Source organism: Macrobrachium rosenbergii, unplaced genomic scaffold (genome assembly GCF_040412425.1).
Source record: "Macrobrachium rosenbergii isolate ZJJX-2024 unplaced genomic scaffold, ASM4041242v1 13908, whole genome shotgun sequence".
In the NCBI taxonomy this organism is placed as follows: domain Eukaryota; kingdom Metazoa; phylum Arthropoda; class Malacostraca; order Decapoda; family Palaemonidae; genus Macrobrachium; species Macrobrachium rosenbergii.
Genome location: NW_027100725.1, coordinates 4,766,850 through 4,831,336, shown reverse-complemented (window position 1 = coordinate 4,831,336; position 64,487 = coordinate 4,766,850). Strand labels below are relative to the sequence as shown.

At 33.4% G+C, this 64,487-nt stretch overlaps 2 long non-coding RNA genes across 2 annotated transcripts; one reads left to right on the top strand and one right to left on the bottom strand.

Annotated features, from left to right (window-relative positions):
- Positions 1 to 10,301: 10,301 nt before the first annotated feature.
- LOC136838041 (uncharacterized) lies at positions 10,302 to 12,901 on the top strand. Its single transcript, XR_010852842.1, has 2 exons — positions 10,302 to 10,785; positions 12,854 to 12,901. It is a non-coding gene; the product is annotated as an uncharacterized lncRNA (long non-coding RNA).
- Positions 12,902 to 14,466: 1,565 nt separating this feature from the next.
- On the bottom strand, positions 14,467 to 16,998 carry LOC136838031 (uncharacterized). Its single transcript, XR_010852838.1, has 3 exons — positions 15,103 to 16,998; positions 14,881 to 14,950; positions 14,467 to 14,580 (listed from the first exon to the last, which is right to left on the bottom strand). It is a non-coding gene; the product is annotated as an uncharacterized lncRNA (long non-coding RNA).
- Between the last annotated feature and the right edge of the window lie 47,489 nt (positions 16,999 to 64,487).

Genomic DNA, 64,487 nt, shown 5'->3' with positions numbered 1-64,487 from the left:
ATTCATCGATTTTTGGAAACTGGAAATATTGGCCCAAAAATTTTACATCCCCAAAATTAATAGAACTGTACTAACAAGGGTTAGTTAGGTCGAAAATTTTGAAAGTTCTATTTTTGAGGCTGGACTTTTTTTTTTTTTTTTTTTTTTTGAAAAATTAGTCTTCGTACCCCAGGATTAGAATATGCCACCTTCACCACGCAAGGGTCCCTTCAGCTGAATTGGACCCCTGGGCCCCACAAAAAAAAAAAAAAAAAAAAAAGACCCCCCTTCAAAGATTTCCTCCGGAATCGCCGGAGGTGGCCATCATTACATGAATGACTATGCTCTAGTTTGAGAAAATGATAGTCTTCGTATTGGCGCCAAAATCTTCACCGAAGAATCCCTGAAGACTCCTTGAAGATTCTTTCTTCAGCTGAATTGGACCCCTGGGCCCCACAAAAAAAAAAAAAAAAAGGACCCCTTACCAAAGATTTCCTCCGAATCGCCGGAGGTGGCCATCATTACATGAATGACTATGCTCTAGTTTGAGAAAATGATAGTCTTCGTATTGGCGCCAAAATCTTCACCGAAGAATCCCTGAAGACTCCTTGAAGATTCTTTCTTCAGCTGAATTGGACCCCTGGGCCCCACAAAAAAAAAAAAAAAAGGACCCCTTACCAAAGATTTCCTCCGGAATCGCCGGAGGTGGCCATCATTACATGAATGACTATGCTCTAGTTTGAGAAAATGATAGTCTTCGTATTGGCGCCAAAATCTTCACCGAAGAATCCTGAAGACTCCTTGAAGATTCTTTCTTCAGCTGAATTGGACCCCTGGGCCCCAAAAAAAAAAAAAAAAAAAGGACCCCTTACAAAGATTTCCTCCGAATCGCCGGAGGTGGCCATCATTACATGAATGACTATGCTCTAGTTTGAGAAAATGATAGTCTTCGTATTGGCGCCAAAATCTTCACCGAAGAATCCCTGAAGACTCCTTGAAGATTCTTTCTTCAGCTGAATTGGACCCCTGGGCCCCAAAAAAAAAAAAAAAAAAAAGGACCCTTACCAAAGATTTCCTCCGGAATCGCCGGAGGTGGCCATCATTACATGAATGACTATGCTCTAGTTTGAGAAAATGATAGTCTTCGTATTGGCGCCAAAATCTTCACCGAAGAATCCCTGAAGACTCCTTGAAGATTCTTTCTTCAGCTGAATTGGACCCTGGGCCCCACAAAAAAAAAAAAAAAAAAGGACCCCTTACCAAAGATTTCCTCCGGAATCGCCGGAGTCCATCATTACATGAATGACTATGCTCTAGTTTGAGAAAATGATAGTCTTCGTATTGGCGCCAAAATCTTCACCGAAGAATCCCTGAAGACTCCTTGAAGATTCTTTCTTCAGCTGAATTGGACCCCTGACCCTCCGGAATCGCCGGGTGGTAAAATCATTACATGAATGACTATGCTCTAGTTTGAGAAAATGATAGTCTTCAAGAATCCTGAAGACTCCTTGAAGAAAAAACCCTGGGCCCCACAAAAAAAAAAAAGGACCCCTTACCAAAGATTTCCTCCGGAATCGCCGGAGGTGGCCATCATTACATGAATGACTATGCTCTAGTTTGAGAAAATGATAGTCTTCGTATTGGCGCCAAAATCTTCACCGAAGAATCCCTGAAGACTCCTTGAAGATTCTTTCTTCAGCTGAATTGGACCCCTGGGCCCCACAAAAAAAAAAAAAAAAAGACCCCTTACCAAAGATTTCCTCCGGAATCGCCGGAGGTGGCCATCATTACATGAATGACTATGCTCTAGTTTGAGAAAATGATAGTCTTCGTATTGGCGCCAAAATCTTCACCGAAGAATCCCTGAAGACTCCTTTGAAGATTCTTTCTTCAGCTGAATTGGACCCTGGGCCCCACAAAAAAAAAAAAAAAGGACCCCTTACCAAAGATTTCCTCCGGAATCGCCGGAGGTGGCCATCATTACATGAATGACTATGCTCTAGTTTGAGAAAATGATAGTCTTCGTATTGGCGCCAAAATCTTCACCGAAGAATCCCTGAAGACTCCTTGAAGATTCTTTCTTCAGCTGAATTGGACCCTGGGCCCCACAAAAAAAAAAAAAAAAAAGGACCCCTTACAAAAGATTTCCTCCGAATCGCCGGAGGTGGCCATCATTACATGAATGACTATGCTCTAGTTTGAGAAAATGATAGTCTTCGTATTGGCGCCAAAATCTTCACCGAAGAATCCCTGAAGACTCCTTGAAGATTCTTTCTTCAGCTGAATTGGACCCCTGGGCCCCACAAAAAAAAAAAAAAAAAAAAACACTAACAAAGATTTCCTCCGGAATCGCCGGAGGTGGCCATCATTACCATCATTATGAATGACTATGCTCTAGTTTGAGAAAATGATAGTCTTGATATTGGCTCCAAAATCCTCACCCAAGATTCCCTGAAGACTCCTTGAAGACTCTTTCTTCAGCAGTATAACAGGTGTCATTTTTCAATTTCAAGGGTAATTTCTACCATTTATATAGCTGGTAGCCTTTCATCATTGGCACTCTGTTGTAGTATTCCATGTGTCATTTTTCAGTTTCAAGGTTCCTGTAACCTTGTAAGTAATGCAGGTGTCATTTTGAAATTGCAAGGTTCCTATGTAAAATTAACAAAAACACCAACTTTGAGGTCCCATAGCCGAGAGGAACCTGCCACGGACATTAGGCTTCAATTAGAGCCCCTTTATTTTGATCCGTTCTATTAAAAAAATTCATACAAAACATCAATACGTTCAGGCCTTGCTGAGTTTTGGATGCCTGAATTTTTATTGTATAAACTAAAAATCGACTTTGAGGCCCCGTAGCTAAGAGTCATTTTAGAATTATGCAAGTCTGAATTTCTATTCATCGATTTTTGGAAACTGGAAATATTGGCCCAAAAATTTTACATCCCCAAAATTAATAGAACTGTACTAACAAGGGTTAGTTAGGTCGAAAAAAAAACAAAAGTTCTATTTTTGAGGCTGGACTTTTTTTTTTTTTTTTTTTTTTTGATAGTCTTCACCCCAGGATTAGAATATGCCACCTTCACCACGCAAGGGTCCCAGCTGAATTGGACCCCTGGGCCCCACAAAAAAAAAAAAAAAAAAAATCGGACCCCTTACAAAGATTTCCTCCGGAATCGCCGGAGGTGGCCATCATTACATGAATGACTATGCTCTAGTTTGAGAAAATGATAGTCTTCGTATTGGCGCCAAAATCTTCACCGAAGAATCCCTGAAGACTCCTTGAAGATTCTTTCTTCAGCTGAATTGGACCCCTGGGCCCCAAAAAAAAAAAAAAAAAGGACCCTTTACCAAAAGATTTCCCCGGAATCGCCGGAGGTGGCCATCATTACATGAATGACTATGCTCTAGTTTGAGAAAATGATAGTCTTCGTATTGGCGCCAAAATCTTCACCGAAGAATCCCTGAAGACTCCTTGAAGATTCTTTCTTCAGCTGAATTGGACCCCTGGGCCCCAAAAAAAAAAAAAAAAAAGACCCCTTACCAAAGATTTCCTCCGGAATCGCCGGAGGTGGCCATCATTACATGAATGACTATGCTCTAGTTTGAGAAAATGATAGTCTTCGTATTGGCGCCAAAATCTTCACCGAAGAAGAATGAAGACTCCTTGAAGATTCTTTCTTCAGCTGAATTGGACCCCTGGACCCCACAAAAAAAAAAAAAAAAAGGACCCCTTACCAAAGATTTCCTCCGGAATCGCCGGAGGTGGCCATCATTACATGAATGACTATGCTCTAGTTTGAGAAAATGATAGTCTTCGTATTGGCGCCAAAATCTTCACCGAAGAATCCCTGAAGACTCCTTGAAGATTCTTTCTTCAGCTGAATTGGACCCTGGGCCCAAAAAAAAAAAAAAAAAGGACCCCTTACAAAGATTTCCTCCGAAATCGCCGGAGGTGGCCATCATTACATGAATGACTATGCTCTAGTTTGAGAAAATGATAGTCTTCTTTCTTCAGTGATTGGCGCCAAAATCTTCACCGAAGAATCCCTGAAGACTCCTTGAAGATTCTTTCTTCAGCTGAATTGGACCCCTGGGCCCCACAAAAAAAAAAAAAAAAGGACCCCTTACCAAAGATTTCCTCCGGAATCGCCGGAGGTGGCCATCATTACATGAATGACTATGCTCTAGTTTGAGAAAATGATAGTCTTCGTATTGGCGCCAAAATCTTCACCGAAGAATCCCTGAAGACTCCTTGAAGATTCTTTCTTCAGCTGAATTGGACCCCCCTGGGCCCCAAAAAAAAAAAAAAAAAAGGACCCCTTACCAAAGATTTCCTCCGGAATCGCCGGAGGTGGCCATCATTACATGAATGACTATGCTCTAGTTTGAGAAAATGATAGTCTTCGTATTGGCGCCAAAATCTTCACCGAAGAATCCCTGAAGACTCCTTGAAGATTCTTTCTTCAGCTGAATTGGACCCCTGGGCCCCACAAAAAAAAAAAAAAAAAGACCCCTTACCAAAGATTTCCTCCGGAATCGCCGGAGGTGGCCATCATTACATGAATGACTATGCTCTAGTTTGAGAAAATGATAGTCTTGATAGTCTTCGTATTGGCGCCAAAATCTTCACCGAAGAATCCCTGAAGACTCCTTGAAGATTCTTTCTTCAGCTGAATTGGACCCCTGGGCCCCACAAAAAAAAAAAAAAAAAAAACCCCTTACCAAAGATTTCCTCCGGAATCGCCGGAGGTGGCCATCATTACATGAATGACTATGCTCTAGTTTGAGAAAATGATAGTCTTCATATTGGCTCCAAAATCCTCACCCAAGATTCCCTGAAGACTCCTTGAAGACTCTTTTCTTCAGCAGTATAACAGGTGTCATTTTTCAATTTCAAGGGTAATTTCTACCATTTATATAGCTGGTAGCCTTTCATCATTGGCACTCTGTTGTAGTATTCCATGTGTCATTTTTTCAGTTTCAAGGTTCCTGTAACCTTGTAAAATGCAGGTGTCATTTTGAAATTGCAAGGTTCATATGTAAAATTAACAAAAACACCAACTTTGAGGTCCCATAGCCGAGAGGAACCTGCCACGGACATTAGGCTTCAATTAGAGCCCCTTTATTTTGATCCGTTCTATTAAAAAAATTCATACAAAACATCAATACGTTCAGGCCTTGCTGAGTTTTGGATGCCTGAATTTTTATTGTATAAATTCATTTTTCAGCTGAATAAAAATTCATCGACTTTGAGGCCCCAAAGCTAATAGAGTCATTTTATGCTCTAGAAAAATTATGCAAGTCTGAATTTCTATTCATCGATTTTTGGAAACTGGAAATATTGGCCCAAAAAAAAAAACACATCTCCAAAATTAATAGAAAATTTTCTCCGGAAATCATTACATGAACTTCTCTAACAAATGAATTTAGTTAATAAGAATCGAAAAAGATCTTTCTTCATTTGAAAAAGACCCCTTTTTTTTTCTATTTCAGAATTATGAGTTTGAGAAAATGATAGTCTTCGTATTGGCGCCAAAATCTTCACCGAAAGAATTTTTGAAGACTCCTTTTCTTTCTTCAGCTGAATTGGACCCCTGGGCCCCAAAAAAAAAAAAAAAAAGGACCCCTTACCAAAGATTTCCTCCGGAATCGCCGGAGGTGGCCATCATTACATGAATGACTATGCTCTAGTTTGAGAAAATGATAGTCTTCGTATTGGCGCCAAAATCTTCACCGAAGAATCCCTGAAGACTCCTTGAAGATTCTTTCTTCAGCTGAATTGGACCCCTGGGCCCCAAAAAAAAAAAAAAAAAAGGACCCCTTACCAAAGATTTCCTCCGGAATCGCCGGAGGTGGCCATCATTACATGAATGACTATGCTCTAGTTTGAGAAAATGATAGTCTTCGTATTGGCGCCAAAATCTTCACCGAAGAATCCCTGAAGACTCCTTGAAGATTCTTTCTTCAGCTGAATTGGACCCCTGGGCCCCACAAAAAAAAAAAAAAAAAAAAAGGACCCCTTACAAAGATTTCCTCCGGAATCGCCGGAGGTGGCCATCATTAGATGAATGATGAATGACTATGCTCTAGTTTGAGAAAATGATAGTCTTCGTATTGGCGCCAAAATCTTCACCGAAGAATCCCTGAAGACTCCTTGAAGATTCTTTCTTCAGCTGAATTGGACCCCTGGGCCCCCCCTGGGCAAAAAAAAAAAAAAAAAAACCCCTTACAAAGATTTCCTCCGGAATCGCCGGAGGTGGCCATCATTACATGAATGACTATGCTCTAGTTTGAGAAAATGATAGTCTTCGTATTGGCGCCAAAATCTTCACCGAAGAATCCCTGAAGACTCCTTGAAGATTCTTTCTTCAGCTGAATTGGACCCCTGGCTGAATTGGACCCCTGGGCCCCAAAAAAAAAAAAAAAAAAGACCCCTTACCAAAGATTTCCTCCGGAATCGCCGGAGGTGGCCATCATTACATGAATGACTATGCTCTAGTTTGAGAAAATGATAGTCTTCGTATTGGCGCCAAAATCTTCACCGAAGAATCCCTGAAGACTCCTTGAAGATTCTTTCTTCAGCTGAATTGGACCCTGGGCCCCACAAAAAAAAAAAAAAAAAGGACCCCTTACCAAAGATTTCCTCCGGAATCGCCGGAGGTGGCCATCATTACATGAATGACTATGCTCTAGTTTGAGAAAATGATAGTCTTCATATTGGCTCCAAAATCCTCACCCAAGATTCCCTGAAGACTCCTTGAAGACTCTTTCTTCAGCAGTATAACAGGTGTCATTTTTCAATTTCAAGGGTAATTTCTACCATTTATATAGCTGGTAGCCTTTCATCATTGGCACTCTGTTGTAGTATTCCATGTGTCATTTTTCAGTTTCAAGGTTCCTGTAACCTTGTAAGTAATGCAGGTGTCATTTTGAAATTGCAAGGTTCCTATGTAAAATTAACAAAAAACACCAACTTTGAGGTCCCATAGCCGAGAGGAACCTGCCACGGACATTAGGCTTCAATTAGAGCCCCTTTATTTTGATCCGTTCTATTAAAAAAATTCATACAAAACATCAATCAATTCAGGGCTTGCTGAGTTTTGGATGCCTGAATTTTTATTGTATAAACTAAAAAATCGACTTTGAGGCCCCGTAGCTAAGAATCATTTTAGAAATTATGCAAGTCTGAATTTCTATTCATCGATTTTTGGAAACTGGAAATATTGGCCCAAAAATTTTACATCCCCAAAATTAATAGAACTGTTACTAATTTTGAAAGTTCTATTTTTGAGGCTGGAATTTTTTTTTAAAAATTAAATATGCCACCTTCACACACTTTGAGGCCCCATTAAGATGGGAACCTCACAGGAAAAAATGAGAAAAAAATGCAACCCCTTAAAATTTTGACTTTTTTAAAAATTTTTTTTTTTTCAATACGTCGAGTTTTTATGGATGAATGAATTTTTATTGCTCTAGACCACTTTGAGAAAATAGCCTTCATTACATTTTTCTTCAAAGGGTCCCTGGCTGAATTCTATTAAAGAATTCTTTCTTTCAGCTGAATTCTTTCTTCAGCCCCAAAAAAAAAAAAAAAAAAAAAAAAAGGACCCCTTACCAAAGATTTCCTCCGGAATCGCCGGAGGTGGCCATCATTACATGAATATGCTCTAGTTTGAGAAAATGATAGTCTTCGTATTGGCGCCAAAATCTTCACCGAAGAATCCCTGAAGACTCCTTGAAGATTCTTTCTTCAGCTGAATTGGACCCCTGGGCCCCACAAAAAAAAAAAAAAAAAAAAATAACCCCTTACCAAAGATTTCCTCCGGAATCGCCGGAGGTGGCCATCATTACATGAATGACTATGCTCTAGTTTGAGAAAATGATAGTCTTCGTATTGGCGCCAAAATCTTCACCGAAGAATCCCTGAAGACTCCTTGAAGATTCTTTCTTCAGCTGAATTGGACCCCTGGGCCCCTGAAAAAAAAAAAAAAAACAAAAAGGACCCCTTACCAAAGATTTCCTCCGGAATCGCCGGAGGTGGCCATCATTACATGAATGACTATGCTCTAGTTTGAGAAAATGATAGTCTTCGTATTGGCGCCAAAATCTTCACCGAAGAATCCCTGAAGACTCCTTGAAGATTCTTTCTTCAGCTGAATTGGACCCCTGGGCCCCACAAAAAAAAAAAAAAGGACCCTTACCAAAGATTTCCTCCGGAATCGCCGGAGGTGGCCATCATTACATGAATGACTATGCTCTAGTTTGAGAAAATGATAGTCTTCGTATTGGCGCCAAAATCTTCACCGAAGAATCCCTGAAGACTCCTTGAAGATTCTTTCTTCAGCTGAATTGGACCCCTGGGCCCCCCTGGGCAAAAAAAAAAAAAAAAGGACCCCTTACCAAAAGATTTCCTCCGGAATCGCCGGAGGTGGCATCATCATTACATGAATGACTATGCTCTAGTTTGAGAAAATGATAGTCTTCGTATTGGCGCCAAAATCTTCACCGAAGAATCCCTGAAGACTCCTTGAAGATTCTTTCTTCAGCTGAATTGGACCCCTGGGCCCCAAAAAAAAAAAAAAAAAAGGACCCCTTAAAAATTTCCTCCGGAATCGCCGGAGGTGGCCATCATTACATGAATGACTATGCTCTAGTTTGAGAAAATGATAGTCTTCGTATTGGCGCCAAAATCTTCACCGAAGAATTCCTGAAGACTCCTTTGAAGATTCTTTCTTCAGCTGAATTGGACCCTTGGCCCCACAAAAAAAAAAAAAAAAAAAAGGACCCTTACAAAGATTTCCTCCGGAATCGCCGGAGGTGGCCATCATTACATGAATGACTATGCTCTAGTTTGAGAAAATGATAGTCTTCAGTATTGGCGCCAAAATCTTCACCGAAGAATCCCTGAAGAAGACTCCTTGAAGATTCTTTCTTCAGCTGAATTGGACCCCTGGTCCCCACAAAAAAAATCAAAAAAGGACCCCTTACCAAAGATTTCCTCCGGAATCGCCGGAGGTGGCCATCATTACATGAATGACTATGCTCTAGTTTGAGAAAATGATAGTCTTCATATTGGCGCCAAAATCTTCACCGAAGAATCCCTGAAGACTCCTTGAAGATTCTTTCTTCAGCTAAATTGGACTCCTGGGCCCCACAAAAAAAAACAAAAAAGGACCCCTTACCAAAGATTTCCTCCGGAATCGCCGGAGGTGGCCATCATTACATGAATGACTATGCTCTAGTTTGAGAAAATGATAGTCTTCATATTGGCTCCAAAATCCTCACCCAAGATTCCCTGAAGACTCCTTGAAGACTCTTTCTTCAGCAGTATAACAGGTGTCATTTTTCAATTTCAAGGGTAATTTCTACCATTCATATAGCTGGTAGTCTTTCATCATTGGCACTGTTGTAGTATTCCATGTGTCATTTTTCAGTTTCAAGGTTCCTGTAACCTTGTAAGTAATGCAGGTGTCATTTTGAAATTGCAAGGTTCATATGTAAAATTAACAAAAAACACCAACTTTGAGGTCCCATAGCCAAGAGGGAACCTGCCACGGACATTAGGCTTCAATTAGAGCCCCTTTATTTTGATCCGTTCTATTAAAAAAAATTCATACAAAACATCAATACGTTCAGGCCTTGCTGAGTTTTAGATGCCTGAATTTTTATTGTATAAACTAAAAAATCGACTTTGAGGCCCTGTAGCTAAGAGTCATTTTAGAATTATGCAAGTCTGAATTTTTATTCATCGATTTTTGAAATCTGATTTTTGAAAACTGGAAATTTGGGCCCAAAAATTTTACATCCCCAAAATTAATAGAACTGTACTAACAAGGGTTAGTTAGGTCGAAAATTTTGAAAGTTCTATTTTTTGAGGCTGGACTTTTTTTTTTTTTTTTTTTTTTTTTTTTACCCCAGGATTAGAATATGCCACCTTCACCACGCAAGGGTCCCGGCTGAATTGGACCCCTGGGCCTCACAAACAAACCCAAAAAAGGACCCCTTAGCAAAGATTTCCTCCGGAATCGCCGGAGGTGGCCATCATTACATGAATGACTATGCTCTAGTTTGAGAAAATGATAGTCTTCGTATTGGCTCCAAAATCCTCACCCAAGATTCCCTGAAGACTCCTTGAACACTCTTTCTTCAGCAGTATAACAGGTGTCATTTTTCAATTTCAAGGGTAATTTCTACCATTTATATAGCTGGTAGCCTTTCATCATTGGCAGTCTGTTGTAATATTCCATGTGTCATTTTTCAGTTTCAAGGTTCCTGTAACCTTGTAAGTAATGCAGGTGTCCTTCAAGGTTCATAATTGCAAGGTTCATATGTAAAATTAACAAAAAACACCAACTTTGAGTTCCCATAGCCGAGAGGGAACCTGCCACGGACATGAGGCTCCAATTAGAGCCCCTTTATTTTGATCCGTTCTATTAAAAAAATTCATACAAAACATCAATACGTTCAGGCCTTGCTGAGTTTTGGATGCCTGAATTTTTATTGTATAAACTAAAAAATCGACTTTGAGGCCCCGTAGCTAAGATTCATTTTAGAATTATGCAAGTCTGAATTTCCATTCATCGATTTTTGGAAACTGGAAATATTGGCCCAAAAAATTTTACCCCTGGGCCTTACAAACCCAAAAAAGGACCCCTTAGCAAAGATTTCCTCCGGAATCGCCGGAGGTGGCCATCATTACATGAATGACTATGCTCTAGTTTGAGAAAATGATAGTCTTCGTATTGGCGCCAAAATCCTCACCGAAGAATCCCTGAAGACTCCTTGAAGATTCTTTCCTCAGCAGTATAACAATGGTCCCGGCTGAATTGGACCCCTGGGCCCCACAAAAAAAAAAAAAGGACCCCTTAGCAAAGATTTCCTCCGGAATCGCCGGAGGTGGCCATCATTACATGAATGACTATGCTCTAGTTTGAGAAAATGATAGTCTTCGTATTGGCGCCAAAATCTTCACCGAAGAATCCCTGAAGACTCCTTGAAGATTGTTTCTTCAGCAGTATAACAAGGGTCCTGGCTGAATTGGACCCCTGGACCCCACAAACAAACACAAAAAAGGACCCCTTACCAACGATTTCCTCCGGAATCGCCGGAGGTGGCCATCATTACATGAATGACTATGCTTTAGTTTGAGAAAATGATAGTCTTCATATTGGCGCCAAAATCTTCACCGAAGAATCCCTGAAGACTCCTTGAAGATTGTTTCTTCAGCAGTATAACAAGGGTCCTGGCTGAATTGGACCCCTGGACCCCACAAACAAACACAAAAAAGGACCCCTTACCAACGATTTCCTCCGGAATCGCCGGAGGTGGCCATCATTACATGAATGACTATGCTCTAGTTTGAGAAAATGATACAGTCTTTGTAATGGCGCCAAAAATCTTCACCCTAGATTCCCTGAAGACTCCTTGAAGACTCTTTCTTCAGCAGTATAACAGGTGTCATTTTTCAATTTTAATGGTAATTTCTACCATTAATATAGCTGGTAGCCTTTCATCATTGGCACTCTGTTGTAGTATTCCATGTGTCATTTTTCAGTTTCAAGGTTCCTGTAGCCTTGTAGGTAATGCAGGTGTCATTTTGAAATTGCAAGGTTCATATGTAAAATTAACCAAAAAACACCAACTTTGAGGTCCCATAGCCGAGAGGGAACCCTGCCACGGACATGAGGCTCCAATTAGAGCCCCTTTATTTTGATCCGTTCTATTAAAAAAATTCATACAAAACATCAATTCGTTCAGGCCTTGCTGAGTTTTGGATGCCTGAATTTTTATTGTATAAACTAAAAAATCGACTTTGAGGCTCCGTAGCTAAGAGTGGAACCCTGCCAATGAGATGAGGCTCCAAATACACCCCCAGTATTTTGGTCCGTTCTAATAAAAAATTCAAACCGCACATCAATACGTTGCCGCCTTCTTGAGTTATGGACGCCTGAATTTCTATTATAAAAATTAAAAACACGACTTTGAGGCCCCATACCTAAGATGGGAACCCTGTCACAGACATGAGACTCCTAATGCACCCCCAGTAAATTGGTCCGTTCCATTAAAAAATTCAAACCGCAAATCAATACGTCGAGTCCTTGTTGAGTTATGGATGCCTGAATTTTTATTGTAAAAATTAAAAAGACCACTTTGAGGCCCCGTAGCTAAGAGGGGAAGCCTGCCACGGACATGAGGCTCCAAATGCACCCCCACTATTTTGGTCCGTTCTATTAAAAAATTCAAACAGCATATCAGTACGTCGTCGCCTTCTTGAGTTATAGAAACATGAATTTCTATTATAAAAATTAAAATGGCGACTTTGAGGCCCCGTTGCTCAGAGGGGAACCATGCCACAGACACCAGGGTCCAAATGCGCCCCCTGTATTTTGGTCCATTTTTTTGGAAAAAGCAAAGGTAAGATAAATAATTTGAGTCATTTTAGAATTATGGAAGTCTGAATTTCCATTCGTCGATTTTTGGAAATTGAAAATATTGACCAAAAAAATTTGGCATCCTCAAAATTAATAGAACTGTACCAACAAGGGTTAGTTAGGTCGAAAATTTTGAAAGTTCTATTTTTTGAGGCTGGACTGGTTTTTTTTTTTTTTTTTTTTTTTTTTTTTTTTTACACCCCAGGTTTAGATTATGCCACCTTCACCACGCAAGGGTCCCGGCTGAATTCGACCCCTGGGCCCCACAAACAAACCCAAAAAAGGACCCCTTACCAAAGATTCCCTCCGGAATCGCCGGAGGTGGCCATCATTACATGAATGACTATGCTCTAGTTTGAGAAAATGATAGTCTTCGTATTGGCGCCAAAATCTTCACCGAAGAATCCCTGAAGACTTCTTGAAGATTCTTTCTTCAGCAGTATAACAAGGGTCCCGGCTGAATTGGACCCCTGGGCCCCACAAACAAACCCAAAAAAGGACCCCTTAGCAAAGATTTCCTCCGGAATCGCCGGAGGTGGCCATCATTACATGAATGACTATGCTCTAGTTTGAGAAAATGATAGTCTTCGTATTGGCGCCAAAATCCTCACCGAAGAATCCCTGAAGACTCCTTGAAGATTCTTTCTTCAGCTGTATAACAAGGGTCCCTGAATTGGACCCCTGGACCCCAAAAACAAACCCAAAAAATGATAGACCCCTTAGCAAAGATTTCCTCCAGAATCGCCGGAGGTGGCCATCATTACATGAATGACTATGCTCTAGTTTGAGAAAATGATAGTCTTCTTATTGGCGCCAAAATCCTCACCGAAGAATCCCTGAAGACACCTTGAAGATTCTTTCTTCAGCAGTATAACAAGGGTCCTGGCTGAATTGGACCCCTGGGCCCCCCCACAAAAAAAAAAAAAAAAAAAAGACCCCTTAGCAAAGATTTCCTCCGGAATCGCCGGAGGTGGCCATCATTACATGAATGACTATGCTCTAGTTTGAGAAAATGATAGTCTTCGTATTGGCGCCAAAATCTTCACCGAAGAATCCCTGAAGACTCCTTGAAGATTCTTTCTTCAGCTGAATTGGAAAATTCCATTAAAAAAAAAAAACAAAAAAGGACCCCTTCCCAAAGATTTCCTCTGGAATCGCCGGAGGTGGCCATCATTACATGAATGACCATGCTCTAGTTTGAGAAAATGACACAGTCTTCGTATTGGCGCCAAAATCCTCACTGAAGAATCCCTGAGACTCCTTGAAGATTCTTTCTTCAGCAGTATAACAAAGTCCTGGCTGAATTGGACCCCTGGACCCCACAAACAAACCCAAAAATGACCCCTTACCAAAGATTCCCCGGAATCGTCGGAGGCCATCATTACATGAATGACTATGCATCGTTTGAGAAAATGATAGTCTTCTTCACCCACAGCAAACAAGGAAGGGCCCCTAAAAATTAAAAACAAACAAAATCATTCTCAAATAAGCCATATTACAAGACTTGCTCATTTTGAAGATTCTTTCTTCAGCAGTATAAAAAGGGTCCTGGCTGAATTGGACCCCTTAGGTCGAAAATTCCAGTATAACAAACTGGCCCGAAATTGGACCCCTGGGCCCCACAAACAAACCCAAAAAAGGACCCCTTAGCAAAGATTTCCTCCGGAATCGCCGGAGGTGGCCATCATTACATGAATGACTATGCTCTAGTTTGAGAAAATGATAGTCTTCGTATTGGCGCCAAAATCCTCACTGAAGAATCCCTGAAGACTCCTTGAAGATTCTTTCTTCAGCAGTATAACAAGGGTCCTGGCTGAATTGGACCCCTGGACCCCACAAACAAACACAAAAAAAAACCCCCTTACCAACGATTTCCTCCGGAATCGCCGGAGGTGGCCATTTTTACATGAATGACTATGCTCTAGTTTGAGAAAATGATAGTCTTCGTATTGGCGCCAAAATCTTCACCGAAGAATCCCTTATACAGAAAATTTAAATAACCTCAATACAATTTTAAGGTGGTGAAACATGGAGGTTAAAATAAAATGCATAAGTCATTTTTAGTATTTTAATAAAATTCATTATGAAAAAAAAATCTTGAGTACCCCAGTTCCTCTCTAGTTTCAACGACCCTTCTGTTATTGGGCTACTGACTCTGTATCATAACCTGTAAGTTTAGAAAGCTATATTATTAACACGAATAAAAATAAGAAACTTTGTATCAAACTCGAAAGGCACCGACTTTAACATGAGAACTATATAACTAAATGTAATGGCAATACACAAATATCCTTATTTACCAATGGAGGGTAAATGAGTCACGTTACAAATAGCGGTCGTCACTGCACTCAGGTAATCCTAACACCTACAGCAAACAAGGAAGGGACCTAATTAAAGACAGACCGACAAAATAAAATATTCTCAAATAACAATATCAACATATATTAACTTTAAATCAATAACCCACCAGCGGAAAATAACACCATCCGTATAAAGAGCTATAACTGACCGATTCCATCCAACTAGCACTCGCCGAACTGTACAAATAAATGGTAAACAATATTACTATGCATAGCCTAAAGCATGAAAACAGTTTAAGGTAACTTATCCTTACAGAGTTATTTTATTATTATTTTTAGGTCACGTCAGTACTTCTTTAACCTCGACTAAAAGACATTAATGGCCTTACCTTAGTTTAAGGGCGAAGCATGAATGGTTCAAATGAAGGTTTTTCTGTCTGTTATTCGCTCCGTGCAGGATGCAAAGTCAAGAGGTGGGGGGGAGAGAAAGAGTGAACCCGTGTCTAGTGAAGAACCATCTCCAAACTCAGAACATAAACGTCAAGAGAATCCATTAGTAATAAAACAGGATCAGTTTCTCTCGGCACGTCTGTTAAGCCCTCTTCATTGCACTCACGGTGTCAAACGGGTTGTACGAGTGAACCCTTCAGGTCAATATATCTGAAGCTACAGACTACTGTCCAAGTCCTAGTAGCAGAATCCACTCGTTTCCATTTCTCCGCTGTCTCACACGTTAGCTCGGAAACCAAAACAAAATATTAGTTCCTGGGAATTGCTTGTTTTGGTCCTCAAGACCACCCAACAACAGATAAGGCCATTATGCATACGAACTTAAAATTACAAAAATTTATCTAAACAAGTCATGCACAGAATAAACCAAAGAGAAAGTTACCCCAAGCAAGCCAACACACAGAACTGTGTGAGAAAATATTACAGTGAGAAATTACAGAAAAATAAGTGTATCTAGTAAAATAAATTACATTTATTTTTACGCAATCTCATAAAGTGGCAAAATCTGTAAAGTAAACGCCCAAATAATATAGCAAAAACTGTTAAGTAACAGAGCAAAAAGTAGCAAAATCTGTTATGTAACAGCAACCTCGTAAAATAGCAAAGTGTTAGTGTAATTAACAGCAAAATTCAAAGTATCAAAGTCTGTTAAGTAACAGTGACATCATAAACTAGCAAAGTCCCTTAAAATAATAGTAACCTCATAAGATAGTAAAGTCTGTTAAGTAACAGTAACCTCATAAAGTAGCAAAGTCTGTTAATTAACAGCATCCAAATAAAGTAGCAAAGTTTGTTAAATAACAGTGACCAAATAAAGTAGCTAAGTCTGTTAGTAACAGCAACCTCATAAGTTAAAAAAATCTCTTAAGTAAAATACACCAAATAAAGTACAATAGTCTGTTAAGAAACAGTAATGAAATAAAGTAGCAAACTCTGTTAAGCAACAGTGACCAAATAAAGTAGAAAAGTCTATTTTGTAACAGTGACCTCCTAGAGTATCAAAGTCTGATAAAATAATAGTACAATAAAGTAAAAAGTCTCTTAAGAAACGGTAACCTAATAAAGTAGCAAACTTTGTGAAGTATCAGTGACCAAATAAAGCAAAATGTCTATTATTAGTAAAATCATTCAAATAAAGTAGCAAAGCCTGTTACATAACAATGACCTAAAAAGTAGCAGTCTGTTAAATAACAGCAATCAAATAAAGAAGCAAATCTTTCAAGAAAGATTGACCAAATAAGGTAGCAAAATGTGTTAAGTAACAGCATCCTCATAAATTAGCAAAGTCTTAAAAGTAAAGGTGACTTCATAAACTAGCAAACTTTGTTAAGTAACAGTGACCAAATAAATTAGCAAATCCTGTTAAGTAACAGTAATCTCATAAAGTAGCAGTCTGTTAAGTAACAGTAATCTCATAAAGTAGCAGTCTGCTAAGTAACATTGATATCATGAAGTACCAAAGTCTGTTAAGTAACAGCAACCAAATAAAGTAGCAAAGTGTGGTAAGTTACAGCAACCAAATAAAGTAGCAAAGTCTGTTAAGTAACAGTGACCTCATAAAGAAAGTCTGTTAAGTAACAGTAACTAAGAAAAAAAAGTAAAAAGTCTACAGAGGAATAGTTACGAAATAAAGTAGCAAACTTCGTTATGTAACAGCAACAAAAAAAAGTAGCAAAGTCTATTAAGTAACAGCAACTAAATAAAGTAACAAAGACCGTTACATAACACAGCGCCTAACAAAGAAGCAAAGTCTGTTAGTAACAGCAAACTTATAAGTAGCAAAGTCTATTAAGTAACATAGACTAAATAAAGAAGCAAAGTCTGTTAAAAAACAGTAACCAAATAAAGTAGCAAACTACTTTAAGTAACCAAAACCTCATAAGCTAACAAAGTCTATTAAGGAACAGTGACTCCACAAAGTAGCAGAGTCTGCTACATATCAGCAAGCACATAAAGTAGCAACATCTGTTAAGTAACAGCAACCAACTAAAGTAGGAAAGTCTAATAAGTAACAGGAAAGAAATAAAGTTAGCAAATTCTGTTAATAACAGCAACCTCATAAAGTAGCTAAGTCTGTTGAGTAACAGTACCCTCATAAAGTAGCAAAGCCTTTCATGTAACTGTGACTTCATAAAGTAGCAAAGTTTCTTAAGCAATAGCGAATGAATAAAGTAGCAAAGTCTATTAAGTAAGAGCAACCAAATAAAGTAGCAAAGTCTGTTAAGTAATATAAGTAGAGAAGTCTGTTAAGTAACAGCAACCAAAAGTAGTAGGAAAGTTTGTTAAGTAATAGTGACTTCACAGAGCAACAGAGTCTGTTAAGTAACAACAACCAAATAAAGTAGGAAAGTTTAATAAGTAACAGCAATCAATTAAGTAGCAAACCTCATGAAGTACCAAAGTCTGTTAAGTAACAGCAACCAAATAAATTAGCAAAGTCTATTAAGTAAAAGTTACCAAGTAAAGCAAGAAAGTCCATTAAGAAACAGCACCTAGATAAAGTAGGAAAGTCTGTTAATTAACAGTCACTAAACAAAGTAGTAATGTCTGTTTTTAACAGGAACCTCATAAAGAAGAAAAGTCTTATAAGTAACAGTGATATTATAGAGTAGCAAATCTGTTAATTACCACTGACCTCATAAAGTAGCAAATTTTGGTAGGTAACGGTGACATTCTTAAGTAGCAAAGTCTGTTAAGTAACAGTGACCTCATAAAATAGCAAAGTCTGTTTAAGTAACAGTGACAAAATAAAGTAACAAAGTTTGTGAAGTAACAGTGACCTTAGAAACCACCAAAGTCTGTGAAGAAACAGTAACCAAAAAGTAGCAAAATCTGTAAGTAAAGCAACCAAGTAAAGTAGCAAAGTCTGTTAAGTAACTGTAACCTCATAAAGTAGCAAAGTCTGTTAATTATCAGCAATTGAATAAAGTAGTAAAGTCTCTTAAGTAACCGTGACTAAATAAAATAGCAAGGTCTGTTACTAACAGGTACCTCATAAAGTAGGAAAGTCTAAGTAACAGTGACATTTTAAAGTAGCAAAATCTGTTAATTCACAGTAACTTCATAAAGTAGTAAAATCTGTTAAGTAACAGTGACCAAATAAAGCAGCAAAGTCTGGTACATAACCACAACTTTGTAAATTAGCAAAGTCTGTTAAGTAAAATTTACAAAAAAGCTAAGGTCGTTAAGTAACAGTGACCAAATAAGGTAGCAAGGTCTTTCCAATAACATTTACTCATAAAGTATAGAAGTCTGTTAAGTAACAGCAACCAAATAAAGTAGCAAAGACTGTTACATAACCGCAACCTCATACAATAGCAAAGTCTGTTACGTAACAGCAATAAAATAAAGTAGCAAAGTTTTTTTATGTAAAAGTGACCGAATAAAATAGCGAAGTCTGTTAAGTAACAGTGAATAAATAAAGTACCTAACTCTATTAAGTAACAGCGACCAAATAAAATACCAAAGTCTCTTCATTACCAGCAAATATAAAGTATCAAAGTCTGTTAAGTAAAAGTGACCAATTAAAGTAGCAAAGTCTATTAAAAACACCCAAAAATAAAGTACCAAAGTTTCTTCTTAAATAACAGCAACTAAATAACTGAACAAATACTGTTAAATAACAGTGATCAAATAAAGAAGCAGTCTGATAAGTAACAGCAACCACAATGAGTAGCAAAGTCTGTTAAATAACAGTGACCTCATAAAGTAGCAAAGTCTGTTAAATAACACCATCCTCATAAAGTAGAAAATCTGTGAAGTAACAGTGACATCATAAAATAGCAAAGTCCTTTAAGTAACAGCAAAACGTAAAGTAGCAAATTCTATTGAGTAACTGTGGCCAAATAAAGTAGTAAATTCTGTTATTTAAAATACACACCATAAAGTATCAAAGTCTGTTAAGTTACAGCAACAAAATAAAGAAACAAAACCTGTTAAGTAAAAACAAAAAAATAAAGTAGAACAGTCTGTTAAGTAACAGTGACCAAATAAAATAGCAAAGTCTGTTAATAATTAAATAAAGTAGTAAATTCAGTTAAGTAACAGAAATCTCATAAAGTATCAAAGTCTGTTAAGTCATAGCAACATCATAAAGAACAATCTCTGTTAAGTAACAGTTGCCAAATAAAGTAGCAAAGTCTGTTAAGTAACAGTGACTTCATAAGGTGCCCAAGCTAGCTAAGTACCATAAACAAAATAAAGTAGCAACAACAACCAAATAAAGTACCAATGTCTGTTAAGTAACTGTGACCAAATAAGTTCAATAGCAATGACCTCAAAAAGAAGCAAAGTTTGTTAAGTAACAGTGACCTCATAAATGAGCAAAGTCTGTTAAGAAACAGTGATCTAATAAAGTAGCAAAGTCATTTAAGTGAGAGCAACCAAACAAAGTAACAAAGAGTGTTACATAACAGTGACCTCAAAAAGTAGCAGAGTTTTTAGTATCAGCCACCAAATAAAGTGGCAAACTCAATTAAGTAACTGTGACCAAGTAAAGTAGCAAAGTCTGCTAAGTAACAGTGACCTCATTAAATAGCAAATTCTGCTAAGTAACATCAATCAAAAAACGAGCAAAGAGTGTTAAGTGACATTACCAAATAATTTAAAAGTGGCTGTTAAGTAACAGTGACCAAATAAAGTAGCAAAGTATATTTCGTACCAAAAACCTTAAAAGCAGCAAAGTCCGTTCAGTAGCAGTGACCTCATAAAGAAGCAAAGTTTGTTAAGTAACACTGAACTCATAAAGTACCCAAGTCTGATTAGTAACAACAGGCAAATAAAATAGCAAACTCTGTTAAGTAACAGCAATCAAATAAGGTAGAAAAATCTGTTTAGTAACAGAGACCAAATAAAACAGCAATCTCTTTTACCTAACAGCAACCTCATAAAGAGGCAACGTCTACTACGTAATAGTGACCTCATAAAGTAGCAAACTCTGTTAAGTAACATCAACCAAATAAAGTAGCAAAAACTTATAAGTAACAGCAACTAAATAAAGTAGCAAAGGCTGTGAAGTCATAAAAACCTCATCAAGAAGTAAAGTTTGTTAAGTAACCATGACCTCATACAGTAGCAAAGTCTGTTAAGTAACCGCCACGAAATAAAGTAACAAAGTCTATTAATTAACAGCAAAGAAATAAAGTAGCAAAGTCTGTTAAGTAACAGCAACCAAATAATGTAGCAATGTCTGTTAAGTAATAGCGACCAAATAAAGTGGCAACGTTTGTTAATAACAGCACCCTCATAAAATAGCAAAGTCTGTTAAGTAAGTGACCAAATAATGTAGCAAATACTGCTAAGTAACAGTGACCAAATAAAGTAGCCAAGTCTGCTACGTAACAGCAAGTTCGTAAAATAGCAACCAATTAAAGTAACATAGTCTGCTAAGTAACATTGACATCATAAACTTGCAAAGTCTGTTAATTAACAGTGACCAAATAAAGTAGCAAAGTCTGTTGAGTAAAATTAACTCATAAAGTAGCAAAGTCTGTTAAGTAACAAATACCAAATAAAGTAGCAAAGATGATTAAATAACACTGACCATATAAAGTAGCTAAGTATGTTAGTAACAGCAACCTCATAAGGTAACAAAGTCTGTTAAGCAACATCAGCTAAATAAAGTAGGAAAGTCTGTTAAGAAACAGTAACCAAAAAAGTTGCAAATTCTATTAAGTAACAGCAACGAAATAATGTTGCAAAGTCTGTTATATAACAGCAACCCCTTAAAGTAACAAAGTCTGATTAGTAACAGTGACATCATAAAGTAGCAAAGTCTGGTAGGTAGCAACAATCAAATAAAGTTACAAAGTCTGTTAAGAAACCACTCCATAGAGTAGGAAAGTCTCTGAATTTCCGCTGACCAAACAAAGCAGCAATGTCTGTTAATGGTAAAAGAGTTCAAATAAATTAACAAAGTCTGTTACATAAAAATCACCTCATCAAGTAGCAAAGTCTGTTAAGTAAAATCAACCAAATAAATTAGCAAAGTCTGTTAAGTAACAATAACCAAATAAAGTAGAAAAGTTTGCTAAGTACCCGCAATTAAATAAAGTTACAAACTCTGTCAAGTAACAGTGACCAACTAATGTAGCACAGTGTGTTAAGTAACAGCTAGCAAGTAAAGTAGCAAAGTTTGTTATGTAACAGGGAGTATATAAATTAGCAAAGTTGTTAAAGTTGTGTGCTCTCACCGTTGTACCATTTTTCCAGGCCAGTTCGAATTTCTTTGTTGACGAACGTGCTGCACAAATGTTGGTGAACAATGGTTTCACCAACAAACTCGTCAACAAAGAAATTCGAACTGGCCTGGAAAAATGGTACAACGGTGAGAGCACACAACCTGCCCCCCAAGAAGACATCAAGATCTATTATAAGGCCCGGATGCATCCCCAGTACCGTGAGGACGAGAACTCCATGAAGAAAATCGTCATGGAAAACGTCACCCCGACCGAAGACAGTAAGAGAATAAATCTTGTAATTTATTATAAGAACCGCCGCACCCGTGATCTGGTGATGAAGAATAACCCCTTTCCGCCAGCAAGAGAACCCCTCAAGCAGAAGAACGTGGTCTACCAATTTGTATGTCCTGTCCGAGGATGCCCCGGCGCTTATATTGGAATGACCACGATGCGTCTGTCAAAAAGGATCTCCTGCCACGCCCAGGAGGGTGCCATCATGAACCACGCCCGTGCTACCCACAATATTTCCATCTCCCGCGACAGTATTATACAAAATATAAGTATAATCGGGAGAGCCGCCGACCCTCGACGTCTGCGCCTGCTAGAGGCGCTCCTCATTGCCGAGAGAAAACCAACAATGAATACGACGCAGGAGGCATCGCTCCTACCCACGAATTTAAGAAGAATAATGCAGAACACCCACCAAATCCAACGAATACCTGAAAACGACAACCCTGAGAATGGAGATGCCCCTGATGAGCGAGGCGCCCTTCGAGACAATCCCCCGACTACGACAGAAAGAGTAGATAATGACATCATTCATCCTCAGCCCAATAGCAGCCAAACTACCGATGATGTCAGCCGGCATGACATCATGCAACGGCAGGCCAATGGGAACGCTGGAATGAATGACATTCCCAGGTTGCGAAGATCTGTCAGGATCGAGCTTCGCCGCAGAAATTTGGCTTGAAGTTCGCTGACTGCAACCAATCAGAATTCGCCATCCATGATCCCCCGCTGAAGCCCGTGTATAAATTCAGAAGGACCTATGCAATCTGCCAGTCCTCTACTAGCTCCCGCTGGAGAATGACAGAAGAGTCGGTCGAAACGTCGCGGCAACAATTGTATAGAACTAACTGTATAGAATATATAAAGAAGCAGAATCCAGATTTTGACTTTTCCCCCATGAAATGACAAATATAGGCGAGCTGTTAGCACGCACCTCCACTGAAGAGAAGTCCGCAATAAGGAAAATAGAAAAAGTCTTCTACAAAATAAATGCAGCTGAAGCAGCAATAATATTCAATAGAACCTGTTTAAAAGAGGGTCTGCTGCCAAATTATAATAATAATAAAGTTAAATTCGGTATAGGTTTCAATGATTAGAATATAAAAATTATCTTCCAGTTTCAAAAGGAATTTGACGTTCATGTCCTCAAATGATGTGTACGGGAGAGGCCAAGAAGCCGTGCTGGCATAAGGCCATCTCAGTCTATAAAAAAAGTGTATCATCTTGTTTCTCATGTACCAAACTCGTTAGTCGACTGTTGAGGGTCGCTGGGGTGGGGGTGTGGGAGGGATGTGGAAAGAGCAAGAGTAAAAGAAGAAGATTTAGAAGGCACGACCTGAATCTTGGAACAAAGACCTAGACCCATAATGGCTGACCATTTCACAAACTGATCAACTGACTCGTCGTTCACCGGACACGCTTTGCACACGAACCCATTAGAATAGAAAAGAATAGAATTTAGACCAAAGGCCAAGCCCTGGGACCTATGAGGTCATTCAGCGCTGGAGGAACACCTCAAACCAGTTGCAGAGGGTTGAGGAAAGTAAGATGGAAGAAAGAGAATATGAAAGGAGGTACAGTAAAAGGAACGAAAGGGGTTAAAGCTAGGGGCCTGTTTAAGAAGGCATGCTCCAAAGAACCTTATTAAGTAATGCCTACAGTGCACCGCATGAGGTGCACTGACGGCACTACCCTTATAAGGGGGGGGCGAACCATTAGAGACCAAGCATATATATATATATATATATATATATATATATATATATATATATATATATATATATATATATATATATATATATATATATATATATATATATATAAATCATAATCTGAAGAAGAATATGATAGGCCTATCTGAGCACTGTTCCGGGTAGCTATTTACATCTGTGGCGTCCAAGCAGACCTCTGGGTTCTAACCTCCCCCCGAGGGATCTATCAGGGGCTTAGAAGGGGAGAGAGAGAGAGAGAGAGAGAGAGAATCTGATCATTCCTACTGCTTTGTGGTATAAGGCGACACAGAGTAAACATCAAATTGCTGATATATATAAATGAGCTATATTTAGTTTAAATTGATTTGTATATCCAAATTGCTGTTATCACTCAGTTATCATATTTATAAAAAAAAAACAAGAAACCATTTACCTATTTGACAAACCTATTTGTTCTCAAAATTTATCACAAAAATACGGTAGGAAAACCACTTTCTTGTAGACAACAGAGAATTATGAAAGAAAGAGAGAGAGAGAGAAATACAAGAATCATAGTGAAAAGCTTGGAGTGAGATTCTCAATTCCCAACCTTATGGTGCGTGGACATAAAGATGACAATTCTCTGATACTGACGCTAAGCGTGAATCAACGTTTTCATGAGAGAGAGAGAGAGAGAGAGAGAGAGAGAGAGAGAGAGAGAGAGAGAGAGAATCCTGGGCCTCCTTTGGAGTGAAAATTGAACGATTTAAAATTGGCGAGAATAAAACAAATCGAACGTGAATGCTGTGACTGGAGAGAGAGAGAGAGATTTCTCTAATCTCTCTCTCTCTCTCTCTCTCGTACTATAGATTTCCCGAAATAACAATAAAGGCCTTCCTAAATCACATGTTGGGAAACGAACAAAATGAGACGAACATCGGCCTAGTACTGCCGTTTCTGTTATGGTGAATCTGCTTCTATGAGAGAGAGAGAGAGAGAGAGAGAGAGAGAGAGAGAGAGAGAGAGAGAATACCAGTGTTCCTGACTTATTAGAATATTAAGGTCACGGAATGCTTCCATAAACTGTCACAGGCATCATTTCTATGAAATGTAAAAACAAGGCATCTTTTTCTTGTTAAGGCATCTTTTTCTTGTTAACTCTCTCTCTCTCTCTCTCTCTCTCTCTCCGAAACAACGAAATGAAAACACGAAGGATTCGCTCATGCAAAAGCCTTGTCCATGGAGAGAGAGAGAGAGAGAGAGTGAGGAGGTGAGAGGCTGTTAACCAGTCAGGTCTCGTTCTGGTGTCAGGTCTCTGTGTCTCTCTCTCTCTCTCTCTCTCTCTCTCTCTCTCTCTCTCTCTCTCTCTGAAATCATGACGCTGGGCCTTCCTTAAAACTCATATTGGAAAACGAAAAGACAAACAGAGAGAGAGAGAGAGAGAGATTGGAAGGAAGAAAGAGCACGGGAGGGAGAGAGGGAAAGGGAGGGAGAGAGAAAAAGAGAAAGAGGGAGTTATGGGAAGGAGAAAGAGAGAGAGAGAGAGAGAATAGGCCTATGTTTATATTATAGTCATTCGGGAGGTTTCACTTGCTTCTCTTTTCTTCTACATCTGAAACTGTTAAGTAACAAAACCAAATAAATGAAAAGTAACAATTTGAAAATTAGTAGCAAAATCATTAGTATTAAGACTAAAAGTAACAAATTCTGTTAATTAAGTAATAGTGAATTCATAAAGTAGCAAATTCTGTAAAGTAACAGCAAGTAAATAAAAAGAAGCAAAGACTGATAAGTAACAACACCCAAATAAGTAGCAAGACTGTAAAATAACAATGAAACCTCATCCAGAAGCAAAGTTTCTTAAGCGCAGCTGACCTCACACAGCAGCAAAATCTGTTAAGTAAAAGCAACGAAATAAAGTAGCAAGTCTATTATTATGGGAATGAAATAAAATACCAAAGACAGATAACAAACTTCAGCAAATTAAGTAGGAATGTCTGTTCGGTAACATCAACAAATAAAGCAGCAATTTCTTTTATATAAAAGTGATAAAAAGTAGTAAAGCCTGTTAGTAACAGCAATCTCATAAAGTAGCAAGCCTGTTAATGTGCTGTAATCTCATAAATTGGCAAAGTCTGTAAGTAAACGACCAAATAATATAACTTAAAAACTGTTAAATGTGAGCAAAAAAGTAGCAAAATTTGTTATGTAACAGCAACCTCGTAAAATAACCAAAGAGTGTTAATTAACAGCAACCAATTCAAGTATCAAGTCTGTTAAGTAACAGTGACATCATAAATAGCAAAGTCCTTAAATAATAGTAACCTCATGAGATAGTAAAGTCTGTTAAGTAGCGTAGCTTTATAAAAAGTAGCAAAGTCATTAATTAACAACTTCCAAATGATAACAAAAGTTTGTTAAATAACAGTGACCATATAAAAGTAGCTAAGTCTGTTAGTAACAGCAACCCCTCATAAGTTAAAAATCTCTTAAGTAAAATACACTATAAATAAAAGTACAATAGTCTGTTCAGAAACAGTAATGAAACCAAATGCCAAACTCTGTTAAGCAACAGTGAACAAATAAAGTAAAAAGTCTATTTTTGTAAGAGGAGTTTCCTAGATATCAGGATCTCATAAGAAATAATTACACTAATAAAGTAACAAAGTCTGTTAGAAACGAGTAACTTAATAGTAGCTTTGTGAGAAGTATCCAGTAAATAAAAGCAGCAATGTCTATTATTAGTAAATCATTCAAATAAATGCAAATCTGTTACACAACAATGACCTAAAAAGTATGATCTTAAATAACAGCAATCAAATAAAGAAGCAAATCTGTCAAGTAAGAGTGACCAAATAAGGTAGCAAAATATATTAAATGTTTTATCATCCTCATAAATTAGCAAAGTCTTAAAAGTAAGGTGACTTCTTGAAAGCTAGCAAGCTTTGTTGAAGTAACGGTGACAAATAAATAGGCAAATCCTGTTCAGTGTATTAGTCTCATAAAGTAGCAGTCTGTTAAGAAAGTAAAGTAATCTCATAAAGCAGTCTGTTAAGTAACATTGATAACATGAAGTACCAAGTCTGTTAAGTAACAGCAGCAAATAAAAAAGTTCAAAGTGTGGTAAGTTACAACAACCAAATAAGTAGCAAAGTCTGTTAAGTAACATTGACCTCATAAAGAAAGAAGTCTGTTAAGTAACGGTAACTAAGAAAAAGTAGCAAAGTCTATGGGAATAGTTACGAAATAAAGTAGCAAACTCCATTGTATAACAGCAACAAAATAAAAAGAGTAGAAAAGTCTATTAAGTAACAACAACTAAATAAAGTAACAAAACCGTTTCATAACAGCATCTAACAAAGAAGCAAAGTCTGTTGTATGTAAACTTATAAAGTAGTAAAGTCTATTAAGTAACATAAGACCAAATAAAGTAGCAAACTACTTTAGTAACCAAAACCTCATAAGCTAGCAAAGTCTGTTGGGAACAGTGACTCCACAAAGTAGCAGAATCTGCTACATATCGTAAACACATAAAGTAGCAACATCTGTTAAGTAACAACGACCAAATAAAGCAGGAAAGTCTAACAAGTAAAAAGCAAACAAATAAAGTTAGCAAATTCTGTGTAACAGCAACCTCATAAAGTAGCTAAGTGTGTTGAGTAACAGTACCTCATAAAAAGTAGCAAAGTCTTTCATGTATCTGTGACTTCATAAAGTAGCAAGTTTCTTAGAACTAACGAATGAATAAAAAGTAGCAAAGTCTATTAAGTAAACAACCAAATCAAGTAGCAAAAAGTCTGTTAAATGTGCAACCAAAAAGTAGTAGGAAAAGTTTGTTAAGTAATAGTGACTTCACAAAGCAACAGAGTCTGCTAAGTAACAGCAAAAAGTAAAAAGTAGCGACATCTGTTAATTAACAACAACCAAATAGGTAGGAAAGTCTAATAAGTAACAACAACCAAGTAAAGTAGCAAACCTCATTAGTACCAAAGTTAGTAACAGCAACAAAATAAATTGCAAAAAGTCTGTTAAGTAAAGTTACCAAGAGAGAAGAGAGGGAGAGAGAGAGAGAGAAGACAGAGAGAGAGAGAGACAGACAGACAGTGTAGACAGAAGCAGACCACAGACAGACACAGAGACAAAAACAGCACCTAGATAAATTGGGAAAGTCTGTTAATTAACAGTCACTAAATAAAGTAGTCATGTCTGTTTTGTAGGAGACATCATAAAGAAGAAAAGTCTTTTAAGTAACAGTGATATTATGAAGTAGCATAATATCTGTTAATTACACTGACCTCATGAAGTGTAAATTTTTAAGTAACCGTGAAATTCTTAAGTAGCAAAGTCTGTTTAGTAACAGTGACCTTATAAAATAGCAAAGTCTGTTAAGTAACAGTGACAAAATAAAGTAACAAAGTTTGTGAAGTAACAGTGACCTTGGAAACCACCAAAGTCTGTTAAGAAACAGTAACCAAAAAGTAGCAAAATCTATAGGTAACAACCAAGTAAAGTAGCAAAGTCTGTTAAATGTCTAACCTCATAAAGAAATGTAAGTCTGTTAATTATCAGCAATTGAATAAAGTAGTAAAGTCTCAAGTAACCATGACTAAATAAAATAGCAAGGTCTGTTACTAACAGGTGCCTCATAAAGTAGGAAAGTCTAAGTAACAGTGACATTTTAAATTAGCAAAATCTGTTCATTCACAGTAACTTCATAAAGTACTAAAATCTGTTAAGTAACAGTGACCAAATAAAGCAGCAAAATCTGGTACATAACAAAAACTTTGTAAATTAGCAAAGTCTGTTAAGTAAAATTGACAAAAAAGCTAAGGTCGTTAAGTAACAGTGACCAAATAAAGTAGCAAGGTCTTTCCAATAACATTTACTCATAAAGAATAGAAGTCTGTTAAGTAACAACAACCAAATAAAGTAGCAAATACTGTTACATAACCGCAACCTCATACAATAGCAAAGTCTGTTACGTAACAGCAATAAAATAAAGTAGCAATTTTTTTTATGTAAAAGTGACCGAATAAAAAAGCGAAGTCTGTTAAGTAACAGTGAATAAATAATGTACCCAACTCTATTAAGTAACAGCGACCAAATAAAAAAATAGCAAAAAGTCAGCAAATTAAAGTAACAAAGTCTGTTAATAACACTGACCAAAAGTAGCAAAGTCTATTAAGAAACAACAAAAAAATAAAGTACCAAAGTTTCTTCTTAAATAACAACAACTAAATAACTGAACAAATACTGTTAAATAACAGTAATCAAATAAAGAAGCAGTCTGATAAGTAACAGCAACCACAATGAGTAGCAAAGTCTGTTAAATAACAGTGACCTCATAAAGTAGCAAAGTCTGTTAAATAACACCATCCTCATAAAGTAGAAAATCTGTGAAGTAAAAGTGGCATCATAAAATAACAAAGTCCTTTAAGTAACAGCAAAAAGTAAAGTAGCAAATTCTACTGAGTAACTGTGGCCAAATAAAGTAGTAAATTCTGTTATTTAAAATACACACCATAAAGCATCAAAGTCTGTTAAGTTACAGCAAATAAATAAAGAAACAAAACCTGTTAAGCAAAAACAAAACCAAAAAAATAAAGTAGAACAGTCTGTTAAGTAACAGGGACCAAATAAAATAGCAAAGTCTGTTAATAATTAAATAAAGTAGTAAATTCAGTTAAGTAACAGGAATCTCATAAAGTATCAAAGTCTGTTAAGTCATAGCAACACCATAAAGAACAATACCTGTTAAGTAACAACTGTCAAATAAAGTAGCAAAGTCTGTTAAGTAACAGTGACTTCATAAAGTACCTAAGCTAGCTAAGTACCATCAACAAAATAAAATAGCAAATTCTGTTAAGTAACAACAACCAAATAAAGTACCAATGTCTGTTAATTAACTGTGACCAAATAAAGTAACAAAGTTCAATAGCAATGACCTCAAAAAGAAGCAAAGTTTGTTCAGTAACAGTGACCTCATAAACTAGCAAAGTCTGTTAAGAAACAGTGATCTAATAAAGTAGCAAAGTCATTTAAGTGAGAGCAACCAAACAAAGTAACAAAGAGTGTTACATAACAGTGACCTCAAAAAGTAGCAGAGTTTTTAGTATCAGCCACCAAATAAAGTGGCAAACTCAATTAAGTAACTGTGACCAAGTAAAGTAGCAAAGTCTGCTAAGTAACAGTGACCTCATTAAATAGCAAATTCTGCTAAGTAACATCAATCAAAAAATGAGCAAAGAGTGTTAAGTGACATTACCAAATAATTTAAAAGTGGTTGTTAAGTAACAGTGACCAAATAAAGTAGCAAAGTATATTTCGTACCAAAAACCTTAAAAGCAGCAAAGTCCGTTCAGTAGCAGTGACCTCATAAAGAAGCAAAGTTTGTTAAGTAACAGTGAACTCGTAAAGTATCCAAGTCTGATTAGTAACAACAAGCAAATAAAATAGCAAACTCTGTTAAGTAACAGCAATCAAATAAGGTAGAAAAGTCTGTTTAGTAACAGAGACCAAATAAAACAGCAAACTCTTTTACCTAACAGCGACCTCATAAAGAGGTAATGTCTATTACGTAATAGTGACCTCATAAGGTAGCAAAGTCTGTTAAGTAACATCAACCAAATAAAGTAGCAAAAACTTATAAGTAACAGCAACTAAATAAGGCTGTGAAGTAATAAAAACCACATCAAGAAGTTTGTTAAGTAACGATGACCTCATACAGTAGCAAAGTATGTTAAGTAACAGCCACGAAATAAAGTAATAAAGTCTTTAATTAACAGAAAAGAAATAAAGTAGCAAAGTCTCTTAAGTAACAGCAACCAAATAATGTAGCAATGTCTGTTAAGTAATAGCGACCAAAAAAAGCAAAAAGTTTGTTAATAACAGCACCCTCATAAAGTAGCAAAGTCTGTTAAGTAAGTGACCAAATAACATAGCAAATACTGCTAAGTAACAGTGACCAAATAAAGTAGCCAAGTCTGCTACGTAACAGCAAGTTCGTAAAATAGCAACCAATTAAAGTAACATAGTCTGCTAAGTAACATTGACATCATAAACTAGCAAAGTCTGTTAATTAACAGTGACCAAATAAAGTAGCAAAGTCTGTTAAGTAAAATTAACTCATAAAGTAGCAAAGTCTGTTAAGTAACAAATACCAAATAAAGTAGCAAAGATGATTAAATAACACTGACCATATAAAGTAGCTAAGTATGTTAGTAACAGCAACCTCATAAGGTAACAAAGTCTGTTAAGCAACATCAGCTAAATAAAGTAGGAAAGTCTGTTAAGAAACAGTAACCAAAAAAGTTGCAAATTCTATTAAGTAACAGCAACGAAATAATGTTGCAAAGTCTGTTATATAACAGCAACCCCTTAAAGTAACAAAGTCTGATTAGTAACAGTGACATCGTAAAGTAGCAAAGTCTGCTAAGTAACAACAATCAAATAAAGTTACAAAGTCTGTTAAGAAACCACTCCAAAGAGTAGGAAAGTCTCTGAATTTCCGCTGACCAAACAAAGCAGCAATGTCTGTTAATGGTAAAAGAGTTCAAATAAATTAGCAAAGTTTGTTACATAAAAATCACCTCATAAAGTAGCAAAGTCTGGTAAGTAAAATCATCCAAATAAATTAGCAAAGTCTGTTAAGTAACAATAACCAAATAAAGTAGAAAGTTTGCTAAGTACCCGCAATTAAATAAAGTTACAAACTCTGTCAAGTAACATTGACCAACTAATGTAGCACAGTACAGTGTGTTAAGTAACAGCTAGTAAGCAAAGTAGCAAAGTTTGTTATGTAAGAGGGAGTATATAAATGAGCAATGTTGTTAAAGTAACAATGACCTCGTAAATTAGCAAAGTGTGTTAAGTAACAGTAACCAAATAAACTAACAAATTCTATTAAAAACAGTAACCTCATAAAGTAGTTTTTTTTTTTAAGTAACATTGATATCATGAAGTAGCAAAGTCTGTTAAGTAACAGCAACCCAATATAGTAGCAAAGTCTGTTAAGTAAAAGTTACCAAATAAAGTAGGAAAGTCTGTTAAGTAAAGTAACCTCAAAAAGAAGCAAAGTATGTTAAGGACGAGTAACCAAATAAGGTAGCAAACTCTTTTTAGTAAAAGCAAACAAATTAAGTAGGAGAGATTTTTAAGTAACAGCAACATCACAAAGTAGCAAAGTCTGTTAATTTAAAGCGACCAAATAAAGTAACAATGTCTGTTAAGTAACAGTGACCAAGTATAATAACCAAGTCTGATAAGTAACAAGAACTTCATAAAGTAGCAAAGACTTTTGATTAACAGTGACCTCATGAAGTAGTAAAGTCAGTTAAATAACTGCAACCAAATACAGTAGCAAAGCGTGTTATTTTACAACAACCAAATAAATTAGCAAAGTGTTTTAAGTAACAACCTAATAAAGTAGCAAAGTCTGTTAATTAACAACCAAATAAAGAAAAAAGTCTGTTAAGTAACAACAAAAAAGGTATCAAGGTTTGTTAAGAAACTGTGGCCAAGTAAAGTAGCAACGTCTCTTAAGTAAAAACAACCATTTAATGTAGCAGAGCTTGTTAATTAATGGTAACCAAATAAAGTAACATAGTCTGTTAAGTAATTGTGACCTAATAAAACGGTAAAGTCTAGTAAGTAATAATGGCCTCATAAAGTAGCAAAGTCTGTTAAGTAACAGTAACCAATTAAAGTAGCCAACGTTATTAAGTAACAGAAAACAAATAAAGTAGCAAAGACTGTTAATTAACAGTGACCTACTAAAGTAGCAAAGTCTGTTAAGTATCAGCGACCAAATAAGGTAACAAAGTCAGTTAAGTAACAGTGATAAATAAAGTACCAAAGTCTGTTAAGTAACTGCAACCTCATTAGGAAATAAATAAAAGTTATGTATCAGTGCGCTGTTAAAGTGGAAAAGTCTGTCAAGTAGCTGTGACCTCATAAAGTAGCAAATTTTGATAAGTAACAGCAACCAGATAAAGTAGCAAAGTCTGTCATGAAACAGCGACTAAATAAGGAAGCAAATTCTCTTAAGTATCAGCGACCAAATAAAATAAAGTCTATAAATACAAGTGATGAAATAAATCACGAAAGTCTTTTAAGGGAGTGACCAAATAAAGTAGCGAAGCCTATTAATTAACAGTGACCTCATAAAGTTTCCAAGTATGTTAAGCAACAACAACCAAATAAACCAGCAAAGTCTGTTAAGAAATAGTGATCAAATAAGATAGCAAAGTCTGTTAAGTAACAGCAATCGAATAAAGTAGCAAAGTCTGTATAGTAACATTGACTTCATAAAGAAGCAAAGTCTGTTAAGTAACAGTGACCTAACAAAGTAACAAAGTCTGTTAAGTAACAGCAAAAAATAAAAAAAAAAAGTAACAAAAATAAAGTAACAAAGTCTGTTAAGTAACAGCAAAAAATAAAGTAACAAAGAATTTATGTAACAGCTACCAAATAAAGTAGCAAAGTGTTAAGTAACTGCAACCAAATAAAATAGCAAAGTTTATTAAGTAAAAGTGACATCATGAAGTAGCCAAAACTGTTAACTAACCGTGACATAAAGTAGAAACTGTTAAATAAAAGTAACGAAATAAAACAGCAAAGTCTGATCATTAATAGCGACCAAATTAAGTGGCAAAGATCATTAGGTAACCACGACCTCATAAAGTGGCAATGTCAGTTAAGTATCATGAACTCATAAAGCAGCAAAGTCTGTATAGTAACAGAGATCTCATAAAGTAGCAGAGTCTGTTAAGTAAGATAAACCAAATAAAGTAGCAAAGTCTATTACACAACTGTGACCTCATAAAGAAGCTCAATCTGTTACACAACAGTGACCTCATAAAGTAGCAATGTCTGTTAAGTGACAGCCACCTCTTAAGTAAAAGCAAACAAATAAAATATCAATGTTTGTTAAGTAAACACGACCAAATAATGTCGAAAAGTCTGTTGAGTAACATCAAACACAAAAAAGTAATGTCTGTTAAGTAACAATAACCAAATAAAGTACCAAAGTCTGTTAAGTAAGAGTAACCTCATAAAGTAGTAAATTCTTTTATGTAATATTGAACTCATTAAGTAGCACAGTCTGTTAAGTAACAGTGATGAAATAAAGTAGGAAGGTCTGTTAATTGGCAGCGACCAAATAAAGTAGCAAACTCTCTTAAGTAACAATGACCAAATAAAGTATCCAAGGCTGTTTTATAACAGTGATCAAATAAATTATCAAGGTCTGTTAAGTAACATTGACCTCATAAAGTAGCAAAGTCTGTCAAGTAATAGCAACTAAATAAAGTATCACAGTCTGTTAACTAAAAGCGACCCTATAAAGTTGCAAATGCTGTCAAGTAAGTGACAAAAAAAGTAGCATAGACTGTTTAGTATCTGAAACCAAATAAAGAAAAAAACTCTGTTAAGTAACAGTGATGAAAAAAAAAAAAAAGTCTGTTAAGTAACAACAAACCTCGTTCAAAAGCAAAGTCTGGTTAAGTAACAATGACCTCAAAAGAGCAAAACTGTTAAGTAACAAAACCAAATAAATTAAAAGTGTCTGTTAAAACAAGAGAAAATAAATCAAAGTCTGTTAAGTAACTAAAAATTAGTAGCTAAATAAAAATAAAAGTATAAAAAATTTTGTTAAGTAACAGCAACTAAATAAAGTAAAATTTTGTTAAAATAGCAAATAAATAAAGTATCACAGTCTGTTAACTCAAGTAACAGTGACATAAAAAGTAGCATAGACTGTTTAGTATCTGAAACCCAATAAAGTAGCAAACTGTGTTAAGTAAAGCACCCAAATAAGTTGCAAAAAGGCTGTAAAGTAACAACAAACCTCATCAAGAAGCAAAATTTCTTAAGTAACAATGACCTCATACAGTAGCAAAATCTGTTAAGTAACAGCAACGAAATAAAGTAGCAAAGTCTATTAATTAACAGGAATGAAATAAAATAACAAAGGCTGTTAACAAACTGCAACAAAATAAAGTAGGAATGTCTGTTCAGTAACATCAGCCAAATAAAGTAGCAAATCCTTTTATATAAAAGTGATAAAAAAGTAGCAAAGCCTGTTAGTAACAGCAATCTCATAAAGTAGCAAAGCCTGTTAGTAACAGCAATCTCATAAAGTGGCAAAGTCTGTAAAGTAAGCAACCAAATAATATAGCTAAACTGTTGTTAGGTAACTGAAAAAAAAAAGTAGCAGAATCTGTTATGTAACAGGATCCTCATAAAATAGCAAAGATTGTTAATTAACAGCAACCAATTAAAGTATCAAACTCTATTAAGTAACAGTGACATCATAAACTAAAAAAGTCCCTTAAATAATAGTAACCTCATAAGATAGTAAAGTCTGTTAAGTAACAGTAATCTCATAAAGTAGCAAAGTCTGTTAATTAACAGCATCCAATCCAAATAAAAAAGCAAAGTCTGTTAAATAACAGTGACCAAATAAAGTAGCTAAAAGTTAGTAACAGCAACCTCAAGTTTTTTAAAAAAATCTCTAAAAGTAAAATATCTAAATCTGCTTAGTAACATTGACCACAAAAAGAGCAAAGACTGTTAAGTAACAAAACCAAATAAAAAAATGTGTCAATTAGGTAATGAAAAAAAAATAAAGTAGCAAAGTCTGTTAAGTAACTAAAACTTCAAAAGTAGCAAATTCTGTTAATTAAGTAATAGTGAATTCAGCAAAAAAAGCAAATTCTCTGTAAAGTAAAGCAAGTAAATAAAGAAGCAAAGACTGATAAGTAACAACACCCAAATAAGTAGCAAAGGCTGTAAAATAACAAAAAACCTCATCCAGAAGCAAAGTTTCTTAAGTAACAATGACCTCACACAGCAGCAAAATCTGTTAAGTAAAAGCAACGAAATAAAGTAGCAAAGTCTATTAATTAACAGGAATGAAATAAAATACCAAAGGCTGTTAACAAACTGCAACCAAATAAAGTAGGAATGTCTGTTCGGTAACATCAGCCAAATAAAGTAGCAATTTCTGTTATATAAAAGTGATAAAAAAGTAGCAAAGCCTGTTAGTAACAGCAATCTCATAAAGTAGCAAAGCCTGTTAGTAACAGCAATCTCATAAAGTGGCAAAGTCTGTAAAGTAAGCGACCAAATAATATAGCAAAAACTGTTAAGTAACTGAGCAAAAAAGTAGCAAAATCTGTTATGTAACAGCAACCTCATAAAATAGCAAAGAGTGTTAATTAACAGCAACCAATTAAAGTATCAAAGTCTGTTAAGTAACAGTGACATCATAAACTAGCAAAGTCCCTTAAATAATAGTAACCTCATAAGATAGTAAAGTCTGTTAAGTAACAGTAACCTCATAAAGTAGCAAAAGTCTGTTAATTTAAGCATCCAAATAAAGTAGCAAAGTCTGTTAAATAACAGTGACCAAATAAAGTAGCTAAGTCTGTTAGTAACAGCAAGTTCATAAGTTAAAAAAATCTCTTTAAAGTAAAATAGCTAAATCTGTTAGTAACAGTAACAAAACCACAAAAAAAGCAAAGACTGTTAAGTAACAAAAAATAAATTAAAAAATAAAAAAAAAAAAAAATCTGTTAAAAAAAAAAAAGTCTGTTAAGTAAAAAAGTCTGTTAAAAAATAAAAAAAAATAAAAGCAAAGTCTGTTAGTAATAAAAAATAAAGTAAAAAAAAAAAAACAAAAAGTAAAAACAACAAATAAATAGAAATTTTGTAATTTGACCTAATAAAATAAAGTAACTCAGGACTCTGTTAAGTAACAATGAAAAAAAGAAGCAAAGACTAATAAGTAACAGCAAGAAAAAAAGTATCTCTTAAAGTAAAAATATAACTAAGTAACAAACTTCAAAAATTAAGTAAAATGTTTGTTAAGCAAAAGTAATGTTTAATAAATAAAGTAAAAACTTTGTTTAAAGTAAAAAAAAAACAAAAATAAAAACAAAATAAAGCAGTGTGTAATTACAAAAAATAAATTCAAAAAAAAATAAAAATACAAACAAAAAAAGTAGCAAAAACACAAAAAAAGTACAGTCTAAAAATAACAGCAAAAAAAAAAAAGCAAAATCTTTTAAAGTAAAAAAAATAAAAAGTGCAAAAAAATAAAAAGCAAAAAAATAGCAAATCTTAAGTAACAGCATCCTCATAAATTAGCAAAGTCTTAAAAGTAACCAAATAACTAAAAAAAATAGAAACAATAAACTCAAAAAAAAAAAAGTCTGTTTGTCAAAAGTAGCAAAAAAAGTAACAGTGACCAAATAAAGTAGCAAAACTTAATGTAAAATCTGTTAAAGTAAAGTAACAAAGTAAGTTAAGTAAAAAAGTAATAAAGTCTGTTAACAAAATTAAAGTAAGTCTCATAAAGTAGCAAAATCTGTAAAGTCTGTAACAGTGTTAAGTAACAAAGTCTGTTAAGTAACAAAAATAAAGTTAAAGTAAAAGTGTTGTTAATAAAAGTCTGTTAAACCAAATAAAAAAAAAAAAGTCTGTTAAGTAAAGTGACCAAAAAAAAGAAAAAAAGTCTGTTAAGTAAGTAAAAAAAAGAAAAGTAAAAAAGTCTAAGTAAAATAAAAAATAGTAAAAACTGAAATAAAAAGAAAAAAAAAAAACTCTCCATTAAGTAACAGCAACAAAATAAAGTAGAAAAGTCTATTAAGTAAAAGTCTAAAGTAAAAAAAAAGTCTCATAAATAGTAAAAGTAAGCAATAAATAAAGTAGCAAAGTCTGTTAAAGTAAAACCAAAATTAAAATAAAGTAAAAAAAGTAAATTAAGTAACAGCAAAGTAAATAAAATAAAAAAGTGTTAATTAAAGCAAAATAAAGTATCAAAAGTGTTGTTAACAAAAAGTGAAATCATAAACTAGCAAAGTCATTAAAAATAAAAATAAAATAGCAAAGTCTGTTTACATAACAAACTAAAAAAAGTCTGTTAAATAACAGCAATCAAAATAAAAAGCAAATCTGTTAAAGTAAAGCAACAAAAAGCAAAAAAGTAAAAAAGTAAAAGCAAAGCAAATAAATTAGCAAAGTCTTAAAAGTAAAAACAAATAAACTAGCAAACTCTGTTAAGTAACAGCAACCAAATAAAGTAGCAAATCTGTTAAGTAACAGTAACCCTCATAAATAAAGTAGCAAAGTCTTTTAAGTAAACAGTAAAAAAAAGTAGCAAAAAGTCTGTTAAGTAAAAGTGACTTAAACAAAAGTAACATCAAAAATTAAAAAGCAAAAAGTAAAGTAAAAAAAAAGCAAAAAGAAAAACAGCAAATAAATCAAAAAAGTATCAGCAACCTCAAAAGCAGCAAAGTCTAAGTAAAATAACAAAAAAAAAGTCTGTTAGTAACAAAGTCTGTTAAGTAAAGTAAAGTCAAAAAAAGCAAAGTCTGTTAAGTAAAGTGAAAGTCTAAGTAACAGTAAATCCTAAAAATTAAAAAAGTCTTAAAAAAAAAGTCTGTAAAAGTTGTAACAACCAAATAAAAAAAACAAAAAAAGTAACAGTAAAATAAAAAAAAGCAAAGTCTGTTAAGTAAAGTCTAATAAAGTTAAGTAACAAACAAAATAAAGTCAAAGTTAAGTAAAAAAAAAAACACTAAAGTAACCAAAAAAAAAACCTAATAAAGCTAGCAAAGTCTGTTAAGTAAGAGTAAAAAGAGAGAGTAACAGAGAGAAAGTAGCAGAGAGAGTAACAAACAGACAGACAGACTAAAGTAACAAACAAAAAAAAGTAGCAAAGTCTGTTACAAAACAAATAAAAAAGTAGCAAAAACAAATAAAGTAAAAAACTGTTAAACAAAAAAAGTCTGTTACATAACATAAATTAGCAAAAGTCTGTTAAGTAACAGCAAAAAAAGTAAAGTAGTAAAAGTCAAATAAAGTTTTTAAGTAACAAAAAAAATAAAAAAAAAAAAAAGTAAAGTAAAAGTAGCAAATAAATATAACAAAGCTGAATAAAGTAGCAAAATCTGTTAAGTAAAGCAACCAAATAAAGTAGCAAAGTCTTTTAAGTAAATAAAAAAAATTCTGTTCTTAAGTAGCAAAAATAAAAAAGTCAAAGTTTAAGTAAAGTCTAAGTAAAACAGCAAAAAATAAAATAGCAAAGTCTGTTAAGTAACAGCAAACAAAAAAAAGTAAAAAAAAACCAAAAAGTAGCAAAGTCTGTTAAGTAACAGAACAAAAAGTCTGCTAAGTAAAGTAGCAAATATCTGTTAAAAAACAACAAAAATAAAGTAGGAAAGTCTCAAAAAGTAACACACAAACAAGTAAAGTAGCAAACCAATTAAGTACAAAATTAACAAAACAATAAATAAAGTAAAAAAAGTCTGTTAATAAAAGTTACAAAGTAAAAGTAAGAAATAAATTAAAAACAGCACCTAGATAAAGTAGGAAAGTCTGTTAATTAACAGTCACTAAATAAAGTAGTAATGTCTGTTTTTAACAGGAACCTCATAAAGAAGAAAAGTCTTTTAAGTAACAGTGATATCCTAGAATAGCAAAGTCTGTTAATTACCACTGACCTCATAGAGTAGTAAATTTTTTTAAGTAACAGTGATACTCTAAAATAGTAAATTCTGTTAAGTAACAGTGACCTCATAAAGTAGCAAAGTCTGTTAACAAAAAAAGTAACAAAATAAAGTAACAAAGTTTGTGAAGTAACAGTGACCTTAGAAACCACCAAAGTCTGTTAAAAACAGTAGTAAAAAAAAAGTAGCAAAATCTGTAGGTAAAGCAACCAAGCAAAAAGTAGCAAAGTCTGTTAAGTAACTGTAACCTCATAAAGTAGCAAAGTCTGTTAATTATCAGCAACTGAATAAAGTAGTTAAGTTTCTTAAGGACCGTGACTAAATAAAATAGCAAGGTCTGTTACTAACAGGTACCTCATAAAGTAGGAAAGTCTAAAAAGTGACATTTTAAAGTAGCAAAATCTGTTAATTCACAGTAACTTCATAAAGTACTAAAATCTGTAACAAGTAACAGTGACCAAATAAAAGCAGCAAACTCTATATAACCACAACTTTGTAAATTAGCAAAGTCTCTTAGTAAAAAAAAAAAAAAAAAAAGCTAAGGTCGTTAAGTAACAGTGACCAAATAAAGTAGCAAGGTCTTTCCAATAACATTTACTCATAAAAATAGAAGTCTGTTAAGTAACAACAACCAAATAAAGTAGCAAAGACTGTTACATAACTGCAACCTCATACAATAGCAAAGTCTGTTACGTAACAGCAATAAAATAAAGTAGCATTTTTTTTTTATGTAAAAGTGACCGAATAAAAAGTAAAGTCTGTTAAGTAACAGTGAATAAATAAGTACCCAACTCTATTAAGTAACAGCGACCAAATAAAATAGCAAAGTCTCTTCATTACCAGCAACAAAATAAAGTAAAAGTCTGTTAAGTAACAAAAAAAAAAAAAAGTCTATTAAAAACAAAAAAATAAAGTACCAAAGTTTCTTCTTAAATAACAACAACTAAATAACTGAACAAATACTGTTAAATAACAGTAATCAAAAAAGAAGCAGTCTGATAAGTAACAGCAACCACAATGAGTAGCAAAGTCTGTTAAATAACAGTGACCTCATAAAGTAGCAAAGTCTGTTAAATAACACCATCCTCATAAAGTAGAAAACCTGTGAAGTAACAGTGACATCATAAAATATCAAAGTCCTTTAAGTAACAGCAAAAGTAAAAGAGCAAATTCTATTGAGTAACTGTGGCCAAATAAAGTAGTAAATTCTGTTATTTAAAATACACACCATAAAATCAATCAAAGTCTGTTACAGCAGCAAAAAAAAAAAAAGAAACAAAACCTGTTAAAAAAAACAAAAAAAAAAATAAAGTAGAACTGTCTGTTAAGTAACAGTGACCAAATAAAAAAAACAAAGTCTGTTAATAATTAAATAAAGTAGTAAATTCTGTTAAGTAACAGAAATCTCATAAAGTATCAAAGTCTGTTAAGTCATAGCAACATCATAAAGAACAAATCTCTGTTAAGTAACAACTGTCAAATAAAGTAGCAAAGTCTGTTAAGTAACAGTGACTTCATAAGGTACCCAAGCTAGCTAAGTACCATCAACAAAATAAAATAGTAAATTCTGTTTAAGTAACAACAACCAAATATAAAGTACCAATGTCTGTTAATTAACTGTGACCAAATAAAAAACAAAGTTCAAGTTCAATGAGCAATGAAAAAAAAAAAGAAGCAAAGTTTGTTCAGTAACAGTGACCTCATAAATTAGCAAAGTCTGTTAAGAAACAGTGATCTAATAAAGTAGCAAAGTCATTTAAGTGAGAGCAACCAAATAAAGTAACAAAGAGTGTTACATAACAGTGACCAAAAAAAGTAGAGTTTTTTTTAGTATCAGCCACCAAATAAAGTGGCAAACTCAATTAAGTAACTTTGACCAAGTAAAGTAGCAAAGTCTGCTAAGTAACAGTGACCTCATTAAATAGCAAATTCTGCTAAGTAACATCAATCAAAAAATGAGCAAAGAGTGTTAAGTGACATTACCAAATAATTTAAAAGTGGCTGTTAGGTAACAGTGACCAAATAAAGTAGCAAACTATATTTCGTACCAAAAACCTTAAAAGCAGCAAAGTCCGTTCAGTAGCAGTGACCTCATAAAGAAGCAAAGTTTGTTAAGTAACAGTGAACTCGTAAAGTATCCAAGTCTGATTAGTAACAACAAGCAAATAAAATAGCAAACTCTGTTAAGTAACAGCAATCAAATAAGGTAGAAAAGTCTGTTTAGTAACAGAGACCAAATAAAACAGCAAACTCTTTTACCTAACAGCGACCTCATAAAGAGGTAATGTCTATTACGTAATAGTGACCTCATAAGGTAGCAAAGTCTGTTAAGTAACATCAACCAAATAAAGTAGCAAAAACTTATAAGTAACAGCAACTAAATAAAGTAGCAAAGGCTGTGAAGTAATAAAAACCACATCAAGAAGTAAAGTTTGTTAAGTAACGATGACCTCATACAGTAGCAAAGTATGTTAAGTAACAGCCACGAAATAAAGTAATAAAGTCTTTTAATTAACAGAAAAGAAATAAAGTAGCAAAGTCTGTTAAGTAACAGCAACCAAATAATGTAGCAATGTCTGTTAAGTAATAGCGACCAAAAAAAAGTGGCAAAGTTTGTTAATAACAGCACCCTCATAAAGTAGCAAAGTCTGTTAAGTAAGTGACCAAATAATGTAGCAAATACTGCTAAGTAACAGTGACCAAATAAAGTAGCCAAGTCTGCTACGTAACAGCAAGTTCGTAAAATAGCAACCAATTAAAGTAACATAGTCTGCTAAGTAACATTGACATCATAAACTAGCAAAGTCTGTTAATTAACAGTGACCAAATAAAGTAGCAAAGTCTGTTAAGTAAAATTAACTCATAAAGTAGCAAAGTCTGTTAAGTAACAAATACCAAATAAAGTAGCAAAGATGATTAAATAACACTGACCATATAAAGTAGCTAAGTATGTTAGTAACAGCAACCTCATAAGGTAACAAAGTCTGTTAAGCAACATCAGCTAAATAAAGTAGGAAAATCTGTTAAGAAACAGTAACCAAAAAAGTTGCAAATTTATTAAGTAACAGCAACGAAATAATGTTGCAAAGTCTGTTAAAAAGTCTGTTATATAACAGCAACCCCTTAAAGTAACAAAGTCTGATTAGTAACAGTGACATCATAAAGTAGCAAAGTCTGCTAAGTAACAACAATCAAATAAAGTTACAAAGTCTGTTAAGAAACCACTCCATAGGAAAGTCTCTGAAAAGTCTCTGAATTTCTGCAACCAAACAAAGCAGCAATGTCTGTTAATGGTAAAAAGTTCAAATAAATTAGCAAAGTCTGTTATATAAAAATCACCTCATAAAGTAGCAAAAAGTAAAATCATCCAAATAAATTAGCAAAGTCTGTTAAGTAACAATAACCAAATAAAGTAAAAGTTTGCTAAGTACCCGCAATTAAATAAAGTTATAAACTCTGTCAAGTAACATTGACCAACTAATGTAGTACAGTATGTTAAGTAACAGCTAGCAAGCAAAGTAGCAAAGTTTGTTATGTAAGAGGGAGTATATAAATTAGCAATGTTGTTAAAGTAACAATGATAAATTAGCAAAGTGTGTTAAGTAACAGTAACCAAATAAACTAACAAATTCTATTAAAAACAGTAACCTCATAAAGTAGCAGTTTTTTTTTTTAAGTAACATTGATATCATGAAGTAGCAAAGTCTGTTAAGTAACAGCAACCCAATATAGTAGCAAAGTCTGTTAAGTAACAGCAACCCAATATAGTAGCAAAGTCTGTTAAGTAAAAGTTACCAAATAAAGTAGGAAAGTCTGTTAAGTAAAGTAACCTCAAAAAGAAGCAAAGTCCGTTAAGTAACAGCAACCAAATAAGGTAGCAAACTCTTTTTAGTAAAAGCAAACAAATTAAGTAGGAGAGTTTTTTTAAGTAACAGTAACATCACAAAGTAGCAAAGTCTGTTAATTTAAAGCGACCAAATAAAGTAACAATGTCTGTTAAGTAACAGTGACCAAGTATAATAACCAAGTCTGATAAGTAACAAGAACTTCATAAAGTAGCAAAGACTTTTGATTAACAGTGACCTCATGAAGTAGAAAAGTCAAAGTAAAGTTAAATAACTGCAACCAAATACAGCGTGTTATTTATTTTACAACAACCAAATAAATTAGCAAAGTGTTTTAAGTAACAACCTAATAAAGTAGCAAAGTCTGTTAATTAACAACCAAATAAAAAAAAAGTCTGTTAAGTAACAAAAAAAAAAGGTATCAAGGTTTGTTAAGAAACTGTGGCCAAGTAAAGTAGCAACGTCTCTTAAGTAAAAACAACCATTTAATGTAGCAGAGCTTGTTAATTAATGGTAACCAAATAAAGTAACATAGTCTGTTAAGTAATTGTGACCTAATAAAACGGTAAAGTCTAGTAAGTAATAATGGCCTCATAAAGTAGCAAAGTCTGTTAAGTAACAGTAACCAATTAAAGTAGCCAACGTTATTAAGTAACAGAAAACAAATAAAGTAGCAAAGACTGTTAATTAACAGTGACCTACTAAAGTAGCAAAGTCTTCTAAGTAACATTGTTAAAAGCAAAAAGTTTAAAAGTCTGTTAAGTATCAGCGACCAAATAAGGTAACAAAGTCAGTTAAGTAACAGTGATAAATAAAGTACCAAAGTCTGTTAAGTAACTGCAACCTCATTAGGAAATAAATAAAAGTTATGTATCAGTGCGCTGTTAAAGTGGAAAAGTCTGTCAAGTAGCTGTGACCTCATAAAGTAGCAAATTTTGATAAGTAACAGCAACCAGATAAAGTAGCAAAGTCTGTCATGAAACAGCGACTAAATAAGGAAGCAAATTCTCTTAAGTATCAGCGACCAAATAAAATAAAGTCTATAAATACAAGTGATGAAATAAATCACGAAAGTCTTTTAAGGGAGTGACCAAATAAAGTAGCGAAGCCTATTAATTAACAGTGACCTCATAAAGTTTCCAAGTATGTTAAGCAACAACAACCAAATAAACCAGCAAAGTCTGTTAAGAAATAGTGATCAAATAAGATAGCAAAGTCTGTTAAGTAACAGCAATCGAATAAAGTAGCAAAGTCTGTATAGTAACATTGACTTCATAAAGAAGCAAAGTCTGTTAAGTAACAGTGACCTAACAAAGTAACAAAGTCTGTTAAGTAACAGCAAAAAATAAAGTAACAAAGAATTTATGTAACAGCTACCAAATAAAGTAGCAAAGTGTTAAGTAACTGCAACCAAATAAAAGCAAAATAAAGTAAAAAAGCTAACAAATAAAATAAAGTAGCAAAGTGTTAAGTAACTGCAACCAAATAAAATAGCAAAGTTTATTAAGTAAAAGTGACATCATGAAGTAGCCAAAACTGTTAACTAACCGTGACATAAAGTAGAAACTGTTAAATAAAAGTAACGAAATAAAACAGCAAAGTCTGATCATTAATAGCGACCAAATTAAGTGGCAAAGATCATTAGGTAACCACGACCTCATAAAGTGGCAATGTCAGTTAAGTATCATGAACTCATAAAGCAGCAAAGTCTGTATAGTAACAGAGATCTCATAAAGTAGCAGAGTCTGTTAAGTAAGATAAACCAAATAAACCAAATAAAGTAGCAAAGTCTATTACACAACTGTGACCTCTGTTACACAAAGTAGCTAAATCTGTTACACAACAGTGACCTCATAAAGTAGCAATGTCTGTTAAGTGACAGCCACCTCTTAAGTAAAAGCAAACAAATAAAATATCAATGTTTGTTAAGTAAACACGACCAAATAATGTCGAAAGTCTGTTGAGTAACATCAAAGTAACATCAAACAAAAAAAAAGTAATGTCTGTTAAGTAACAATAACAAAAATAAAGTACTAAAGTCTGTTAAGTAAGAGTAACCTCATAAAGTAGTAAATTCTTTTTTATGTAATATTGCAACTCATTAAGTAAAGTAGCACAGTCTGTTAAGTAACAGTGATGAAATAAAGTAGGAAGGTCTGTTAATTGACAGCGACCAAATAAAGTAGCAAACTCTCTTAAGTAACAATGACCAAATAAAGTATCCAAGGCTGTTTTATAACAGTGATCAAATAAATTATCAAGGTCTGTTAAGTAACATTGACCTCATAAAGTAGCAAAGTCTGTCAAGTAAAGCAACTAAATAAAGTATCACAGTCTGTTAACTAAAAGCGACCTACTAAAGTTGCAAATGCTGTCAAGTAACAGTGACATAAAAAAGTAGCATAAACTGTTTAGTATCTGAAACCAAATAAAGTAAAAAACTCTGTTAAGTAACAGTGATGAAATAAAAAAAAAAAAGTCTGTTAAGTAACAGTTACTTCGTTGAATAGCTTAAGTTAGTAACATGAAACAAAAGAAAACTGTTAAGTAACAAAACCAAATAAATTAAAAGTGTCTGTTAAAGTAACAAAGCAAAAAAAAAAAGTCTGCAAAGTCTGTTAAAACTAAAGTTAAAAAGTAGCTAATTCTGTTAATTAATAAAGTGAAAATTTTCATAAAGTAGTAAAAAATTTTGTTAAGTAACAGCAACTAAATAAAGTAAAATTTTGTTGTTAAGTAGCAACTAAATAAAAGTATCACAGTCTGTTAACTAAAAACGACCTAATAAAGTTGCAAAAATGCTGTCAAGTAACAGTGACATAAAAAGTAGCATAGACTGTTTAGTATCTGAAACCCAATAAAGTAGCAAACTGTGTTAAGTAACAGCACCCAAATAAGTTGCAAAGGCTGTAAAGTAACAACCAAAACCTCATCAAGTAAAATTTCTTAAGTAACAATGACCTCATAACAGTAGCAAAATCTGTTAAGTAACAGCAACGAAATAAAGTAGCAAAGTCTATTAATTAACAGGAATGAAATAAAATAACAAAGGCTGTTAACAAACTGCAACCAAATAAAGTAGGAATGTCTGTTCAGTAACATAAAGTAGCAAAGCCAAATAAAGTAGCAAATCCTTTTATATAAAAGTGATAAAAAAAAAAAGCCTGTTAGTAACAGCAATCTCATAAAGTAGCAAAAGCCTGTTAGTAACAGCAATCTATAAAGTAAAGCAAAGTCTGTAAAGTAAGCAACCAAATAATAAGCTAAAACTGTTAGGTCAAAAAAGTAGCAGAATCTGTTATGTAACAGGATCCTAAAGTAAAATTAATTAAAAGATTGTTAATTAAAGCAACCAATTAAAGTATCAAACTCATTAAGTAACAAAGTGACATCATAAACTAGCAAAGTCCTTAAATAGTAACCTCATAAGATAGTAAAAGTCTGTTAAGTAACAGTAACCTCATAAAGTAGCAAAGTCTGTTAATTAAACATCCAAATAAAGTAGCAAAGTCTGTTAAATAACAGTGACCAAATAAAGTAGCTAAGTCAGTTAGTAACAGCAACCTCATAAAAAAAAAAATCTCTTAAGTAAAATATCTAAATCTGTTAGTAAAACAAAACCAAAAAGAAAATTAAAAAGACTGTTAAGTAACAAAACCAAATAAATTAAAATGTGTCTATTAGGTAAAAAAAAAAAAAATAAAAAAAGTCTGTTAAGTAACTAAAAAAAATAGCAAAAATCTGTTAATTAGTAATAGTGACTCATAAAGTAGCAAAAAAGTAACAGCAAAATCTGTTAAGTAACAGCAACTAAATAAAGTAGCAAAACTGATAACAAACATCACCCAAATAAGTAAAAGGCTGTAAAAGTAGCAACAAACTTCATCAAAAAAAAGTTTCTTAAGTAACAATGACCTCATACAGTAGCAAAATCTGTTAAGTAACAGTGATGAAATAGAGTAGCCAAGTCTATCAATTAACAGGAATGAAATCAAATACCAAAGGCTGTTAACAAACTGCAAAGGAATGTCTGTTCAGCAACATCAGCCAAATAAAATTGCAAAAATATATAAAAAGTGATAAAAAGTAGCAAAGCCTGTTTAGTAAAGCAATCTCATAAAGTAGCCTGTTAGTAACAGCAATCTAAATAAAGTGGCAAAGTCTGTAAAAAGTAAAAAAAAAAAATAATATACCTAAAACTGTTAGGTAACTGAGCAAAAAAGTAGCAGAATCTGTTATGTAACAAAAAAATAATAGCAAAAAGTGTTAATTAACAGCAACCAATAAAAGTATCAAACTCTGTTGTTAAGTAACAGTGACAAATAAAGCAAAGTCCTTAAAAATAATAGTAACCTCATAAGATAGTAAAGTCTGTTAACAGTAACCTCATAAAGTAGCAAAGTCTGTTAATTAACAGCATCCAAATAAAGTAGCAAAGTCTGTTAAATAACAGTGACCAAATAAAGTAGCTAAGTCTGTTAAAAAACCTTCTAAGTTTAAAAAATTTCTTAAGTAAAATAGCTAAATCTAAAAAAAAAAAAGAAAAAGACTGTTAAGTAACAAAACCAAATAAATTAAAAAGTGTCTCTTAGGTAGTAACAATAGCAAAGTCTGTTAAGTAACTAAAAATTCAAAAAGCAAATTCTGTTAATTAAAAAAATAAATTCAAATTAATAAAGTCTATTAACACACAAAAAAAAAATAAAAAAAAATAATTACAAAAAGCAACGTTTCTTAAGTAACAATGACCTCAAAGTTGCAACATCTGTTAAGTAACAACGAAACGAAATAAAGTAAAAAGTCTATTAATTAACAGGAATGAAATAAAATACCAAAACTGTTAACAAACTTCAAAAATTTAAGTTAAAAGTTAAGTAATCAGCCAAATAAAGTAGCAAAATATTTAATAAAAGTGATAAAAAAGTAGCAAAGCCTGTAAGTAACAGCAATAAAAAAAAGTATCAAAGTAACATAAAAGTGGCAAAGTCTGTAAAGTAAGCAACCAAATAATATAAAAAGTGTTAGGTAACAGAGCAAAAAAAAAGCAAAATCTTTTATGTAACAGCAACCTCATAAAATAGCAAAAGTGTTAATTAACAGCAAAATTAAAGTATCAAAGTCTGTTAAGTAACAGTGACATCATAAAAGTCCCTTAAATAAAAAAGGTAAAGTAAAAGTAAAGTCAAATAAAGTAGTAAAAGTCTGTTAATTAACAATCCAAATAAAGTAGCAAAAAGTTAAATAACAGAGACCAAATAAAGTAGCTAAGTCTGTTAGTAACAGCAACCTCATAAATTTAAAAAAATCTCTTAGTAAAAGTCTGTTCAGTAACATCAACCAAAAAAGAGCAAAACTGTTAATAACAAAACCAAATAAATAAAAAGTAACAATGAGAAAATATATAAAAGTCTGTTAAAAAAATTTCAAAAGTAGCAAATTCTGTTAATTAAGTAATAGCAATCTCATAAAGTAGCAAATTCTGTTAAAAGTAACAGCAATAAATAAAGAAGCAAAGTCTGATAAAGTAAAGCAACCAAATAATATCAAAGGCTGTAAAGTAACAACAAATCAAGAAGCAAAGTTTCTTAAGTAACTGACAAATACAGCAGCAAAATCTGTTTTAGTAAAAAGCAGTAAAGTAAAAAAATTAATTAAAAATGTAAAATAGCAAAGACTGTAACAAACTTCAAAAAAATTAAGTAGGAATGTCTGTTAATTAACAATTAGCAATTTCTTTTAATAAAATGATAAAAAGTTAAGTAAAAGTCAAAGTCTGTTAGTAACAACTAGCAAAGTCTGTTAAAATAAATAATATAGCTAAAGTAAAGGAAAATCTTAAATAATAGTAACCTAAAATAGCAAAAAATTAACAAGCAAATAAGTATAGTTAAGTAACAGTAACTGAAAGTAGCAAAGTTAATTAGCTTCCAAATAAGTAGCAAAAGTGTTAATTAACAGCAAAGTTTCATATAAAGTAGCAAAGTCTGTTAGTAACAGTAACATCATAAAGCAAAAATAAAGTAGTATAAAGTCTGTTTTAAAGTAACTAATAAAAAGCTCTGTTAAAATAAAAAAAGCAAAGTTTGTTAAATAACAAAAAGACCAAATAAAGTAGCTAAGTCTGTTAGTAAAGCAACCTCATAAGTTAAAAAAAATCTCTTAAGTAAAATACACCATAAATAAAGTACAATAGTCTGTTAAGAAACAGTAATGAAATAAAGTAGCAAACTCTGTTAAGCAACAGTGAACAAATAAAGTAGAAAAGTCTATTTTGTAAGAGGGACCTCCTAGAGTATCAGAGTCTCATAAGAAATAGTACACTAATAAAGTAGCAAAGTCTGTTAAGAAACGGTAACTTAATAAAGTAGAAAACTTTGTGAAGTATCAGTGACCAAATAAAGCAGCAATGTCTATTATTAGTAAAATCATTCAAATAAAGTAGCAAATCCTGTTACACAACAATGACCTAAAAAGTAGCAGTCTTAAATAACAGCAATCAAATAAAGAAGCAAATCTGTCAAGTAAGAGTGACCAAATAAGGTAGCAAAATATATTAAGTAACAGCATCCTCATAAATTAGCAAAGTCTTAAAAGTAAACTAGCAAACTTTGTTGTAACAGTGACCAAATAAACTAGCAAACTTTGTTAAGTAACAGTGACCAAATAAATTAGCAAATCCTGTTAAGTAACAGTAAATCATAAAGTAGAAGTCTGTTGTAAAGTAATCAGTAATCAAAGTCTAAAGTAAAAGCAGTCTGTTAAGTAACATTGATAACATGAAGTACCAAAGTCTGTTAAGTAACAGCAACCAAATAAAGTTCGAAAGTGTGGTAAGTTACAGCAACCAAATAAAGTAGCAAAGTCTGTTAAGTAACAGTGACCTCATAAAGAAGAGAAGTCTGTTAAGTAACAGTAACTAAGAAAAGTAGCAAAGTCTATAGAGGAATAGTTACGAAATAAAGTAGGAAACCATTATGTAACAAAAGCAAAAAATAAAGTAGAAAAGTCTATTAAGTAACAGCAACAAAATAAAGTAACAAAGACCGTTTACAACAACAGCATCCTAACAAAGAAGCAAAGTCTGTTAGTAACAGCAAACTTATAAAGTAGTAAAGTAAAGTATAGTAAAGTCTAAATTAAGTAACATAGACCAAATAAAGTAGCAAAAAAAAGTAAACCAAAAGTCTGTTCATAAGTGAGCAAAGTCTGTTAAGGAACAGTGACACACAAAGTAGCAGACAGTCTGCTACATATCAGCAAGCACATAAAACAACCAAGCAAATCTGTTAAGTAACAGCGACCAAATAAAGTAGGAAAGTCTAACAAGTAAAAGCAAACAAATAAAGTTAGCAAATTCTGTTAATAACAGCAACCTCATAAAGTAGCTAAGTGTGTTGAGTAACAGTACCCTCATAAAGTAGCAAAGTCTTTCATGTAACTGTGACTTCATAAAGTAGCAAAGTTTCTTAAGCACTAGTGAATGAATAAAGTAGCAAAGTCTATTAAGTAAGAGCAACCAAATCAAGTAGCAAAGTCTGTTAAGTAACTGCAACAAAAAGTAGTAGGAAAGTTTGTTAAGTAATAGTGACTTCACAAAGCAACAGAGTCTGCTAAGTAACAGCAAAAAGTAAAGTAGCGACATCTGTTAATTAACAACAACCAAATAGAGTAGGAAAGTCTAATAAGTAACAGCAACCAAGTAAAGTAGCAAACCTCATTAAGTACCAAAGTTAAGTAACAGCAACAAAATAAATTACCAAAGTCTGTTAAGTAAAAGTTACCAAGAGAGAGAGGGAGAGAGAGAGAGAGAGAGAGAGAAAGTAGAGAGAAGTCCAGACAGAAGAAAACAGCACCCAGACAAACACAAAAAAACAGCACCTAGATAAATTAGGAAAGTCTGTTAATTAACAGTCACTAAATAAAGTAGTCATGTCTGTTTTTCACAGGAACATCATAAAGAAGAAAAAGTCTTTTAAGTAACAGTGATATTATAGAGTAGCATATCTGTTAATTACCACTGACCTCATAAAGTAGCAAATTTTTTAAGTAACCGTGACATTCTTAAGTAGCAAAGTCTGTTTAGTAACAGTGACCTTATAAAATAGCAAAGTCTGTTAAGTAACAGTGACAAAATAAAGTAACAAAGTTTGTGAAGTAACAGTGACCTTGGAAACCACCAAAGTCTGTTAAGAAACAGTAACCAAAAAGTAGCAAAATCTGTAGGTAAAGCAACCAAGTAAAGTAGCAAAGTCTGTTAAGTAACTGTAACCTCATAAAGTAGCAAAGTCTGTTAATTATCAGCAATTGAATAAAGTAGTTAAGTCTCTTAAGTAACCATGACTAAATAAAATAGCAAGGTCTGTTACTAACAGGTACCTCATAAATAAAGAAAGGAAAGTCTAAGTAACAGTGACATTTTAAAGTAGCAAAATCTGTTAATTCACAGTAACTTCATAAAGTACTAAAATCTGTTAAGTAACAGTGACCAAATAAAGCAGCAAAACTGCTACATAACAAAAAACTTTGTAAATTAGCAAAGTCTGTTAAGTAAAATTGACAAAAAAGCTAAGGTCGTTAAGTAACAGTGACCAAATAAAGTAGCAAGGTCTTTCCAATAACATTTACTCATAAAGAATAGAAGTCTGTTAAGTAACAACAACCAAATAAAGTAGCAAATACTGTTACATAACCGCAACCTCATACAATAGCAAAGTCTGTTACGTAACAGCAATAAAATAAAGTAGCAAAGTTTTTTATGTAAAAATGAAATAAAATAGTAAAGTTTTTAACAGTGAATAAATAAAGTACCCAACTCTATTAAGTAACAGCGACCAAATAAAATGCCAAAGTCTCTTCATTTCCAGCAAATATAAAGTAGCAAAGTCTGTTAAGTAACAGTGACCAATTAAAGTAGCAAAGTCTATTAAGAAACAACAAAAAAATAAAGTACCAAAGTTTCTTCTTAAATAACAACAACTAAATAACTGAACAAATACTGTTAAATAACAGTAATCAAATAAAGAAGCAGTCTGATAAGTAACAGCAACCACAATGAGTAGCAAAGTCTGTTAAATAACAGTGACCTCATAAAGTAGCAAAGTCTGTTAAATAACACCATCCTCATAAAGTAGAAAATCTGTGAAGTAACAGTGACATCATAAAATAGCAAAGTCCTTTAAGTAACAGCAAAACGTAAAGTAGCAAATTCTATTGAGTAACTGTGGCCAAATAAAGTAGTAAATTCTGTTATTTAAAATACACACCATAAAGTATCAAAGTCTGTTAAGTTAAGCAAAAAAAATAAAAAACAAAACCTGTTAAGTAAAAAACAAAAAAAAAAAATAAAGTAGAACACTCTGTTAAGTAACAGGGACCAAATAAAATAGCAAAGTCTGTTAATAATTAAATAAAGTAGTAAATTCAGTTAAGTAACAAGAATCTCATAAAGTATCAAAGTCTGTTAAGTCATAGCAACATCATAAAGAAGCAATCTCTGTTAAGTAACAGCTGCCAAATAAAGTAGCAAAGTCTGTTAAGTAACAGTGACTTCATAAGGTACCCAAGCTAGCTAAGTACCATCAACAAAATAAAGTAGCAAAGTCTGTTAAGTAACAACAACCAAATAAAGTACCAATGTCTGTTAAGTAACTGTGACCAAATAAAGTAACAAAGTTCAATAGCAATGACCTCAAAAAGAAGCAAAGTTTGTTAAGTAACAGTGACCTCATAAATTAGCAAAGTCTGTTAAGAAACAGTGATCTAATAAAGTAGCAAAGTCATTTAAGTGAGAGCAACCAAATAAAGTAACAAAGAGTGTTACATAACAGTGACCTCAAAAAGTAGCAGAGTTTTTAGTATCAGCCACCAAATAAAGTGGCAAACTCAATTAAGTAACTTTGACCAAGTAAAGTAGCAAAGTCTGCTAAGTAACAGTGACCTCATTAAATAGCAAATTCTGCTAAGTAACATCAATCAAAAAATGAGCAAAGAGTGTTAAGTAACAGTGACCAAATAAAGTAGCAAAGGATATTTCGTACCAAAAACCTTAAAAGCAGCAAAGTCCGTTCAGTAGCAGTGACCTCATAAAGAAGCAAAGTTTGTTAAGTAACAGTGAACTCGTAAAGTATCCAAGTCTGATTAGTAACAACAAGCAAATAAAATAGCAAACTCTGTTAAGTAACAGCAATCAAATAAGGTAGAAAAGTCTGTTTAGTAACAGAGACCAAATAAAAAACTCTTTTACCTAACAGCGACCCCATAAAGAGTGCACGTCTATTACGTAATAGTGACCTCATTTAAAGTAGCAAAGTCTGTTACAACATCAACCAAATAAAGTAGCAAAACTTATAAGTAACAGCAACTAAATAAAGCAGCAAAGGCTGTGAAGTAATAAAAACCTCATCAAGAAGTAAAGTTTGTTAAGTAACGATGACCTCATACAGTAGCAAAGTCTGTTAAGTAACAGCCACGAAATAAAGTAACAAAGTCTATTAATTAACAGCAAAGAACAAAGTAGCAAAGTCTGTTACAACAACCAAATAATGTAGCAACATCTGTTAAGTAATAGCGACCAAATAAAGTGGCTAAGTTTGTTAATAACAGCAACTTCTCATAAAGTAGCAAAGTCTGTTGGCAGTGACCAACACGTAGCAAATACTGCTAAGTAACAGTGGACCAAATAAAGTAGCCAAGTCTGCTACGTAACAGCAAGTTCGTAAGATAAGCAACCACCAGTAACATAGTCTGCTAAGTAACATTGGCATTATAACTACAAAGAAAGTCTGTTAATTAACAGTGACCAAATAGCAAAGTCTGTTAAGTAAAATTAATCATAAAGTAGCAAAGTCTGTTAAGTAACAAATACCAAATAAAGTAGCAAAAGAGGATTAAATAACACTGACCATATAAAGTAGCTAAGTATGTTAGTAACAGCAACCTCATAAGGTAAGAAAGTCTGTTACAACATCAGCTAAGTAAGCAGGGAAAATCTGTTAAGAAACAGTAACCAAAAAAGGTTGCAAATTTATTAAGTAACAGCAACGAAATAAAGTTGCAAAGTCTGTTATATAACAGCAACCCCTTAAAGTAGCAAAGTCTGATTAGTAACAGTGGACATCATAAAGTAGCAAAGTCTGCTATAACAACAATCAACAAAGTTACAGTGTCTGTTAAGAAACCACTCCATAGAGCAGGAAAGTCTCTGAATTTCTGCTGACCAAACAAAGCAGCAATGTCTGTTAATGGTAAAAGAGTTCAAATAAATTAAAGTCTGTTATATAAAATCACCTCATAAAGTAGCAAAGTCTGTTAAGTAACAATAACCAAGTAAAGTAGCAAAGTTTGCTAAGTACCCGCAATTGAATAAAGTTATAAACTCTGTCAAGTAACAGTGACCAACTAATGTAGCACAGTATGTTAAGTAACAGCTAGCAAGCAAAGTAGCAAAGTTTTTTTATGTAAGAGGGAGTATATAAATTAGCAAAGTTGTTAAAGTAACAATGACCTCGTAAATTAGCAAAGTGTGTTAAGTAACAGTAACCAAATAAAGTAGCAAATTCTATTAAGAAACAGTAACCTCATAAAGTAGCAAAGTTTTTTTTAAGTAACATTGATATCAAGAAGTAGCAAAGTCTGTTGGCAACAGCAACCAAATATAGTAGCAAAGTCTGTTAAGTAAAAGCTACCAACAAAGTAGGAAAGTCTGCAAGTAAAAGTAACCTCAAAAGAAGCAAAGTACATTAAGGAACAGTAACCAAATAAGGTAGCAACTCCTTTTTAGTAAAAGCAAACAAAATTAAGTAGAAGAGATTTTTGGCAACAGCAACATCACAAAGTAGCAAAGTCTGTTAATTTAAAGCGGACCAAATAAAGTAACAATGTCTGTTAAGTAACAGTGACCAAGTATAATAACCAAGTCTGATAAGTAACAAGAACTTCATAAAGTAGCAAAGACTTTGATTAACAGTGACCTCATGAAGTAGGAAAGTCAGTTAAATAACTGCAACCAAATACAGTAACAAAACGTGTTATTTTACAACAATCAAATAAATGAGCAAAGTGTTTTAAGTAACAACCTAATAAAGTAGCAAAGTCTGTTAAGTAACACCCAAATAAAAAAAAAAAGTCTGTTAAGTAACAACAAAAAAAGTATCAAGGTTTGTTAAGAAACTGTACAAGTAAAGTAGCAACGCGTCTCTTAAGTAAAAACAACCATTTAATGTAGCAGAGCTTGTTAATTAATGGTAACCAAATAAAGCAACATAGTCTGTTAAGTAATTGTGACCTAATAAAACGGTAAAGTCTAGTGGGTAATAATGGCATCATGAAGTAGTAAAATCTGTTAAGCAACAGCAACCAATTAAAGTGAAATAACGTTATTACTAACAGAAAACAAATAGTAGCAAAGACTGTTAATTAACAGTGACCTACTAAAGTAGCAAAGTCTTCTAAGTAACATTAAACAACAAAGTATAAAAGTCTGTTAAGTATCAGCGACCAAATAAGGTGTAACAATGTCAGTTCAGTAATAGTGATAAATAAAGTACCAAAGTCTGTTGGCAACCGCAACCTCATTAAGAAAATAATAAAAGTTATGCATCAGTGCCCCGTTAAAGTGGCAAGTCTGTCAAGTAGCTGTGACCTCATAAAGCAGCAAAGTCTGTTGGCAACAGCAACCAAATAAAGTAGCAAAGTCTGTCAAGAAACAGCGACTAATAAGGAAGCACCAAGTATCAGCGACCAAATAAATAGCAAAGTTTATTAAGTAAAAGTGACATCATGAAGTAGCCAAAACAGTTAACTAACCGTTACATAAAGTGAAACTGTTAAATAAAAGTAATGAAATAAAACAGTAAAGTCTGATCATTAATAGCGACCAAATTATGGCAAAGATCATTGCAACCACGACCTCATAAAGTGGCAAAGTCAGTTACATCATGAAACCCATAAAGCAGCAGTCTGTATAGTAAACAGAGATCCTATAAAGTAGTAGAGTCTGTTAATTAAGATAAACCAAATAAAGTAGTAAAACTATTACACAACTGTGACCCCATAAAGTAGCTGGGCCCCACAACAGTGACTCATAAAGTAGCAATGTCTGTTAAGTGAGCCAGCCACCTCTTAAGTAAAAGCCACAACAAAATGTCAATGTTTGTTATAAACACGACCAAATAATGTCGAAAGTCTGTTGAGTAACATCAAACGCAAAAGTGAATGTCTGTTAAGTAACAATAACCAAATAAAGTACTAAAGTCTGGTTAAGTAAGAGTAACCTCATAAAGTAGTAAATTCTTTTATGTAATATTGAACTCATTACAGCACAGTCCGTTACAACAGTGATGAATAAAGTAGGAAGGTCTGTTAATTGACAGCGACCAAAACAAAGTAGCAACCCCTCTTAAGTAACAATGACCAAATAAAGTATCCAAGGCTGTTTTATAACAGTGATCAAATAAATTAGTATGTCTGTTATAACATTGGTCCCATAGCAGCAAAGTCTGTCAAGTAATAGTAACCAAATAAAGTATCACAGTCTGTTAACTAAAAGCGACCTAATAGTTGCAAATGCTGTCAAGTAACAGTGACATAAAAAGCAGTATAAACTGTTTAGGCATCTGAAACAATAAAGTAGAAAAACTCTGTTAAGTAACAGTGATGAAATAAAGTAAAAAAGTCTGTTAAGTAACAGTTACCTCATTGAATAGCTTAGTCTGGTTAGTAACATGAACAACAAAAGAGCAAAGACTGTTAAGTAACAAAACCAAATAAATTAAAAGTGTCTGTTAAGTAACAATGAGAAAATAAAGTAGCAAAGTCTGTTAAGTAACTAAAACTTCAAAAGTAGCTAATTCTGTTAATTAAGTAATAGTGACCCCATAAAAGTAGCAAAATTTTGTTAAGTAACAGCATCTAAATAAAGTACCAAAATTTTGTTAAGTAATATAACCAAATAAAGTATCACAGTCTGTTAACTAAAACGACCTAATAGTTGCAAAAGGTCAAGTAACAGTGACATAAAAAAAGTAGCAATAGACCGTTTAGTATCTGAAACCCAATAAGTAGCAAACTGTGTTAAGTAACAGCACCCAAATGTTGCAAAGGCTGTAAAGTAACAACAAACCTCATCAAGGAAGCAAAATTTCTAAGCAACAACAATGACCTCATACAGTAGCAAATCTGTTAAGTAACAGCAACGAAATAAAGTAGCAAAGTCTATTAATTAACAGGAATGAAATAAAATACCAAAGGCTGTTAACAAACTGCAACCAAATAAAGTAGGAATGTCTGTTCAGTAACATCAGCCAAATAAAGTAGCAAATGCTTTTATATAAAAGCGATAAAAAGTACCAAAGCCTGTTAGGTAACAAAGTAACTTTACAAAGTAGCAAAGCCTGTTAATAACAGCAACTTGCTAAAGAGGCAAAGTCTGTAAAGTAAGCAACCAAATAATATAGCTAAAACTGTTAGGTAACTGAGGGAAAGGAATCTGTTATGTAACAGATCCTCGTAAAATAGCAAAGATTGTTAATTAACAGCAACCAATTAGCACTAAACTCTATTAAGTAACAGTGACATCATGAACTAGCAAAGTCCCTTAAATAATAGTAACCTCATAAGAAAGTAAAGTCTGTTAAGTAACAGTAACCTCATAAAGTAGCAAAGTCTGTTAATTAACAGCATCCAAATAAAGTAGCAAAGTCTGTTAAATAACAGTGACCAAATAAAGTAGCTAAGTCAGTTAGTAACAGCAACCTCATAAGTTTAAAAATCCTTAAGTAAAAATATCTAAATCTGCTTATAACATGAACTACTAAAAAGAGCAAAGACTGTTAAGTAACAAACCAAATAAATTAAATGCGTCTATTAGGTAACAATGAAAAATAAAGAGCAAAGTCTGGTTAAGTAACCAAACTCAAAGTAGTAAATTCTGTTAATTAAGTAATAGTGACCCCATAAAGTAGCAAATTCTGTTAAGTAACAGCAACTAAATAAAGTAGCAAAGACTGATAAGTAACATCACCCAAATAAGTAGCAAAGGCTGTAAAGTAGCAACAAACTTCATCAAGAAGCAAAAGTTTCTTGCAACAATGACCTCATACAGTAGCAAAATCTGTTAAGTAACAGCGACGAAATAGAGTAGCTAAGTCTATTAATTAACAGGAATGAAATAAAATACCAAAGGCTGTTAACAAACTGCTACCAAATAAAGGAGGTTTGTCTGTTCGGCAACATCAGCCAAATAAAGTTGCAAATCCTTTTATATAAAAGTGATAAAAAGTAGCAAAGCCTGTTTTAACAGCAATCTCATAAAGTAGCAAATCCTGTTAGTACCAGCAATCTCATAAAGTGGAAAGTTCAAAGTAAGCAACTAAATAATATACCTAAAACCGTTAGTAACTGAGCAAAAGTAGCAGAATCTGTTATGCAACAGCAACTCATAAATAGCAAAAGAGTGTTAATTAACAGCAACCAATTAAAGTATCAAACTCTGTTGGCGTAACAGTGACATCATAACTAGCAAAGTCCTTAAATAATAGTAACTTAAGATAGTAAAGTCTGTTAAGTAACAGTAACCCCATAAAGTAGCAAAGTCTGTTAATTAACAGCATCCAAATAAAGTAGCAAAGTCTGTTAAATAACAGTGACCAAATAAAGTAGCTAAGTCTGTTAGTAAAGGAACCTTCTAAGTTTAAAAAAATTTCTTAAGTAAAATAGCTAATCTGCTTATAACATGAACCACAAAAAGAGCAAAGACTGTTAAGTAACAAACCAAATAAATTAAAAAAGTGTCTCTAGGTAACAATGAAAAAATAAAGTAGCAAAGTCTGTTAAGTAACTAAAACTTCAAAAGTAGCAGCAAATTTGTTAATTAAGTAATAGTGACCTCCTAAAGTAGCAAATTCTGTTATAACAGCAACAATAAAATAGCAAAGACTGATGGGCAATAGCACACAAATAAGTAGCAAAGGCTGTAAAGTAACAACAAACCTCATCAAGAAGCATCGTTTCTTAAGTAACAATGACCTCATACAGTTGCAACATCTGTTAAGTAACAGCAACGAAATAGAGTAGCCAAGTCTATTAATTAACAGGAATGAAATAAAATACCAAAGACTGTTAACAAACTTCAACCAAATTAAGTGAGGAATGTTTGTCTGAGAACATCACAAATAAAGTAGCAAATCCTTTATATAAAAGTGATAAAAAGTAGCAAAGCCTGTTAATAACAGCAATCTCATAAAGTAGCAATGTCTGTTAGTAACAGCAATCTAATGAAGTGGTAAATTCTGTAAAGTAAGCAACCAAATAATATAGCTAAAAGTGTTAGGTAACAGAGCAAAAAGAGCAGAAAATCTTATGTAACAGCAACCTCATAAAATAGCAAAGAGTAAGCACTAACAGCAACCAATTAAAAGTATCAAAGTCTGTTAAGTAACAGTGACATCATAAACTAGCAAAGTCCCTTAAATAATAGTAACCCCATAAGGTAGTAAAGTCTGTTAAGTAACAGTCACCCCATAAAGTAGCAAAGTCTGTTAATTAACAGCATCCAAATAAAGTAGCAAAGTGTTAAATAACAGAGACCAAATAAAGTAGAAGCAAGTCTGTTAGTAACAGCAACCTCATAAGTTAAAAAAAATCTCTTAAGTAAAATAGCTAAGTCTGCTCAGTAACATGAACCACAAAAAGAGCAAAGACTGTTAAGTAAATAAAAACCAAATAAATGAAAAAGTAAATAATGAGAAAATAGTATAGCAAAGTCTGTTAAGAGCCTAAAATTTCAAAAGTAGCAAATTCTGTTAATTAAGTAATAGTGACCTCATAAAGTAGCAAATTCTGTAAAGTAACATTAACTAAATAAAGAAGCAAAGACTGATAAGTAACAGCACCCAAATAAGTATCAAAGGCTGTAAAGTAACAACAAACCTCATCAAGAAGCAAAGTTTCTTAAGTGACAATGACCTCATACAGCAGCAAAACCTGTTTTAGTAAAAGCAACGAAATAAAGTAGTAAAGTGTATTAATTAACAGGAATGAAATAAAATACCAAAGACTGTTAACAAACTTCAACCAAATTAAGTAGGAATGTCTGTTCGGTAACATCAGCCAAATAAAGTAGCAATTTCTTTTATATAAAAGTGATAAAAAGTAGCAGAAACCCGTTAGTAACCGCAATCTCATAAAGTAGCAAAGCCTGTTAGTAACAGCAATCCCCATAAAGTGGGACTGTTCAGAAGTAAGCAACCAAATAATATACGCTTTAAACTGATAGGTAACTGAGCAAAAAGCAGGGAAAAATCTGTTATGTAACAGCAACCTCGTAATAGCAAAAGAGTAGCACTTAACAGCAACCAATTCAAGTATCAAAAGTCTGTTAAGTAACAGTGACATCATAAAACTAGCAAAGTCTTTAAATAATAGTAACCTCATAAGATAGTAAAGTCTAAGTTGAGTAACAGTATCCTAATAAAGTAGCAAAGTCTGTTAATTAACAGCTTCCAAATAAAGTAGCAAAGCTTGTTAAATAACAGAGACCAAATAAAGTAGCTAAGTCTGTTAGTAACGGCAACCTCATAAGTTAAAAAATTTCAATTAAAATACGCCAAATAAAGTACAATAGTCTGTTAAGAAACAGTAATGAAATAAAGTATAAACCTGTTAAGCAACAGTGACCACACAAAGTAGAAAAGTCTATTTTGTAACAGGACCTCCTAGAGTATCAGAGTCCAATAAGAATCGTACACTAATAAAGTAGCAAAGTCTGTTAAGAAATCCGTAACTTAATAAAGTAGAAAAACTTTGTGAAGTATCAGACCAAATAAAGCAGCAAAGTTCATTATTAGTAAAATAATTCAAATAAGTAGCAAATCCTATATAACAATGACCTAAAGTAGTAGTCTGTTAAATAACAGCAATCAAATAAAGAAGCAAATCTGTCAAGTAAGAGTGACCAAATAAGGTAGCAAAATATGTTAAGTAGCAGCATCCTCATAAATTCAGGCAAGTCTTAAAAGTAAAAGGCACTATAGACTAGCAAACTTTGTTACAACAGACCAAATAAATTAGCAAATCCTGTTGGCAACAGTAAATCATAAGGAGAAGTCTGTTATAACAGTAATCTCACAGGCGTAGCAGTCTGTTAAGTAACATTGACATTAAGTGAAGTACCAAAGTCTGTTAAGTAACAGCAACCAATTAAAGTAGCAAAGTGTGGTAAGTTACAGCAACCAAATAGTAGCAAAAGTCTGTTATAACAATGACCTCATAAAAAGAAGAGAAGTCTGTTACAACAGTAACTAAGAAAAGTAGCAAAGTCTAGTGGGACAATATTTACGAAATATAGGAACTCCGTTATGTAACTGCAAAAAAATAAAGTAGCAAAGTCTATTAAGTAACAGCAACAAAATAAAGTAACAAAGACCGTTACATAACAGCGGCCTAACAAAGAAGCAAAGTCTGTTAGTAACAGCAAACTTATAAAGTAGCAAAGTCTATTAAGCAACATAGACCAAATAAAGTAGCAAACTACTTTAAGTAACCAAAACCCCATAAGCTGAAGTAAAGTCTGTTAAGGAACAGTGATTCCATTAAAGTAGCAGAGTTCGTTACATATCAACAAGCACATAAAGTAGCAACATCTGTTAAGTAACAGCAACCAAATAAAGTAGGAATGTCTAAAAAGTAACAGCAAACAAATAAAGTTAGCAAATCTGTTAATAACAGCAAACCTCATAAAGTAGCTAAGTGTGTTGAGTAACAGTACCCCATAAAGTAGCAAAGCCTTTCATGTAACTGTGGACTTCATAAAGTAGCAAAGTTTCTACAATAGCGAATGAATAAAGTAGCAATGTCTATTAAGTAAGAGCAACCAAATAAAGTAGCAAAGTCTGTTAAGTAACAGCAACTAAAAGTAGTAGGAAAGTTTGTTAAGTAATAGTGACTTCACAAAGCAACAGAGTCTGCTAAGTAACAGCAAAAAAGTAAAGTAGCAATATCTGTTAAGTAACCACAACAAATAAAGTAGGGAAAGTCTAATATAACAGCAAACCAAGTAAAGTAGCAAACCTCATTAAGTACCAAAGTCTATTAAGTAACAGCAACCAACAAATTAGCAAAGTCTGTTAAGTAAAGCACAAGTAAAGTAAGAAAGTCCATTAAGAAACAGCACCTAGATAAAGTAGGAAAGTCTGTTAATTTAATAGTCACTAAATAAAGTAGTAATATCTGCTTTTTAACAGGAACCTCATAAAGAAGAAAAGTCTTTTAAGTAACAGTGATATTATAGAGTAGCAAATCTGTTAATTACCACTGACCTCATAAAGTAGCAAATTTTGGTAAGTAACCGTGACATTCTTAAGTAGCAAAGTCTGTTAAGTAACAGTGACCTCATAAAATAGCAAAGTCTGTTAAGTAACAGTGACAAAATAAAGTAACAAAGTTTGTGGCGTAAAGGTGATGAAACCACTCAAAGTCTGTTAAGAAACAGTACCAAAAAAGTAGCAAAATATGTAGGTAAAGCAACCAAGTAAAGTAGCAAAGTCTGTTAAGTAACTGTAACCTCATAAAGTAGCAGTCTGTTAATTATCAGCAATTGAATAAAGTAGTTAAGTCTCTAAGTAACCATGACTAAATAAAAATAAGGTCTGTTACTAACAGGTACCTCATAAAGTAGGAAAGTCTATAACAGTGACATTTAAAGTAGCAAAATCTGTTAATTCACAGTAACTTCATAAAGTACTAAAATCTGTTGAGTAACAGTGGACCAAATAAAAGCAGCAAAGACTGCTACATAACCACAACTTTGTAAATTAGCAAAGTTCTATGTAAAATTTAGCAAAAATGCGCTAAGGTCGTTATAACAGTGACCAAATAAAGTAGCATGTCTTTTCCAATAACATTCACTCATAAAGTATAGAAGTCTGTTACGTAACAGCAACCAAATAAAGTAGCAAAGACTGTTACATAACCGCAACCTCATACAATAGCAAAGTCTGTTACTGCAACAGCAATAAAATAAAGTAGCAAAGATTTTTATGTAAAAATGACCGAATAAAATAGTAAAGTCTGTTAATTAACAGTGAATAAATAATAAATCTAACTCTCTATTAAGTAACAGCGACCAAATAAAATAGCAAAGTCTCTTCATTACCACAGCAAATATAAAGTAGCAAAGTCTGTTAAGTAACACTGACCAATTAAAGTAGCAAAGTCTATTAAGAAACAACAAAAATAAAGTACCAAAGTTTCTTCTAAATAACAGGAACTAAATAACTGAACAAATACTGTTAAATAACAGTGATCAAATAAAGACAGTCTGATGGGCAACAGCAACCACAATGAGTAGCAAAGTCTGTTAAATAACAATGACTCTCATAAAGTAGCAAAGTCTGTTAAATAACACCATCCTCATAAAGTAGAAAACCCAAAGTAACAGAAAGACATCATAAAACATCAAAGTCCTTAAGTAACAGCAAACAGTAAAGAGCAAATTCTATTGAGTAACTGTGGCCAAATAAAGTAGTAAATTCTGTTATTTAAATTATTAATAACTACAAAAGTATCAAAACTGTTAAGTTACAGCAAAAAAAAATAAAGAAACAAAACCTGTTAAGTAAAAACAAAAAAAAAATAAAGTAGAACACTCTGTTAAGTAACAGTGACCAAATAAAATAGCAAAGTCTGTTAATCATTAAATAAAGTAGTAAATTCTGTTAAGTAACAGAAATCTCATAAAGTATCAAAGTCTGTTAAGTCATAGCAACATCATAAAGAACAATCTCTGTTAAGTAACAACTGCCAAATAAAGAGCAAAGTCTGTTATAACAGTGACTTCATAAGGTACCTGTTTGGCTATAAATTAACAACAAAATTAAGTAGTAAATTCTGTTTAAGTAACAACAACCAAATAAAGTACCTCAATGTCTGTTATAACTGTGACCAAATAAAGTAACAAAGTTCAATAGCAATGACCTCAAAAAGAAGCAAAGTCGAAAGTTAATATAACAGTGACCTCATAAATTAGCAAAGTCTGTTAAGAAACAGTGATCTAATAAAGTAGCAAAGTCATTTAAGTGAGAGCAACCAAATAAAGTAACAAAGAGTGTTACATAACAGTGACCTCAAAAAAGTAGCAGAGGCTTTTTAGTATCTGCCACCAAATAAAGTGGCAAACCCAATTACTAAGTAACTTTGACCAAGTAAAGTAGCAAAGTTCATGTTAGTAACAGTGACCCCATTAACAGCAAATTCTGCTAAGTAACATCAATCAAAAATGAGCAAAGAGTGCTATGACATTACCAAATCATTTAAAAGTGGCTGTTAGGAACAGTGACCAAATAAAGTAGCAAACTATATTTCGTACCAAAACCTTAAAAGCAGCAGGGGAAGTCCGTTCAGTAGCAGTGACCCCATAAAGAAGCAAAGTTTGTTAAGTGACAGTGAACTCATGCAAGTACCCAAGTCTGATTAGTAACAGCAAGCAAATAAAATAGCAAACCTCTATTTGGCAACAGCAATCAAATAAGGTAGAAAAGTCTGTTTAGTAACAGAGACCAAATAAACAGCAAACTTTACCTAACAGCGACCTCATAAAGAGGCAACGTCTATTACGTAATAGTGACCTCATAAAGTAGCAAAGTCTGTTAAGTAACATCAACCAAATAAAGAAACAAAACTTATAAGTAACAGCAACTAAATAAAGTAGCAGCGGCTGTGAAGTAATAAAAACCTCATCAAGAAGTAAAGTTTGT